The sequence below is a fragment of the Miscanthus floridulus genome, chromosome 18, assembly GCF_019320115.1.
Source record: "Miscanthus floridulus cultivar M001 chromosome 18, ASM1932011v1, whole genome shotgun sequence".
Lineage (NCBI taxonomy): Eukaryota > Viridiplantae > Streptophyta > Magnoliopsida > Poales > Poaceae > Miscanthus > Miscanthus floridulus.
In genome coordinates, this window is record NC_089597.1 from 128,767,006 (window position 1) to 128,839,094 (window position 72,089).

At 46.3% G+C, this 72,089-nt stretch overlaps 3 protein-coding genes, 1 long non-coding RNA gene and 1 pseudogene across 6 annotated transcripts; 4 read left to right on the forward strand and 1 right to left on the reverse strand.

Annotated features, from left to right (window-relative positions):
* The first annotated feature begins 14,201 nt into the window (after positions 1-14,201).
* On the forward strand, positions 14,202-16,409 carry LOC136524653 (uncharacterized; annotated as a pseudogene).
* A 1,617-nt stretch (positions 16,410-18,026) lies between these two features.
* Positions 18,027-19,613, reverse strand: LOC136519447 (uncharacterized). Of its 2 annotated transcripts, XM_066512850.1 has the most exons (3): positions 19,510-19,613; positions 19,344-19,404; positions 18,027-19,216 (listed from the first exon to the last, which is right to left on the reverse strand). In XM_066512850.1, exon 3 carries the CDS (start codon positions 19,016-19,018, stop codon positions 18,176-18,178), a length of 843 nt encoding a protein of 280 aa, XP_066368947.1. In that variant the 5' UTR covers positions 19,019-19,216; positions 19,344-19,404; positions 19,510-19,613; the 3' UTR covers positions 18,027-18,175. The 2 variants fall into 2 exon arrangements, with proteins under 2 accessions (XP_066368947.1, XP_066368948.1); XM_066512851.1 differs by lacking the exon at positions 19,344-19,404 and having other exon boundaries at positions 19,510-19,544.
* Positions 19,614-31,270: 11,657 nt separating this feature from the next.
* On the forward strand, positions 31,271-33,382 carry LOC136521668 (uncharacterized). Its single transcript, XR_010775605.1, has 3 exons — positions 31,271-31,846; positions 31,935-31,982; positions 33,070-33,382. It is a non-coding gene; the product is annotated as an uncharacterized lncRNA (long non-coding RNA).
* Positions 33,383-34,119: 737 nt separating this feature from the next.
* On the forward strand, positions 34,120-35,617 carry LOC136524654 (uncharacterized). The gene is made up of 3 exons (XM_066517936.1): positions 34,120-34,197; positions 34,323-34,428; positions 34,546-35,617. Exon 3 carries the CDS (start codon positions 34,583-34,585, stop codon positions 35,615-35,617), a length of 1,035 nt encoding a protein of 344 aa, XP_066374033.1. The 5' UTR covers positions 34,120-34,197; positions 34,323-34,428; positions 34,546-34,582.
* A 19,705-nt stretch (positions 35,618-55,322) lies between these two features.
* Positions 55,323-57,251, forward strand: LOC136521206 (uncharacterized). Of its 2 annotated transcripts, none has more exons than XM_066514914.1 (3): positions 55,323-55,453; positions 55,579-55,684; positions 55,802-57,251. In XM_066514914.1, the coding sequence occupies exon 3, from the start codon at positions 55,839-55,841 to the stop codon at positions 57,039-57,041; it is 1,203 nt and encodes a 400-aa protein (XP_066371011.1). In that variant the 5' UTR covers positions 55,323-55,453; positions 55,579-55,684; positions 55,802-55,838; the 3' UTR covers positions 57,042-57,251. The 2 variants fall into 2 exon arrangements, with proteins under 2 accessions (XP_066371011.1, XP_066371012.1); XM_066514915.1 differs by having other exon boundaries at positions 55,402-55,453; positions 55,601-55,684.
* Positions 57,252-72,089: the final 14,838 nt, after the last annotated feature.

Sequence of the window (72,089 nt, forward strand, 5' to 3'; positions counted from 1 at the left end):
GCGTCCGGTGGAGTACAATAAGCATCCTTGCCCGACCGAACGCGTCCGGTGATACCGGACCGGACGCTGCCAGCGTCCGATCGACTACTCTATCGAACACGGTGTTTTCTGATTCACACCGGACGTGTCCGGTCATCATACCGAACGCGTCCGATCACTCTGTAACTAGTGCGACTAACTCCTCTTCGACTCTATCTTCTTCACCCTTGCTCAAGTGTGTCAACCACCAAGTGTATCACCTTGTGTACATGTCTTAGCATATTTTCACAAATATTTTGAAGGGTGTTAGCACTCCACTAGATCCTAAATGCATATGCAATGAGTTAGAGCATCTAGTGGCACTTTGATAACCGCATTCCGATACGAGTTTCACCCCTCTTAATAGTACGGCTATCAAACCTAAATGTGATCACACTCTCTAAGTATCTTGATCACCAAAACAAAATATCTCCTATAGTTTATACCTTTGCCTTGAGCTTTTTGTATTTCTCTTTCTTCTTTCTAAGTCCAAGCACTTGATCATCATCATCATGCTATGATCTTCATTTACTTCATCACTTGGGGTGTGCTACCTATCTCATGATCACTTAATAAACTAGGTTAGCACTTAGGGTTTCATCAATTCACCAAAATCAAACTAGAGCTTTCAATCTCCCCCTTTTTGGTAATTGATGACAACCCTTTCACAAAGATATGAATTGAAATTCAATTGAATCCATGTTGCTTGCCCAAGCATATTTACCATTTGTAAAAAGATATGGACAAGTTTCATGAACCCTAAATGGTAGCAATTGCTCCCCCTACATATGTGCTAAGAGTTTGGATTGTAGCTTGCACATATGCTTAGACAGGAAATATAGGAGTCAATATCTACCAAATGATGCTAAGGTATAAAAGATGGACCTTTGAAGCGTGATACCAATCAGAGTGTACCAATATACCATCCTTAGCACCATGGTTAGCTAAATACCACTTGGAAACACTTGGAAATGAAAGTTATCTAGTGATTTCATTTTATCATTCAATCTTACAACTAGCATACATCACACAAGCATGGATGTTTAAATTTAATACTTGTGCCATGCAAGCAAACATATGAAATGCACATTCAAATGCACCATACAAGTTCATGAGCTTGCTCCCCCTACTTGTGTGCTCAAAATTTTAATTGATCCCTTTCCTTTTTCACTTTTCTCTCCCTATGTCATATATCAAGTATATCTTTATGCTTTTATGTTTCTCTCCCTTTATGATATTTCTCCCCTTTTTCACTATTTTTACTACTATCTTTGTTTCTCTCCCCCTTTATCATCAATGACCACAAAGGTTCTAATTATAGATAGTATTACTTGTAGGGTCGAGACTATCAATGTCAATCAATGGGGTGAGGATTATTTTCCTAAATTTGGTCTAGTCTAGATCATTTATCAAAGATATTTAACTCGGTTTGATCCAAAGACAAGCTTCTTCACACCTCCAAATAAGGGTTATCTTGTACCATGTTGAGTTAAATACTTAGAGCTTATTTTCTAGATTAAACACTAGGTTTACAAGCCCATAAACATGTCATATGCTACCACTAGATCAAGTCAAGCATAGAAGCAATAGTGATACCATATAGACATCAAAATCATTTGATTTTCATGAATGAGCCTAATAAAATAGAACCACTAGAAAGGTCCTAATTAAAATTGAAAATGTGACTAGATGCACTAATCATGTCCTTAGCAAAGATGTATGTCATGCCAATCAACTTTTACCTTAGATTGCTCGAAGGAGAGGCATGTCATATGAGTGGGGGGTGCATCAACACATATTTGAGAAATCCAATATGTTCAACTCATTCCTTAGCTTGCAAAACATTTTCTCATCCAATGGCTTGGTGAATATATTGGCAAGTTGATCTTCGGTGCCTACACTCTCAATGCAAATGTCCCCTTTTTATTGGTGATCTCTTATGAAATGGTGGCGGATATCAATGTGCTTTGTTCTTGCATGTTGAACCGGATTGTTGGTCAACTTGATTGCACTCTCATTGTCACATAGCAATGGAACTTTCTTGAACTTGATTCCAAAGTCACTCAAAGTGGCCTTCATCCAAAGTACTTATGCACAACAACTACCGGTGAATATGTATTCGGCTTCGGCGATTGATAATGCAATACTATTTTGCTTCTTTGATGACCATGAAATAAGTGATCTTCCTAACAATTGACATGTGCCCGAGGTGCTCTTCCTTTCAACCTTGCATCCCGCATAATCCGAGTCGGAGTAACCAACTAGCTCAAACTTTGCTCCTTTGGGATACCACAAACCAACATTTGGTGTATGCTTCAAGCATCTCAATATCCTCTTTGTAGCCTTCAAATGACTTTCTCTTAGTGAGGCTTGAAATCTTACACACATGCATACACTAAATATGACATCCGGCCTTGATGCGATCACATAGAGTAGGCTTCCAATCATAGACCGATACAATTTTTGATCCACCATATTTCCACTTACATCACTATCCAAGTTGCCATTGGTGTGCTAATGACTTTGCTATCACACATGCCAAATTTCTTGATCATGTCCTTGATGTACTTGCCTTGACTCACAAATGTACCATTCTTCAATTGATTGATTTGAAGACCAAGGAAGTAACTCAACTCTCCAATCATGGACATCTCAAACTCATTAGCCATCATCTTTCCAAATTCATCACAAAAGTCTTGATTGGTTGATCCAAATATGATATCATCAACATAGATTTATAATACAAATAGATCTTTTCCAATCTTCTTGATGAAAAGAGTGGTGTCAACCTTGCCCATGGTGAACCCTTTAGAGAGTAGGAAATCCCTCAATCTCTCATACCATGCTCTAAGTGCTTGCTTCAAGCCATACAATGCTTTCTTCAACTTATACACATGGTTGGGCTTCTTATCATCTTCAAAATCGGGAGGTTGCTCAACATATACTTCTTCATTGATGTAGCCATTGAGAAATGCACTCTTAACATCCATTTGATAGAGCTTGATATTGTGGGCACAAGCATAGGCTAACAAGATTCTTATTGCTTCCAATCTAGCAATCGGGGCATATGTTTCTCCAAAGTCAAGACCTTCAACTTGTGTATAGCCTTGTGCTACTAATCTTGCTTTGTTCCTTACTACTATCCCATCTTGATCTTGCTTGTTTCTAAAGACCCATTTGGTTCCAATCGCATTGTGTCCCTTTGGTCTTTCTACCAACTCCCATACTCGATTTCTTGTGAAGTTATTCAATTCTTTATGCATAGTATTCACCCAATCAATATCCTTCAATGCTTTATCTATCTTCTTTGGTTCAATGGATGACACAAATGAGAAGTGTTCACAAAATGATGCCAATCTTGATCTTGTTTGTACACCTCTAGAAATATCACCAATGATAGTATCCAATGGATGATCTCTTGCAACATTGGTTGGTTGGAGCATTGGGACTTGATTGCTTGCACTTGCTTGATCATTTGGTTGAGATGATGTACTAGCCACTTGATCTTGTTCATTGTCACAAAGCAAACACTCAAGTAATGCACTTACTTGCTTGCACTTGCTTGATCTTGTTCATTGCAAACACTCAAGCAATGCACTTAGATTCTCTCCCAATCTCACAAAGATGATGAATCAATGATGGAGATGAGTGGGAGGGCTTTGGCTAAGCTCACAAGGTTGCTATGTCAATGAAAATGGCCAAAGGTGTGAGCTATAGCCGGCCATGGGGCTTAAATAGAAGCCCCCACAAAATAGAGCCATTATACCCCTTCACTAGGCATAACACGGGCTGACCGGACATGTCCGGTAGCCCCCAGACTGCCACGTGTCCAGTTCAAACCAACATAGCCGTTGCTACTTAATCTACAGACGACCGGACGCTCACACCGGACGCACAAACACAAATGACCAAACGCTGAGCCGCAGCGTCCGGTGGAGTACAGTAAGCATCCTTGCCCGACCAGACATGTCCGGTGATACCAGACCGGACGCTGCCAGCGTCCAATCGACTGCTCTGCCGAACACGGCGTTTTCTGATTCACACCGAACGCGTCCGGTCACGGAGTTCATCGCCAAATACCGGACGTGTTCGGTCACCATACCGGACGCGTTTGGTCACTCTGTAACCAGTGCGACTAACTCCTCTTCGACTCTATCTTCTTCACCCTTGCTCAAATGTGCCAACCACCAAGTGTATCACCTTGTGCACATGTGTTAGCATATTTTCACCAACATTTTGAAGAGTGTTAGCACTCCACTAGATCCTAAATGCATATGTAATGAGTTAGAGCATCTAGTGGCACTTTGATAACCGCATTCTGATATGAGTTTCACCCCTCTTAATAGTATGGCTATTAAACCTAAATGTGATCACACTCTCTAAGTGTCTTGATCACCAAAATAAAATAGCTCCTATGGTTTATACCTTTGCCTTGAGCTTTTTGTATTTCTCTTTCTTCTTTCCAAGTTCAAGCACTTGATCATCATCATGGTATCATCATCATCATGCTATGATCTTCATTTGCTTCATCACTTGGGGTGTGCTACCTATCTCATGATCACTTGATAAACTAGGTTGGCACTTAGGGTTTCATCAATTCACCAAAACCAAACTAGAGGTTTCAACTAAGACATACCATGTTATATGTTCACTGTGTAGGTCTACTCATGTGGAGTCCAATAAAATCGGATTTTCTATTTTATGATTTTTCTGTGATTTACTATGATTTTTCAAAGATTCAGCAGAAATAAATAAAAAAGAAAAAGACAAAACAACCGTCAATGTAGCAAATCCACCGTCCAAAACCGCTTGGAGGGTTATTTGATCGGTTTGAAAAGTTCAGGGGCTAGAAAATCTGGTTTTATAGTTTGGGGGCAGAGTAGTCCACCGTTAATAGTTGGGGGGTTGTGTAGACTTTTTCCTTTTAGAGGTATGTTGAAAGTGTTTTATGTGGATGTTGCAAGAGTTTGTTCAAAATGTTTCATTATTTTTTAGACGTATGTTTTGCAAGCGTTTTTTATTCGGATGTTGCATATGTTTCACAAATGTTGCAAGAGTATGCTCCAATGGTTTCAGTTGTTTCAGTCTTATGTTACATTAAGTGTTTTCATGTTGTAAGTTGTAAGTGTTTTATATGGATGTTGCATATATTTCACACATGTTTCAAGTGTATGTTCCAAATGTTTCATCTGCTTTAGACATATGTTGCATTCTAGTGTTTCATGTTTCAAAGGTGTGTTCAGAGAGTCATGGAGGCACGACTCGGCCGCCAGGGGATCGGGCATGGCGAGCCAAGTGCCGGCGGTCCAAGCGTGTGGCGCGCGGCACGCCTGGGTCCTACGAACAGGGGCGTGCTCGTCCTCATCCTAGCTCTCGGGTCCTGCCCGCGCGGAGAGAGAGGAGCGGGGTCTTCGGGAAGGAGCCACGGGCAAGCGACAGGTGCAGGGTGCGTGTGCGGGGCGAGGCGGGCTACACTCGTGTCCGTCCGGACGTCCGAGCGCTAGCCTACATCAATTAATTGTACACTCTCTCTCTGTTATATAGCATAACACATTTCAAAATTGTTAGACAGTTTAAGAAAATACTCAAATGAAGTATGTATGCATGGTCTAAACCCAATTAAGTAGTTTTCCTTAAATTATGATTTCTTTTTTGACAAAATTTGCTAAATCTAAGTATGGGCATCACATAGAATGTATTATTGTTTAGTACAAGTTTTAGAAATCATAATGCATTGGGAGCATGTTTAATTTTGGTGCTTGATTGTGCCACTTTCTCTTGATCATTGGTCCATGTACATCACAGTCATTTCTCTTCTTCCTTAAAATGTTCTAAAAAACCCTTATAAGAGGAGAAAAAACTATACACATGGAACAAATCATGGAGAAAAATTGTACACATAAAACAGAACATGAAAACTGATGGAAGAACTTTTTTTCGAAAGTTCCACAGACCATTACTCATTAATACCAATGTCTTCGGCTGCAAGCCGAGAGATACACTCAGGGATTACATATAGAATTGTGGACTGGCTTGATCACTGCACATTGGTCCTAGCTCAGCCAAAGCATGCGCTACCTTATTACAGTTTCTAAGAGTAAACTTCACTTCAACAGCACTAAAGTTTAGGCCGAATCTCGCTGAACCCAAACTCAAGTACTCCCTCCGTCCACAAAAGAATACAATTATGGGATCCGTACCAGTAAAGTTTGCTCAAGTTTGACCAAGTTTCTAGTAAATATTATTAGCATTTATGTCTCCAAATAAATTTATTATAAAAATATATCCTATAACTAATATAATGATACTAATTTTATATCATCAATGTTAATATTCTTAATATAATTTTGGTCAAAGTACAAAATGATTGATTTCTCAAAAAATAAGAATTGCATCCTTTTATGGACGGAGGGAGTAATATACGAAGGGCCAAAAGAAAACATAATAATAAAACAGAAAAAACAAAACCACCAGTTGCTAACTGGGTTATAATCTACATGGGCCAAGGGGCCACTTCACAATGCATGCTGGCCGGAGAAAAAAAGTACACGCACAATGCCGAAGGTGGACGGGCCAAATTTTTTACTTTTAGCCTTTTTTTGAATTTCTTTTCACAAATATGCCCCTGAAGTAAATATTTCAAAATCTGGACTCTTAGTTCAGCGTCATCGTTGCTGGCGCCGAGCTTACATGGGCCGAGCTCTTAGGCTCGAAGCAGACGTGGTGGTGACATGGAAGCTCGGCGCCAGTTACCGTGGCGCCGAGCTCGGCGCCAGGGTGACTTACGCCGAGCTTGTCTTACGTATGGGCCCCAATCCTTTCTCTCTTCCTCTCTCTCTCTCTCTCTCTCTCTCTCTCTCTCTCTCTCTCTCTCGCACCTCCCTCGCCCGAGCAGCGCACCGCCGCCGCCACCCGCTCCCTCTCCCGCACCCGGCCGGACGCGCCCGCGTGCCCTCGCACTCGCCTGGGCCCACGCCTCGCCGCACCCCGCGCCTGCGCCCGGCCGCTCACGCCTCGCTGGTCCTCGCGCCCTCCCCGCGCCGCCACCGGGGCCGCGCAGCGCGCCGCGCGCCGCGCCCCCGCTAGACCGCCACGTCCCTTGGCCGCGCCGGTCCCTATGCCCGCGGCTCGCCCGACGTGCCGTCTGTGCCCGCGGACACCTTGGCCACGCCCCGCCACGCCGGTGCCGTGACCGTGACCGTGCCGCCCGCCACCGTCGGCCTCGAGCACGCCCGTCGAGCCGGCCTCGCCGCGCAGAGCGCCGGGCTTCCCGCGTCCGCCGCGCACCACCACCGTCCTCGGCCACGCCCCCGCTGGCCCCGGCACCTACAGTGCCCCACCGTGCCACCGCTGGCCTGGCTCGTCGGCCTGACCCACGCCCGGCGTCCGCTACGACTCTGTCGACATCCGCAACTCCGTCGTCGGACAGATAAAAATTGTGACTTTACAATGTGCGTACTTACTTAGCTTTGATTATAGTGTAGTAGTTTTGACATTTGTTATTTACTAGTTAATGTGATGACTCAGGTAGTTGATTTAGTTTGTGGTCTAGTGAGATAGATATGTAGATAGATAGAAACATAGATACATAGATATAGTTAGATAGCTACTTAGATAGGTAGTTATATATTTAGTTAACTAAATAGAATCTAGCTATTTAGTGAGTACACCATTTTTATGTATGTAGTTATTATCTTATCTACTTAGTTTGTAGTTAGAAAGTACTTGTTAGGTACTATCTATCGTCTAATTTGGACTAAATGATATGTGTTTCGTTATGTGTTTGAACTATATGGACAACCTAGTGACCATATATCATGGAGGGGCCATTGAATACGATCGCTATGGATATGTTGAGTTTATTGACATGCAAAGCGTGCCTGTGCTATTCAATGATAGGCCTTCATTTAGTGAGATACTTGCAAGGGCTCGGGAGGAGCTGCATTGCCTTGGAGATGATGGCATTGCAGTTGAGGGTGTACTACACCTAAGTTCTCCTCCCAACATCCTCAGGCGAATGATCCCAATTGGGTGTGCGGATCAGTGGAAGAACTATGTGAGATCGGCTATGAAGAGCCAGCTGTAATGTTTGGACGTGGTTGTGCGTCGGGTGTTAGTTGATCCCATCCCTCATGGGTTTTCAAGGTCAGCCTCCAAGTCAGCAGCCGACGTGGGTGTACTTTTGGGACCAGGTTAGGGTTCCGCATGCGAGGTTAGAGTGGGCGTACATTGAATTCACGAACGAGCTAGACACGCTCACGGCGTCTAGTGTAAGTAAATTTTATTTCCCATGCTAGATTGAAATGGTTAGTATACCATCTAACATCTTGTTTGGACATGTTGCAGGTGGAGTAGGAGCCGTATGATGGAGAGGGGGCACTTCATTTTCAGTTGAGCAACATTTGTGGGTTCAACGACGACTTCTATAGGATGAGGTGCCCTCTAATATGCTTCTATGCTATCGAGTTCCACCTGCCAGATAGAGTTGCATGCCAATTTAGAGTAAGACAGCTTTGGCCAATGACTCCATTCTCGACTGGCGTTGACTTACACAAGTAAGTGTTTTGCTATTTCAAATGTCTCATGATGGTCCGTTTCTATTAATATGGTGACATATACATGGATTCAAGTAACGATGACATACGTGCAGGTTGGATCGTCAGAAGAACAGAAAGATTTTTGACTGGGAGAAGCACCACTAGTTCTACATTGAGCAATGGGAGGAGATGCACGACAACGTGGACGACAACAATGAGCCGCACACGAACTATGAGTTCAGGCGGTACCAAGCTTGGTACCAATGTGCGACACATTGCTGGCTGAGGGTACAGTGGACACAAGATAACTACGTCGACATCGAGTCCTCCGACGATGAAGACACGGTGTACGACCAATCTACTCGTGTAGGAAGGCAGGTGGAGATAGGATCGATCTTGGATAGAGTAGTAAGTTAAGTGCCTTATTTTTTACGTTAAGTTGCATACCAATACATTAGGCGTTAGAGTTATCTATTTTAGTTAGTGCCACCTTCAAGCCGTATCATCCTTATAATACGTTAGATTCTTGTACAAAAGAAAACAAAACCTATTGCTATCTGTTTAGAAGTATTATTACTGAGAACTTTGTTGCAGGGCAATACACTCAAATGCTCCATTGAAGACATTGAACGCTTTTGGCCGAGAGTCAGGGACAACGACATGCGTAGCTTCCTAGATGTAAGATTCAAAATATTCTTTCAAACATATTATTAATACGTTAGATTCTTTTAGTTAACATAATTTTGTACAACAGAGGTTGTCACGTCAGCTACGCCGTGCGGTTGCTCGTTGTGGTTGTAGGACAGACACGGCGCAAGACATGTATGTTCCTTCCGCAGGCAGAGGAGGCTTAGGTTCCTCTAGCCAAGCAGCTATAGGGGATGAGGACGAGGATGAGGACGACGACGAGGACGACATGGACCAGAGGCACGAGGAGCTTGGCCCCTCTTAGCTCCATGACGCTCCCTCAACTCAGCCTACATAGCCTCCAGGCACTAGGCGACACCGTCCACCTGACCCTTACACTCCAGATACGAGCGCTCGCGGTCACCTGACAAGGGTTGTGGTAGATGTTAGTACTTACTATTATGGATTTTGTATTTACTTTCCTGTAATTATTTGGGACTGTATGGACATTATGGACTATTTGGACTGTGCAGGACATGTTATGTTGATTGTGATGTTCGTTGTGGTTGCATTGTGCTATTTGAATGATTAAATGTTTGGATTATATAATGATGTCTCTGTTTGTAACTGTGGATGCTCCTGAAACAAGAGAAACTATTGCGATTTTGTTTCGTGAATCATTAATCATACTACACTGCTAAAAAAGCACAAATGTAGTACACAGATTAAATGTAAATTCATTAGAACATGTATAGTCCAATCGTATTGTACAGACGCTTTGTAGATAAATCTAGGCTTTTCAAGTAACAGTGAATAAATCTAGGCTTTTCAGACAATAAAAATAGACTTTTCAGTTACAAGGACAGCAGCGATTTATCACTTCACTAACATAGTATTGGCATGCAAGGAAGCACAACTCCACTCCATCTCTACCATCCATCTTTTGAATGTTTGATCCAAGGGCTGAGGTGAAGAGGCACACAAATCGCTGACATGGCACATTGAGAGACCTCCATTCCTCCTCTCAACCTATAAATAACCCCTCACTCCCTCTTATTCACACACACAACAAGAAACAAGAGCACTCCTCAGTATTTTCTTTCATTGTAGTACCAATGTCTGGAGGGTTATCCAGAGGTAGAGGAAAGGGGAAGGGAACTACCATTGTGTGGGGGGGGTTCTCTTGGTCCTGATTTCTTTGAGGAAGCTCTTTATGAGAGGTTCCCAGTTGAGAGCAAAAGCGATTTCACCAAAGAGGCACCACTAAGAGGATACGATGAACGGAAAGAAGAGTGGCCAAAATGCATGCATGGTGAGGACTGCCTAGTGCAGATGTTTATCGAGGGAATAGATGGAGGTCGTCGTTTCTTCAAATGTCCACGAGCATGGGTAATTGCTATTACTATTTGTTTCTTCAATATGTTTCTCTTCTATATAACTTACATAACATACTTATTGTAGTCTTCCTTGGCCAAAGAAAACTATGGGTTCACTAGGTGAGTCGATCATCGACCTATTTATCCGCATGCAGAGTACATCTACTACTTGTAGGACCATATCTTCGATCTAGAAAGGGAAGTTAGCAGCAGTTACAAGGACAATGGACAGGACGACAAACAACAATGGTGTCGATTCACAAGAGGCACTCTGCAATGATCCATATTGCACCTGCCCTAATCACAAGAACAAGGGGCCTCCCCCGTCACCCCGCCACCACCACCAACAACAATGGGAGGCTACTATGGAGAAGGTGCAACACAATTTGCTATGTGGCCACACTACTAGAACAACTTTATCTTACTCACATAGTCACATGCCACATTTATGTGTTTGTTGTTTGGTTTAATTATCTAAGGCATGTTAGGTTTAGTCGAAGGAACTCTGTACCCTAGTTTGGTACATGTTGTCACATGCCATTTCATATGTTTTGTGTGTTGAATTATATAATGCCCTACTTCGTTAGGTTTTATTTGCAGCACGTGATCACATTTCAATACGTCCGTACTATTAAGCTGAATATTATGGCCACAAATAATGAAAACAACCACATAATAAAAAGTCCAATACTATGCCACATTAAACAACATAATAATACTAGAAGTACGTGCTGACACTAGACATAGGGGGTAAATGCACATTCAAATCCTCAGTCTGAAACATATTGAGTAAGCAACTCATCATCTGAGTATCAGTCCTCTACCACAACCCTGTTGCTGTGGTTAGGCTCACCTGCATTGCTCTAACCTGCCTGTCACCTATAGTAAGCAGCCTCCGCTTTATCTACGGCCTCAGTGGCCAAAGTGAAGAACACGTCATCATCCTCCTTCGCCTGCAAGCCCACCTCTGCTAGAGCGATGAGCTCGCTCAGTCTGCCAGTATTGTCCTCAGCCTCCTCTACCTGCAAGCCCGCCTCTGCTAGAGCGATGAGCTCACTCAGTCTGCTAGTGTCGTCCTCAGTCTTCTCCGCCTGTAAGCCCGCCTCTGCTAGAGCGATGAGCTCACTCAGTCTGCTAGTGTCGTCCTCATCCTCGTCTCCCTCATCAGACAACACAATCGATGATTGAACGGTGCGACCAGCTCGCGATATGTGCTCATCTAACTTTTTTTCCTCATACCTTACATGAGCCACCTCTGCGTCATGTTCCTCATTGCATCCAATCCCTACATGTATAAAATGCAATCAGTTAGCAACGTAATTATATTACATTTAAAATCAAGCAACGAAAAAAGGCTTTCAAGCAATCACTGGCACATAATGCAACAACATGCTCATTCAAGACCTGCATCTGTACTCTTGTCTCCTCCCTTGCCTCCTTCCTTGCCCTCTCCTCCTCTAACGTCATCCGTCTCTCCAATCCCCATTTGTCAAGAACAACATCGATCGGGTTACAAATACCGCGCTGTCAAGCAAACTCACACATCTTTTCTTTATAATGTTTAATGAATAGGTTGACATAGTCAGGTCCATATCCCCTCTTCTGTGCAATTACTTGCCTTCCCTTCAGTTTATCTAAGAACTTAGCTTGACTATCATAACATTCCCACCTGCATTTCCTAGTGCTCTGTTCAAATGAAAAATTATATCATATATGTCTTAGCAAAACAAACAAAATATGATTTCATGTTTACCACAAAATAACCAACCTCATCATAGTCAACCATATGGCCGCAATAATGGCCTATTCCAAGCTCCGAAGGGACTAGGCCATAGTTGGATTTAACACCACATTCGCACATGACCTGAGGTGCTTTGTAAATTACCATTTCTTTCTTCTTTTCCTTAACCTTTCGCGGTTCTTCCGGCCATTGGTTCTTAGGACCATACAACCACTCCTTGAAATGACACTTCGCTATTGAAAACACCTAAATAAGGTGACATTAGTACATGCACACATAGAGCTAAACATTTAAATAGGTACACTTTTTACTTACTTCGTGTTTGTTCGGACACACAAACTCCAAAGTATTCTTAGGATTTATCACAGCTCGATCTCCGCATTTGCACAGAGGAGGTTCCTCGAGTCATCTAACTACGGCTAGGTGCTTCTCCTTAGCCATCATTGGCGGGGGGTTAGGGGGTGGAACCCACCGCTTGAAGTGCTCACGTGGATGTCTCCTTCTAAACCCATCATCGAAAAGGAGGTACCTAGGGTCAAATTTGTCTACACTGTCGATCCACTAAAAGAAAAAGCACCTCTCATGGTCCTGCACAACGAGATTCCAACAAAATATTAGTAGCATACTTACACAAATAAAGAAAAAAAGATAGTGAAAACAATTTCTTACATTAAAATGACTGCATATGTCAAAGCAACGCGTCGCTGTGTCCGGATGTTTCGATTGAAACACGTGGGCCGGGAAACCACAGTTATAGTTAGGGACAGGGAGGTCAAGAGGGACGTGGACATCTTTGCTAGACGCGTCGGGGTATAATTCTCGAGGACGACCCCGTTTTCGCCAAAACTCCTCCCGATACATTTCTTGCATCTAACAAAATGGATGTAATTTAACAAACAAAAATCAAAACATCACAAATTAATGCCAATGAGAAGCATAACTACAATACAACCAATTTTGTTCTAAGAATCGAAAGCAATTAACATTAAACCATAAACCTAGGGTTTCCAATGTTATGCACAACAATAAACCCATAAAACATAACAACATGCGCTGCGGTTACCTAGGTTTAATACAAATATTAAAAATTGTATGAAACCCTAAGTAATGATGGTTCTTAGGTTCAAAAATCTGACTAATATATATCGAATCGATGCAAAAAAAACTAGGAGGGGAGCGAGGATACCTTGCTCTCGAAGATCTATGGATCAAATCAAAGATTTCAAGGTCCAATATGCTGATTCGTGAGGTAGGGCGAAATGGGGAGAGAAAAAACCCGAGAGGGAGGAGAAAGAAGAGGAAGAAGGCTCGGGCAGGAAGGTTGGGGCCGGGGTTAAAACACCAGCTCGGCGCTAGTCACCCTGGCGCTGAACTCGATGCCAAGATCTACGGCATTGAGCTCAGCGCCAGGGTAACTGACGCCTAGCTTCCTGCCATGTCACCGCCACGTATGCTTCGAGCCTAAGAGCTCGGCGCCAGTAACGATGGCGCCGAGCTAAGAGTCTAAATTTTGAAATCTTTCCTCCAGGGACATATTTGTGAAATTTTTTCAAAAAAGAGTAAAAAATAAAAAATTCGGATGGACGGGATTAAGAAGATTGGCGGCCTCCCCCACCGTCCGCCGCCGCCACCCTGCTCTGGCACAGGGGAGCGCTGCGATGCCCCTTTGGCCGGCCCTTTCCATTCCCCTCAGGTACATTGCTTGTAGGGTACATTTGCATACCACCATCCTGCTATTTGTAAAGGGTTTTGTGACGCATCTCGATCGGCTTTAATTTGAAGGCACCGCTGCAGGGATCGGAAGGACGAGTAAACGACTTGGTGTCGGGGATCGAATCTTGCGGGTTGAGTTCATCGGTAGGGGCAGATTGAACTTGGAGCTGGGACTGATCGTCGGCCATCATGGGCGTCTTGGGCCGGCGGTTCCTGAATCTGATCGTGGTCGGCCGCTCCCCCAGCGTCAAATCGCTGCGCCGCATCAACCTGGCGCAGCTGTTTTACCGTGACACACCACCACCACCAAAGACAATGGAGATGGAGACGCTTCGGTTTCCTCATCCAAGCTTCACCTTGCGTGCTCTAAACAACGAATGGAACCTGAACTGCTTCCCATTCGCGGACTCCAAGGTCATCTGCGGGGATGATCAGTCGGGGCTCGGCTTCATCTTCGACCTGGACACACGCAAGGTGGGAACCATGCCCCCGCTCCCCAAGCTGCCAATGGTGAAGCCCGTCTCCGTCTTCGCTCACAAGCCCCACGTCGACGACGACAGATTTTGCCATGACAACGGTAGCAGCCTCTTCCTCATGGAGAGGGTTCCAATGAAGTGAGGGAGACCAAGCAGTTCATGGGCTTCATCAACCCCCGTTTGCGTGCCCTTAAACCCGGCTTGATCCGCTTCTTTTTTTATCCGGAACCGTGTTTTTCTCTCATAAATTCCTCCAGATTCATCCAGATTCCTTCAGAATTCCTCCAAGCGAACGGGGCCATTGGCGACAAATGCTTCACCTGCCGCCTCCTTTCGCCGCCGCCGTTTGTACGAGAGACATGGAGCTGGTACAACAACACCCTCGAGATCACAGCCTATGGTGTCGTCGGTGGCGGATCACATGTTTGCATATCCGTTCATGGTGTTGGCACTTATTGCCTGGACACAGCTATAGTTGTCCAAACGGGCCAGCCCACTAGGCCGGCACAAGCACGGTGCGAAAAAGCAGGCCCTGGTCCGGTGTGGCACGGCAGGCCTCGTGCCCGTGCCTAGCCTGGCCTGACGTTGTGCCCGTGCCTGGACCGCCACACCGGCCCGAGCACGGCACGGAAATTGGGCCGGCACGACGCGGCCCGATAATTCCTAGCCATTGGATGATTCAGGAGATTTCGTAGCCATCGGATGAGAGTATATGATGACCAAAACCCTAACTCCCAATTCCCAAATCACTTCCCACAGCCTCCTCCCTATGGCCGTCATCTCTTGTCCTCCCCATGCTCGACTCCTCCTCCTGCCCCGACGGTCCCCATGGCGGCTCCTCCTCCTCCTCCTATAGTCCCCATGGCGGCTCCTCCTTCTCCTCCCGTACTCCCCATGGCGGCTCGACGGCGTGGCGACCTCGTCGCGGCGGCACGAACTCCCTTCTCCAGTACTCCCATGGCCGCTCGACCAAGGGCGCATCCGTGCGGGATCTGCAGCGGCGGCGCAGCAACGGCGAGCACAGGCGCGGGATCTGCAACGGCTGCACGGAGGAGGCGGCGTGCGTCCGCGCGGCGTGCTGCTGCTGCTCCACGGCGCGACAGCGGTGCTCCACGACGCGCGGCTGCTGTTCGACGACGCTGCGGCGGTGCTCGAGCTGGTACGGTGGGCTGCCGTGCCCATCGGCACGGCACGGCACGAATAAGAGGCCGTAGTGCCGTGCCTGGGCCAAGACGGCGGCACGACGGCACTATCAGGCACGGCATGGCTAAGCTGCCGTGCCGCATAGTGCCGTGCCTGGCCGTGGCTGTGCCAGTGCCGTGCTGTGCGGCCCGGTTGACCAGCAGACCACACGTGGAGCCAAGTTGGCTAGTGGACGCTGCCCTTCCAAGGCAAGGTCGAGTACGTGCCTGAGCTCAAGCTCTGGTTTGGCCTCTCCGCCGCCGGTGGCCAGCAGAACTTGGCTGCTGCTGACCTCTCTGACGTCATGGATTCCCAGCCATGTCAGCTAGTAGGCGGCCCTTGGAAGGAGCTTGATCATCTGCCAGATGAATGGAAGGAATGCAAGGATCCTCAGTTTGTCAGCCTGGGTTCTGGCAGGTTCTGCATTGCAAGGTTCTTCCAAGAAGCTGCAGGCTCTGCTGGTGATCAAGTGATCCATGAAAATGCTGCTGTCTTTACTGGTCTTGAGGTCAATAGCAGTGGCAAAGGTGGCACCGCAGGAAAAGTGGAACTGCAAATGACGCCTCACAGATCAAGACGTGTCAACAGCACTAGCATCGAGGCATTGTTCTATAAACAAATAATTTTGGTGCTTAATTTGCTATTCAGGCTCACTGTTTTATCCATTATCTATCTTCTGAGTTCTGATGAGGTAATTCGTTGTCATCATGGATTTCGTCATTCTCCTGAAGTGCAGTGATGCTACATATTACTCCATTAAACTATATATCTTAATTTGATTCCGCTACCATTTATAGTTACCTTTGTATATCAATAGTATCCTGTGACTATATATTCAGTGATCTACCCTCCATCATCCAAACAAATTAACTTTTAGGGTTATCACCGATCAAACTTCTCTAAGTTTGATCAACTTTTATAGTAATGAATATCAACATTTATGCACTCTGCCCCTCTTCTTCCTCCTCCTCGATCACACCTCTGCCCATCCTACCATGATCACAATTACATATGAGATCTCATCAGCACATATGTGAAGGGCGGGTGGGGACGACTTGTTCCGACCAGATCTAGCGGAGGGAGAATGTCGATCTCCTTCCATTTATGCTAGGGGTGACTCCATCAATGGTGGCAGTGCATATTCTTGTGGGCAAAAGAAAAGGAACGGGAAGAGAGAGAACGAGCAGAGATAGGCTTGCCTCATTTCAACCAGAGGCATATTGGTCACACTAGGTTACATCTTGATGAAAAGATGAAATAAAAATGGAAAAAATCATTATAGCAAGAAGGCCTCGTTTTATAATAACATTCTAGCAAATCGTGTTTGCGAGATGGAACTCGGGCGAAGCCCACCTTTAACGATAGCAAAACTCCAATTTATCGCGTGAGAAGATGAGTTGAACGACTCTCGCTACAGTCAATGATTGGTGTTTTGTCTGGTTGTGGGCTGGGGCTGCCTGGTTAGCCTAGGCTAGGATGGGTTGTGGCATGCTTGGAGTCTCAATAATTGGTTGTTGAATAAAATGATCAGAAAAGGCTAAATCATTTTTGTTTTGTTATCATATAATTTTTACCCTTCCAATATTCATTTTATGGATTAATTTTCATTTAGGACAGAAATCAGTAAATTTTTTAAAACAATCACGGTAATCAAAATTAGTCCATCTTTGGAATGCATATTTTTCCATGTTTCATGTGTTTTTCTATAATATTTATATAGATATTTTTATAAAATTCCAGCACACATCCCAGGAAACACCTTAATCTTTTCATTTATAGTCATGGTACAAGAAACACCTTAATCTTTTCATTTATAGTCATGGTACAAGCATAGGTATCCGTTGGTTACCCGCTTCGTCTCGTATAACCATTGGATCTAGTCATGCCTTAGGGAAGTACCATTATAAGAATACTACTTCCTCCGTTTCAAACTATTAGTCATTGTGACTTTCTAAATACATAACTTTTGCTATGCATCTAGATATGCATTACGTCTTAAAAGCTATGTATCGAGAAAAGCCACGACCGCTTATAATTTAATTAAAGTGAAGGGAGTATTATAAATGAGACCAGTAACCGATCATCGAATTATTGCAATCACATGAACTTCTCGATCCCAAATCACTGAAACAACACGGTAACCAGGCGCTATAACGGATCTAAATAAACGACAACTCAGAAAATCCATGTGCAAGTCTTGAAATTACAAACTACTACAAAAGGACGCTCAGTTTTCAGAAAGTTTTCTCACTTTTCAGTCCCAACAAAACGCCAAAATCATTCAGATACAACACATGCACGGTGATACAATTGTGGGTATGTATATACATAAGGGTTATTCAGAACAATTGCTCGATGTGACATGTGAGTTACGTCGACAGGCGACTTGTGATGACACTTGGATTTGTGAGGGATCATTTCGAGTTTCACTTCACCATTGTCGAGGACACGCTCGACCACTTCCACGCCGGTCAAGACGACAAAGTAGAAGGCACCGTTATCGCTCTACCGCCAGTCGATGAAGAACCTTGCGATGCAAAACCTGCCTGAGCCCAGGTTCACTAGTTGAACATCCTCTTGATCTATATCTAGTTCTTGTTCTGCCCATTGCTCCGGAGGCAGGAACTCCTCCCAACCGTGGCCAGCAGCTAGCTGTGGCGGGGAGTGGGCGTCCATGACGGAGAGGTCAGCAGCAGCCAAGTGCTGGGCATCGCCGGAGAGGCCGAACCAGAGCTTGAGCTCGGGCACGTACTCGACCTTGCCATGGAAGGGCAGGGTCCAGTCGCCGATCTTGCTCCAGGTGTACCTCGCCGTGTCCAGGGCGTAGGTGCCTCTGCCGTCGACGGATACGCAGACGTGAGAGCCACGACCGACGACGGCATAGGAACGAATCTCGGGGTATTCATTCTGATGGATGGGCTCAAGGACGAAGGGCGGCAGCCGGAGTCGTTTGCAGTGCGAGGTCGTCCTGCCATTGCCGTAGAACAAGACCTCGAAATCCATGCTTGGCTGCCCAACCTCAATCTTGTACCTTTTTACCTCTCGGAGTTCCCTCACCATGAGGTATAGGCTGCCGCCACCGCCGCCTTCGCGGTCGTCACCTTCGCCGTCGCCGCCGCTAGGGACGAAGAGCGAGAGGCAACGACGCAGTTTAGGCTTGTGGAACTTTGGCATGGCCGCCACGTCGCGCGTGTCGGCGTCGTAGAGGAAGTTGCGCCCGGCCTGATCCGTGGAGAGCACCTTCCGTTGTCCAAATGGGTAACAGGCTAAGTCGCACGGATCGCCTGCACCTCTCTGGCTGTGGGCTTTGATGTTCAAGATCGGGCCGGGAAGCCGGATCCTCTCCATCGTCGTTGTTGGCCGCCGGATTGGTGCTGCTGGTGGCGGCGGCAGCGTTGGATAAAAAGAGTTGCAGGCGCTTCAGATCGATGCGGCGCAGCGATCTGGTGGCAGCCTCTTGCTTTCCACGATCAGGTTCAGAAACCGCCGGGAGAGGCCCATGGTTGACCGGACGTCAACTCCAAGTTCGATCTGAGCTGATCTGATCTGTCAATGGGGGAGGAAAAAACCAAGGGGTGAAGAAAGAAATTACTAACAGAAGCTTTCAGATCGACAGAAGTAAATGCGCAGCCCGTCCTGTGCGAACGAGGAGCCGCTTGAGCATTCAGAGTACCAGAAATATTGTAACGAGGAGCCTACTTCAGCATTCGAAGGCAAGATGGCATCACTGAAGCCTAACGAAAATCACAGTGAAAACAGATGAAACGAAACTAAAGACGACGACTTTCGATCAAACAGGATGATCGAAGGTGCACCAGATGTACCAGCGGCGGGCGGACCTGAGTAGCGCGGTCGGGGAGGGGAAGGGCCGGCGTGGTGCTCCACTCCACCTGCGCCGGAGCAGAATGGCGGCGCACAGGGGAGGGGCGTAGCGAGGTTATTGGGACGGGTTCTTTTTTCTAGGATTTTTTTTATATATACTCCCTCGACCTTCACAAACACAATCATCCAATTCACTCTTCCATCTATGAAACCGGGTTCTAAGAAGTCAACTTTTTAAAATCGTTTGTTTTTACATTGTGGGTAATTTTCAATTTTTAATGGTGGTTTTTTTTGCTCATGTGACACCACATCAGCTGTCCTACATAGCACCATTAACCACGAGGGAAGGTAAATCAAACTAAAAATATTTTTCTTTAAATATAATTATCCAAAATATCATCAGTTGTTTTCTAAAAAAATCTATTCAATCATTTAAAAAAATCAAAACATTTGTAACGGAAAAATAATGTAACTAATAAAAATCCTAAATATGGTTTAATACATTTTATTTGAACTTGGAAACTATGAAAGTAGTTTTAGATTTTTTTTCTTCTAAAATCTGCTTAAAGTTGAAATTCTCTGAATCTTTATAAGCTCATTTTGGTGTTAACTCTCGTTATCTATTATAGTTAGTCGGTGTTGATCGTTAGGACTATATAGAAGCGTAGGTGGAGTGTGGTGAGGACCATAGATAGCAGCACACGGGACATACGTAGATTAAGTGTAATAGATAATTAGAACATCATGTCTCATGTCTATTATATTTAGTCTATGTTAAGGACAAATGACTTTTGTAAGAAAAATGGCATCTAGGGCCTATGTGATTTTAGTGGTTGATTGACAACATGATCAAATGAACTAATTTGGTTTGCTACTATACATGGTTTTAGTTCATTTGGATGTAAGGTTGGCTTAGGCAAAGATAATGCGGAGATCAAGTGTTCAACGCCTCAAGGAAGACCAAGCAGCACCATTGAATATCATAGAAGACATGCAAGGAGTCCAAGACATCAAAATGAAAGAATCAAAGCCAAATTGACTCTATTTGGTGCTACCTTGGCAGAGGCACTGGAGAATAGGATTGTGTATACCCTGACTGTTAGCTGTCCAACACTCACCGGAACTCTCAGGGTGCGGTGAGCAGTGTGGCCAGCACCACAAGTTAGGCTCCAGGCCAAGCAGTGGGCAGTGCTTTCTGCATATGGGTTCAACACTCACCGAAAAGCTCCAGTGGTACCAGGGACGAAAGACCAGAGAAAAGGTTGCATCCGAGAGACTCTGCAGTAGGTTCTAAAGGTCATCGGAAACCTTCGATGATGGCATTAGAGAAAATATCCTCCAATAGTCAGCAATGGCTAGTCCACGTGGCAGCAAGCACTAGGTGTTGATGCTCACTCTTTCCTAACTAATTTCCGATGCTCTCTGCCCGAGGGCAGCAAGCCACCAATGGCTATATTTGAAGGGAGAGGCTATTTATACCTTGTTGGTCGGGCGTTTGAGGCGTGTTGGAGCTAAGCAACATATATAGTGAGTATATACTCATCTCGAGTGCTCTAGCCACCAAAATTTTTAATGTTTTATTGGGTTATTAGCATAGTACTTTACGAAGTGCTTAGACTAGTTGTTAGATAATTAGGTATTTTCATGATCAATTTAATCCAGAAATAAAACATCAGCAGGTTCGTAACGACATATATGTGTATGTGTATATCATTAACAAACGCTACAGCATGCAAGTATGACATATCGATTGATACAGTAAGTACGCAAAGTACGGCAATCAGAGAGTTAAGAGTGTACCCAGCGGAGGGTCCCATGCCGAGGGCAGCGGAGGCTCCATTCGCACCAGACATAGTGCGTTGCTCGAAGTCGTGGACCACAGTCAATGCAGAAAGGTGTTCGCAGTGCAGTCCCATGAACGGTCACCAGGAAGAAGACGTTTGCGATGTGGATGAGCAATCGCGGAATCGCTCCCCAAAAACCTAATCGCCGCACACCCCGTGCAAGGTTCGCAGGCGGACGAGGGTTCCGAAGGCACCTGCTCTCCCGTTGCTCCGTGCGCGTGGAGGTACGGGACGGGGACAACCAAAGGGCGGCTGAGATGTGGTCTCTCGGAAGCGAAGGGAAGATTGTACTGACAGAGGACTTCTACTTTTATGCCTGCGGCGGAGAGAGAGAAAGCCAGCCGAGGAACTTAGGAGACGGATACACGAAGAGATGGTAACTGGCGCAATCAACTCGCCTCCACCATAAAAGAGATAAACTCCCATAATTATGTGGATTAAGTGGCAAAACCTGGCCACGCCTGCCCGTCCGCTCGCTCACCGCCTGCCTGCCTGCCTGCCACGCCCTCAGCCCCGGCCCGGCCCGGCCGGCGGCGGCGGTGCGCGCGCGTGGCATTCCTGTGTCCTTTTCTCAGCTTATCAATTAAGATGGATAATTTCCAACCAAATAAGTTGAGTCAACGTTCAGTCAAAACCCCGTACGGTATTAAACCATACAACGCTTAATGTTACGGACCATAGAGTTTTATTTGATTTATTAAATATTATATGGGCCAAGCCCATAATATATCCAACAATCCCCACCAAACTCTAGGGTTTGTAACAAAGTAGTCTCAGAACCACATTTCTTTTATATATTAGTGTTTCGATGAAGACTGTTAAGTTGAACATCCATCTAGAGCAATAGTGTGAGGTGAATGTTTTGTGTGAGGTGAATGACACTAAAGTCCTTAGCTAATACTAGGCTGTAAAAGGCATCCCTCTATTTAAAGCATATAAGTCATACTCCAGTGCCTTTCATGATTATTTAGAGATCACCTAAATCACATAGACTGTGACCAGCAGTCTGACTCATATAGGTATGTTTCTCAAAAGATGTTTTGTAGGATAACATCTTTGCTTTAGCAAGCCATTTGGAACACATTAAGGTAAAAACCAACTTGCCTTACAGAAAGGAAAGATATGCATCAGAAATAAGTCTTACTAAGGATCTTTCCTCATAATTTATTATTAGCTTGTTTCACCATCCTACTTTACGGGATCTCCGATCACATAGAACAGGTTATCACTATAGTAAATTTCATGTGGGTCTCAAACCCATCTCTCTCGATGCACTTTCTATCATATTACGTGACAGATCCTTAGTGAATTGATATGCCAGATTGTTAGACGTGTGAACATAGTCCAACGCTATTACTCTAGAGTTTCTCAATTTTCTGACAGATTTTAGTCGTCTCTTAACATGCCTTGTGGACTTCATGTTATCCTTAGAATTGTTAACCTTCGTAATCATAGCTAGTTATCGCAGTTCATAGAAATAGCCGGTATGGGTTTTTCAACAACCGGTAAATCCATAAGGAGATCACGAAGCCACTCGGCCTCAGAGCCAGCGGTGTCTAATGTTGTGAGTTCTCCTTCCATTGTAGACTTCGTTAAGATAGTCTGCTTGCAAGACTTTTAGGAAACAGCACCACCTCCAAACAAAAATACATATCCACTTGTGGCATAAATCTCATCAGCATCAGAGATCCAGTTGGCATCACAATAGCCTTCCAGCACCTTCGGGTGTCCAATATAACGAATATCATAGCTCATAGTGCCTATTAGATAGCGCATCACTCTCTCAAGAGCACGCCAGTGATCATCTCCCGGGTTTAATACAAACTGGCTCAGCTTGCACACAGCAAATGAGATGTCAGGCCTTGTTGCACTAGCAAGATACATGAGCGAACCAATGATCTGGGAATATCTCAATTGATCCCTTGCTATTCTCTGATTTTTCCTCAATAGCACACTAGGGTCATAAGGTGTAGGAGCAGGTTCACAGTCACTAAACCCAAAGCGACTCAGCATCTTTTCCACATAGTGGGATTGTAACAGAGTTACCCCACCATCACCTTCTCTCAAAAGCTTGATATTAAGAATAACATCAGCCTCTCCTAAATCTTTCATTTCAAAATTATTAGATAAAAATTCCTTCACCTCCTCAATCACTTTGAGGCTGGATCCAAAGATTAGTATGTCATCAACATATAAGCACAAAATAACTCCTTTCACCCCCACCATATCGATAGTACACACATTTGTCAGCTTTATTCACAACAAAGCCAACAAATATTAGAGTTATGTCGAACTTCTCATGCCACTGCTTAGGAGCTTCTTTTAGGCCATATAATGACTTTAATAATTTACACACCTTGCCTTCTTGACCATTTGCTACAAACCCATCTGGCTAATCTATATAGATCTCCTCCTCTAACTCTCCGTTTAGGAAAGTTGTCTTAACGTCCATTTGATGAACGATAAGACCATAAGAGGCTGCCAGGGAAAGTAAAACTTAAATTGTAGTCAATCGGGCAACCGGTGAATAAGTATCAAAGAAATCATCACCTTCCTTTTGAGTATAACCCTTGGCCACAAGTCTTACCTTGTACCTCTCGATAGTACTATCAGGCCTAAGCTTTTTCTTGAACACCCATTTGCACCCATAAGGACGATCAACTATTTTCCAAGTTCCATTAAACATAATAGAATCCATCTCACTTCATACTGCTTCCTTTCATAAGTTAGCATCAGGAAAGGAATATGCCTCTTCAATGGTCGTTGGTGTGTCATCCACAAGGTACACAATATAGTCATCACCAAAAGACTTTGTAGTCCTTTGTCTCTTACTTTTTCTAGTGCTATAGTATCATCATCCTCAGGATTTTGCATATAGGATTCCTCAATTTGTTCTATCGGAGTAAAATTTTCATGCTCGCAGAGAATTATAAATTCATGACCAGTCATGCTAGGTGCATTTTTCATAGAAAATTCATTCTCAAAAATTGTAGCGTCTCTAGATTCCATGATTGTATCAACAACCATCTCAGGAACACTAGAATTTATAATTAAAAATCTATAACCCACGTTGTGAATAGCATAACCAAGAAAAACACAATCAACAGTCTTTGCTCCAAGCTTTCGCTTTTTGTTTATTGTCACATTCACCTTTGCCAAACAACCCCAAGTTCGTAGGTAAGAGAGATTTAATCTCTTCTTCTCCTATTCCTCGAATGGTATAATTTCTTTGTTCTTTGTGGGCACCCTATTCAGGACATGACACGCTGTCAATATAGCCTCACCCCTCCATTCCTTAGATAATCCCGTAGTCTCTAACATAGCATTAACCAAATCAGTTAGAGTGTGGTTCTTTCTCTCTACAATCCCGTTGGACTGTGGTGAGTATGGTAGTGTCCTCTCATGAATAATTCCATGCACCACGCAAAACTTAGAAAATTCATTTGATAAATATTCTCCCCCGCGATCGGACCGCAAATGTTTGATTTTCTTCTTAAGTTGATTTTCTACCTCAGCTTTATAGACTTTAAAATAATGCAACGCTTCATCTTTAGTTTTCAATAAATACACGTAGCAAAATCTAGTACAATCATCTATAAATGTCATGAAGTATCGTTTAATGCCTTTAGTCAATTCACCATTTATTTCGCATAAATCAGAATGAATGAGTTCTAATGGTGCCAAGTTCCTCGCCTCAGCAGCCTTGTGAGGCTTGCACGGTTGCTTCGATTGCACACACACACACCTGGCACTTAGAATCTTTGACTAAGTTAAATTTTGAGATTAAATTTAGATTTGTAAGCCGCGTGAGACAACCAAAATTAATGTGACAAAGTCATGAATGCCATATATTCGACTCATTCAAAACATTAACATTGTTCACTACTTTATTATACACATTATCAAGCAAAGATAAGCGAAACAAGCCTCCGCAATCATAACATTTTCCAACAAATATTCTATGTGTCGACACAACACACTTATTGGACTCAAGCATAATTTTAAAGCCATCGCGACACATTTGAGAACCGCTAACAAGATTCTTCTCGATAGAGGGGACATGCTGCACGTTCTTTAATAGCACCGTCTTTCCCAAAGTAAACTTTAGGACGACCATACCAACACCAAGAACATGCGCATGTAAACCGTTTCCCATCAGCAAGGCTCCAGTCCCGCCGGCCTGATAGGAAGTAAACAAAGAAACATCAACACACACATGAATATTAGCACCGCTATCCATCCACCACTCAAGTGAAAAGATAAATTGAAAGAACAAAAGGTAAAGAATTACCATACCCAGATGTTCCTCCTCCAGTATCGCTAATCACCACGTTTGCTGATTTCTTTTCTTGCTTATATTTACGGTCTGGACACACACTTGCCCAATGCTGATCACTCCTGCAAACAAAGCAACCTCCACCTTTCTTGTTGTTTTTCTTCTTAAACTCAGCAGTTTGCTTAGGCTTTGTATTGTTGTTCTCTTGCATGTTCTTCTTCTTTTTATTACGGGATGCAAATGAGTTTTTCTTCTGCACCATATTGGCAGCGGAAGACTCAACTCCTTTTCCACGGTTGTTTTTTGCTCTCGTCCTCTCCTCAATATCAAGAGATCCAATAAGCTCAGCCACGCTAAACTCTTGTCTCTTGTGTTTTAGAGAAGTAGCAAAATCCCTTCAAAAAGGTGGCAACTTAGCGATTATACCACCGACCACAAACTTATCGGGCAACAAACATGGAAAATGTTCTAGTTCCTTTGCTTGCGCCTGTATCTCATGAGCCTGTTCCACTACAGAATAGTTTTCAACCATTTTATAGTAATACAACTGCTCCATAAAGTACAGCTCACTACCAGCATCAGAAACTCCAAACTTTGCGTTAAGAGCATCCCATAATTCTTTACCTGATGTGCAAGATATGTAGTTTTTCTCATACTTACTATGAAGTGCAATAATCACGGCCCCTCGAAACAGGTTATCGACAGCCAAGAACTTTTGCTCCTCCTCAGGAGTAAATTGTTCAGGCTTTCCCTATGCGGCGTGATAGCAGTTCATAGCAGTCAACCACAACACCATCTTGACACGCCATATCATAAAATTCTTGCCATCAAAGATATTCAGCTTCAAAGCAGCAGTAAAACCACTGACAGAAAATTGCCTAATATTAGGTTTTTTTATTTTAGATAATTAGGCATTTTCATGATCAATTTAATCTAGAAATAAAATATCAGCAGGTTCATGACGACATATATATGTATGTGTATATCACTAATAAACACTACAGCATGCAAGTATGACATACCGATTGATACAGTAAGTACGCAAAGTACAGTGATCAGAGAGTTAAGAGTGTACCTAGCGGAGGGTCCCATGCCGAGGGCAGCGGAGGGTCCATTCGCACCAGACATAGTGCGTTGCTCAAAGTCGTGGACCATAGTCGATGCAGGAAGGTGTTCGTAGTGCAGTCCCATGAACGGTCACCCGGAAGAAGACGTCTGCGACGTGGACAAGCAGTCACAGAATCGCTTCCCAAAAACCTAATCGCCGCACACCCCGTGCAAGGTTCGCAGGCGGACGAGGGTTCCGGAGGCACCTGCTCTCCCGTTGCTCGTGCACGCAAAGGTACGGGACGGGGAAAACCAAAGGGCGACTGAGATGTGGTCTCTCAGAAGCGAAGGGAAGATTGGACTGACGGAGGACTTCTACTTTTATGCCTGCGGCGGGGAGGGAGAAAGCCAGCCGAGGAACTCAGGAGATGGAGACATGAAGAGACAGTAACTAGCGCAATCAGCTCACCTCCACCATAAAAGAGAGAAAGCCCCGTAATTATGTGGCAAAACCTGGCCACGCCCGTCTGCTCGCCGCCTACCTACCTGCCACGCCCACACCCACGGCCTGGCTCGGTCGGCAGCAGCGGCGGCACATGCGCGCGCGTGTGGCACTCCTGTGTCCTTTTCTCAGCTTCTCAATTAAGATGGATAATTTCCAATCAAATAAGCTGAGTCAACGTTCAGTCAAAATCCTGTACGGTATTAAACCATACAACGCTTAATGTTACGGACCATAGAGTTTTGTTTGATTTATTAAATATTATATGGGCCAAGCCCATAATATATCCAACACTAGTTAGACTATTAACTTTGCTCTAGGCTTAGGTTTAGTGTTTAGTAAGGATTACACACCGTTTACCAAACGATTCTTGTACCACTATCATTGTACACTAGGGACTTTGAAATCTTGCGAGATCACACAAAATATGTTTCTATGTTTGCGGTGTGACCGTCTAGGTTGCACTTCCTGTAGCTTCGCCACTTATCGCTTTGGTTTGGTAGTAGTACTAAACAAATAATCGAGCCCATTTACAAATCTTGCTCAAAAGACAGCCCATTTTAAGTGCCTCCTTTTACAAGCGAAGAGAATAGCGGCCCCATGTCTAGCCTCGGGACGCGTTCGGACATAGCTCCTAGCCGTCTGATACGAGGTCCGATACAAGCGACTCGCCCCATCTTCCCATGGCGCACAGCTCGCCCTGCCTTCCAGCGATGTACGTCTGTCGGTCCTAGCACGCCCCGTCCGCAGGTCCCCAGCGCACCCGTCCTCAGCCCCCCGGCGCGCCGCACGCCCCATTCGTCGGCCCTCAGCTCGCCCCGTCCGCAGGCCCCCGGCTCGTTGCGCCTCATCCCTCGACGCCCGGACCATGCCCCCATCACTCACCATGCCCCCGTGACTCTCTGAACATACCTCTGAAACATAAAACACTTGCAGCATGAAACACTTGAATGCAGCATGTAACACTTGAATGCAACATATGTCCAAAATAAATGAAACATTTAGAACATACACTTGTAACATATGTGTAAAACATATGCAACATCCAGATAAAACACTTGCAACATAAGTCTAAAACAGATGAAACATTTTTATATACGTATTGGAACATATGCAACATCTAGATCTGTATTTGCAACATCTTGATAAACAATTGATACATTCATATGAAACAGTTGAAACACTTAGAACATACACTTGCAACATGCGGTTGCAACGCAGTGCCACCTTGCCGCTTGGGTGGGTGGATACTCATCGTTGCGGAGCTCGATACCGGCGCGTGGAGCTTGCGGCGGCGTGGAGGTCGGCGGCGGGCGTGGAGCTCACTAGTGCGGCAGTGGCGTGAGCAACTCGCTGGCAGGGTAGGATCACACGAAGCTCCTCTCCTCGCCTGCTTGCTGCAACATCCGTCATGGAGCTCACCGGCTCGGTGGCGCATGCGTGGAGCTCGACGGCGTGCCGGTGGCTGGTAGCGTGCGCAAAGCTCGCCGACACGGCCGTCGCAAGCTCTATCCCGTAGTTCCGCATTAAAGTCATCTACGACAGGTTCGGAACGAATGGATAAGAACGAAGGCCACAACGATCGAGTAGGCCGGCGACGGTGAAGTGGCTGGCGCTGTCGCGTTGGACGCCTAGACGGCCGTTGGGCGCTCGTAGGGCGGGCCGGCGGGGTGGGGGCGACGCCACGGCGGCTCCGCGGCTAGCTCCTCGGCCGCGTGTGCGGCGCGCCTGACTCGCGAGCGTCAGGAGGGAAGGGAGCGGAGTCGCGGAGACGGCTTCGCTCGGCCGCTCGCGGTCTTGACCGAGAGAAAGAGGAGCAATGGGCCAAATTTTCATGGGCTTCGCGAAGTACTAAAAAAATTTTGGACCAAATTCTAGGGTAGTCCTGGGCCTACCTAGACTACCCATTGGGCCCGCCACCTGTTCCCATGCCTCAAGCTCCGTTCGACCCCCATGATTTTTTAATTTTAACACTTTTTATAAACTATTTTTAAATATAACACTGTTTAATTTTTTTCCAAATCTAACACTTTTGACCACGCCTATTTCCCTGGCGCGGTGAAACGCCTGTGCCGCGCCACCAGAGAATTGACGTGGCGACGACCGCGCGCTGACCGGTGATGTGGCAGGGTCTGCCGCGCCACCGACGACCAGGTAAATACGGCGCCATCCACTCGTCCCGCATCCCCGCGTCAGTGCCGGACCTCCTCCTGGTCGCGGGGGAGGAGGAGGAGCAGCAGGAGGACGAAGGCAAGGACGACGCGGAGGAGCGCCCCGCCGTGTTCGTCCTGTCCGTGCGCGTGCGTGGCGCGGCCACCGCCGTCTCGGTCGCGTGTGTGAGGGCGAACGCCAGGGCGGGGCCACATTACAAGTGCGTGCTCTGGGCGAAGGCGCCCGCGCCGCGGGGCGTGGCGGGCCACGCGGGTCCTCGCCTATGCATGGAGACGGACGTGCCGAGCTGCGCGGCGCCCGACCAGGCCATGACGGAGGACGCCATGTGGCTGGGCGTGTCGCCGGTGATGATGCTCGGAACGTCCAGGGAGATCCACCTCGGCGTTCTCATTGAGAAGCTCTGATCGCCTCGGGGCTGCGCTGCTTGCCCATCTCCACTGTCGCCGACGGGATCCGTTCATCCATCCCTAGTTCAATCGTACGCTAGATTGTGGGTTTGTAAGCAAACGTATGCGGATCGATCTCGCTACTGAACTTGGTTCGGCTATGGAGTAGTAGCTCCAAACAAAGTCATGAATTCTTTACCCCAGGTTTTAACCTGTCAGTATATTTCCCATCAGAATTGGGTACAACTGTTTTCTCCTAAAATCTTTTGGTATGATTCAGTTAGGCCTTTTTTTGTTATTGTTGAATGTACGGTGGAGTAGGTGCAAAAATGGGAGATTTTATGTAGAACAAACACTGTCAAAAATTTGCACAAGGTCTCCTTGGAGAAGCACAGTAATTGTTTGATGTTCGGGAATCATGAACAAATTGACTAATCTGGAAGATTAAGTTGATTTCGTAGTTCCAACGTCGGTTTTAGTAGCCCACTACTCTAGTACCAAGGTCATCTAGTGCCAAAATTTCAATATTTAGACATTGTATCGATTAATTGACACCAAGATGCATTCTAGTTTTTCTCGAGCTCTACAATCTTTAAACAACTTATAATTTGGAACGAAAGGTACCTCACAGAACTTGAATTTAAAACTCAACTTATATATCACGGAAGCTGAAATCAAAACTCAACTTATATCCAAAGAAACGAAAAATCTTAATAAGGAGAATGGCCCAGTTAAAATAGTTAGGTAAAATAAATCGAACCATACATTAGTTTGTAGGTTTATTTCAATATAGACCAAACTTAGAATGACTAGTTTTAACTTTTTTAATTATAAATTATAAAAAAAACAACAGAAATAGAAAGAAATCGTCAATGGGTTTGATGTTCTTTCAACTGCAGAGCCGAACAAGGTCTGTCCAAATCTGTCAGCTCCCACTCCCAGCGGGTGCCAGCGCAGCAGCAGCGTCACCAAGCAGAGGGAGGAACAGGAGTACAGGACACAAGAATGGATGCATCAGGCCTTCTCCTTTCCGCGTGCTGTTCCCCGAGACGAGTTTCTTCCGCGAAAGATTTCGTCAGAGATTTCAAAATTGAATTGAAGGGTCGGCCATTTGAATTTTGAAGCCTACCCAAGGGGCAAGGGCCCATCCGGGCCTCCTCCGTGCTGCCATGCATGCATCCTTGGACACGCCAGACAAAAGTGTGGCGTCGTGGGTGAACGTGGTGAACCGGTGACCACACGTACTGCACCGTCAGGGTCAGGCAGAGGCAGGCCGTCGCCCGTCTCTGGTTATCGGTGCCTGAACCCAGCAGGGCCAGGGCCACAGTAATTGGGTCGTCATAGGTCGTTCGGGCGTGGGGTGGCGTAGCAGATCCTGCCATGTCACCGGTTAACGTCTCGATCGTCGTCACGTCATCTCTCTCGCCGCATCATTATACCGTCGCGTCATAAAAATAAGCGAGGCTAAAAATGTTAGTTTTAAAAAAAATTAAACAGTGTTAGATTTAAAATTAGTTTTAAAAAGTGTTAAAAATATATAAAAAAATTCACCCCCGCTCTCTCCAATCCCTCGATCCGGTGCACTTGGCAGCCGGCGCGACGCCGTCGCGGAGAGCTCCTTGAGTTGATCCGGCGCACCTGGCCGCCGGCGCGACGCCGCCACGGAGAGCGCCTCGAGCCGTTCCGGCGCACCTGGCCGCCGGCGCGACGGCCTCGACACCCCCGCTCCCGGTCTCCCCCAGCGGGCATCCTCCGGCTTCGGCGCGATCCCCTCGATCCGGCGCACCTGGCCGCCGGCGCGACGCTGCCGCGGAGAGCGCCTCGACACCCCCGCTCCGGGCTCCCCCGGCGGGCATCCTCCGGCTCCGGGCGTCAGGACCGTGCCGGCGGGCGTGCAAGCTGTGCGCCTGTACAGGGCCTTCAGTTCCAAGCTGTGCCAACGCTCGCAGAATCCATCTGGTACGTCGATCTATCTCCCCGGCTCTCTCATCCTGGCTTCTCGGTCTCTCCATCTTGCAGAATCCATGTACATCAATTTGCCTCCACAGCAATCCCGTCCCGGCTTCCCCGTCTCTCTGAACAAGCAAACCGGATAGTGGAGGCCAACTGCCAGGAGTAGGTTGCAAGGTGCCTATTTCCTGATTCCTGATTCCTAATTATCTTGTATTTATCAGTGCAAATATTTCGTTCTAATTACTAATTGCTATCAGTGCAGATATCGAGAGCGGATCAGACAGAGGATGATGGGTAGGAAGTAAGAGAGGTTAGCATCCCACATCCAGAAGCTATTTTCATGATGTGTTTAGGTTTCTAAACTTCAGCATGTTTCAAATTTGAATGATCTGTGGTATACCATAAGTATAGCCTTGCTTTTCTTGAAAGGAGGTTTTTTTTTTCAAATTAAAATGAGCTGTGATATTCTAGAAGATAAAGCTTTTCCATTTGGTGGTGGTATTTTAATTTATAGTGCTTGGAGCTTTACAATTTGTTACATGTAGCTAGGTTCTTAGATACCTGCAGGCTGTCAACCACATACCCTGTAATGCTCCTTCTGGTGTATACCAATACCATGAGAATCTTTTCGATCTCTTTAGTCAGTTAGTGGCATTAAGAATAAAAAAGGGCTTAGAAGGTGATTGCCATCTATCCAGATTGCAATAGTATAAGTTTTGAAAAAAGAGGAAGGCTGTATGCATTACCATTCTGAAACTAAATTTACTTTAGCTATTAAATAATGGAGAAAACAATTGTTGCTTAACCATGTCTCCTGCATGTTGTTCTTGACCTCAGTTTTTTTTATATATATTTTTTAAAATGGGCAGCTTCACATATTGTTGATGAGTGTCTCAGACAATGTCATAAAAAGCCAAACCTACAATATCAGAACCCACGATACTTTATATGTCAATGAATTGGTGATGTTCCTCATATGTGCATTCTGCCTAGATTTGCAACTGCTGAGCACAGGAATGGCACAGGCATGTCTCTTTGGCGACTTTGTGCAGTTCGTCACGAGGCGTTGGCAAGTGTGTAGGGACGCATTGGATGAGCTTGTGCATCGCATGGTGTAGGATATTTATGTGTTGAGATTTTAGTATCGTTGGTTCAAGTTAAAAGGTTACTGAATGAATTGGAAAATATAAATTACAGTGGTGGTAGCTGCAAATCCTAAATGGTCACTCCATGGAGTGGGAAATAGGTTTTTCCCTAATAGAGTACTCGAATTTTGGCATGCTAGGAGCAAACCACAGATTTGACAGTTTTTTCGTAATCATTTTCTTTTATGGAAGTTTTCTTAACCAGAATATGCTTACAATGTATGTTTGTCTTCTCAATTGCACTACATGCAGGATGTACGATGATCATCATGGTGACATACATCTGAAGGAATCTAGCTTTCTGGTGGACAGTGTGGTTTATGGAGGCTCCTTTGTACTGAGACCAGAATGGACATAAGAGATCCTTTTGGTTTGTATTATATCATTGTCCAACATAGTAGTAGTAATGGTAATGAGTAATTTTGTTAGCTTGTAAAACTTGGCGTGCATGTTATTGTACCTTTTTGCTATGTATTCGAACTGATAATTGTTCAGATTGTATCATGGTCTCTTACAAGAACTTTTGGTAAAAATGGGCATGACAACCAGTTTGTCTTTGTAATAACAGGATAGTAGTGTTTTGCTTTACTATCAGCACTCACCTCAACTTTGTCGGGCAATGAATAATTGCTCACTGAGGTATACTTGCCTGAACTGACTATACATGCCCTAGCAGAACAGAATTTGTTCCCTAATGAGATTAGGATAGAAGCTCTAGAGACCCTTGGTTGTCGTGAAAATCTTAGCCACAAAGAACATTTTACAGAATAAGAAAATGCACATGTTTAAGTTGTAATTTTTCCATGAACAATTGAGTTGAACTTTCAGATATCACCCTTGCATAAATGACCATTATCCTGTAGCAACGCATGAGCATAGATTACCATGTTGATTTCCATCAAATAGTAGTACAGAAATAGCTAGAGAATCTGATTATGTTAATGTTGTTTAGTCCGAAAATTTTCTTTAACAAGTTTCTACAACAGACGTCTAATTACACGCAAAAACAAGAACTCAACGTCTTGATTTTGGCTTAACAACAATATTCGTCCAAAACCAAATAATATCTCGTGAAAAATATATTTCGCTCCTGTTGCGACGCATGGGCACTTAACTACTAGTAGTTTCATAAAAAGATGGGAAAAAAATCACACAACTCCACCCGGAAGATCGACGAGCTTTGGGCTGGACATTGAGTCGTTCACGCTGGCGCGCTTTGATGCTACTAAGGTGTGGCTTCGGCCCATTCGGAGAGGCCCACGGCCCACTTTGAAGCCGAGCATGAGGTTCCTCTACTTTAAACCCCTCTGCGCCGCCATTCTGGTCCGGCACAGGTGGAGCAGCACATCGGCACTTCCCCTCCCGGACCGGGCTACTCAGGTTCGCCGCTTGTACATCTGCTGCACCTTCATCCTGTTTGCTCGAAAGCCGTCGCCTTTGGTTTCGTTTAATCTGTTTTCTCCGTGATTTTTGTTACACATTAGTAATGCCCTATTGCTTTGAAGGCTGAAGCAGGCTCCTGGTTAGGTCGGTCGCACAGGAGGGGCTGCGCAATCCATCCATTTGGGATTTGGGAGTCGGATCTCTTTGCTGCGTCCTGTCCTGCTGGAGGTACTCTTTCTTCATTCCTCATATCTTCTAGATCTAGCGTAGGCGTAGCTAATGCTTCTGTCGATCTGAATGCTTCTGTTACTAAGTTTTTTTTTTCCTTCCCGCCCCCTGTGACAGGGTCAGATCGAACTTGGAGTTGGACGTCCGATCAACCATGGGCCTCTCACGGCGGTTTCTGAACCTGATCGTGAAAAGCCACAAGGCTGCCGCCAGATCGCTGCGCCGCATCGATCTGAAGAGCCAGCGACTCTTTTATACAACGCCGCCGCCACCACCACCAGCACCAATCCGGCGGCCAACAACGACGATGGATAGCATCCTGCTTCCCGACCCGATCTTGAAGTTCGGAGCCCACAGCTTGAGAGGTGCAGGCGAACCGTGCGACTTAGCCTGTTACCCATTTGGACAACGGAAGGTGCTATCCACGGACCAGGCCGGGCGCAACTTGCTCTACGACGCCAGCTCGCGGGACGTGGCTGTCATGCCCGAGTTCCGCAAGCCTAAGTTGCGTGGTTGCCTCTCGCTCTTCGTCCCTAGCGGCGACGGCGAAGACGACCACGTAGAGGAGGAAGGTGAAGATGACCACGAAGAGGAAGGTGAAGTTGATGCCAAAGACGAACGCGAAGGAGGCGGTGCTGGAAGCCTATACCTCATGGTGAGGCATCTCCGAGAGGTAGAAAGCTTTAATATTGCAGCTGGGCAGCCAAGCATGGATTTCGAGGTCTTGTTCTACGGCAATGGCAAGACGACCTCGCACTGCAAACTCCTTCCGCTGCCGCCCTTCGTCCTTGAGCCCATCCATCCGAATGAGCACCCCGAGATTCGTTCCTACGCCGTCGTCGGTGGTAGCTCTCAGATCTGCGTATCCGTTGACGGCAGAGGCACCTACACCCTGGACACGGCAAGCCACACATGGGACAAGGTCGGCGACTGGACCCTGCCCTTCCATGGCAAGGTCGAGTATGTGCCCGAGCTCAAGCTGTGGTTCGGCCTCTCCGGCGATGCCCAGCACTTGGCTGCTGCTGACCTCTCCACCATGGACGCCCACTCCCCGCCACAGCTAGCTGCTGGCCACGGTTGGGAGGAGTTCCAGCCTCCGGAGGAATGGGCAGAACAAGAACTGGAAATAGATCGAGAGGGTGTTCAACTGGTGAACCTGGGCTCAGGCAGGTTTTGCATGTTAGATTGATCTCTTGACCAGTAGGCCCAACGGCCTATTGGGCCTTGGTCTTGCGCCCTGATCGGGGGCGCCCAACCCTACATGGTTGGTGGGCCCCCGTCGCACTGCGCTATATAGAGGGGTGGGGGCCGGCGGCTCAAAGCACGAGGTTCGCCGTGAGCCGCAAACCCCACCGACAAACCCTAACCGATCTCGAGAGGGCGCGCAGCCAGCGACGGGAAGCCGCCACCGTCATCATCGTCTCCACTGCGTCGCCTCTCTTCACCGACCGTCGCTGCCCGTGCGCAGCCTACATCGACGAACCTGATGGAAGCTACTGGATCCTCCACCCCTGCGGTCTCAGGTTCGGTACCCTTCCCTTTCTCTCACTGTCTCTCTGTAGACCGTTCTACATGTCCTAGGATCTACTGTTTTACATGTTGTACCAAATAGAACAGTCAAAGTCTAGATCGATGATCCTACGGTCATAACATTGGTACCGGAGCCACGGTTTAGGTATAGATATGGCTAGGGTTTTGATCTAGAACGGATAAATCGGTTTGAAAAGCAAAAGATGAAGAGATCCAGTGCGGATCTAGAACGTAGAAGGGGCTTCGGCCGACAGTGGGTTCGGATGAACCCTAACCCTAACTGGGTTAAAGGAAAATTGAGGGCTCGTTTTCATGAAAAAATCGAACCCTAAAAGCCGAAATCGTTTCGGGAAAAGCAAAACAGAGGCCATCCCAAACCCCAACCCTAACCCTAATCGTCAAATCGGGTCAAAACCGAACAAATCAAAAGAATCAAAAGAAAGGGGAGAAAGGTAAGAGGGTGGCCTACCTCGCCGTTGCGCGGCACTACAGTCACGCCGGCGCGCGGGGAAGAAAAGGGCCGGCCGGGGGTGATCTACTCGCCGGAACGGCCACTAGGGCGCCGCGGCCAGGCCGCTCGACGGCGGCGCGCTCACCCGCTGGGGAGCGCGCACGCCGGCGAGGGGGCCGGAGACGGCGCCGGGGCTTGCTGATCTCTCTCGCCGTCGGAGCTCCTCGCTCGGTGTCTGCTGCGGCGGGACTGAGTGGAGAGGAGAGAGCAGTGAGGGGCGGAGAGAGAGAGAGCGAAGCCGAATGGCGCTAGGGTTCACGGGCGCCGCGGCGGTCGCCGTTTTTGATCCTCCGATGCGCGCGCACAGCCGTCGGATGGAGAGGAACGGCTGAGATGGAGTGGGCCAAGTCGCAGCCCAGGCGGGCGCGCGGACGCGCGGGACATTGCCGGCCCAGGCCCAGGTTGCGGCCTGGGTGTGGCCTGTGCGCGCGAAAAGAAGATGGGCCGCGGCTGGCTGGGCCGATTTCGCTGGCGCGCGCGCGCGCGCATGGGCAGGCCGTGGGCCGCGCGTGTGCTGGCTGGGCCGAAATGGTAAAATGAATAGAAAAGTCACAGTTTTTGTTTTTCTTATTTTCCAGAAGACAGTTTGATCAATTTGAATTGATTTTTTATGATAATTTCTGTACAAAATTTATCCAACGATATTTTTTGTTCAGTAAATGGTAAATTTGCTTCTGGAAAATAGGAAGAGATTATTAAATGTTAAAGTTTCCGCTGCGTATTTAAAGATGTAATTTTCATTATTAAATTCGAACCAACGGGAGAATTTAATTTTGAAAATGGATATGTTTTAAATTGATTATAATGTTGTTGTTATTCTGACCAACGTTGATTAATGACAATATTATAATGTTTTTTGTTATACATTAATTCTATTTCTGCCCAACGGTGATGTAGAATTAGTGTAGAAAATAATTGTATGTTTTAATTTTGACCAACGTTAAACTAAGGCATGCAATTATTGTTGTGATTTCTGTTCTCACCCTATTTGAATTATGTTTTCAGGAGGATACAACTTGATGAGTTGTATCAAAGAAATCCCCACTCTAAAAGGTGATAACTATATTGAGTGGAAGAAAAAGATAGACCTGGCCTTTATCCTCGCTGAGGTGGACTGGGTTGTCACCACACCGTGCCCTAAAGAACCTGTGGCACCGGTGAGGGAGACAGATGAGACTGATGCTGCATGGCAGAACAGAGAGCGGGATTTTGCTCCCGTAAAGATGTCCTATGACCTTGAGCATAGGAAATGGGTCACTGCCAACAAGAAGTGTCTGGCAGTGATAAAGAACACAATTGAGCCTGCTATTGTGGGCTCAATTCCAGACTGTGACACGGTCACAGAGTACCTAGACAGAATAAAGAGTCAGTTCACTGGCTCTTCAAAGACATATGCAACCCAGCTGATCAAGCAGCTGGTCACAGAAAGGTACTCTGGTGGCGGCAGTGGCATTAGAGAGCACATACTGAGAATGAGCAATCTGGCATCTAAGCTCAAACCAATGGATTTGGCACTCAAGGATGAGTTTCTTATTCATTTGATTTTTGCTTCTTTGCCCAAAGAATTTGACACATTTGTTGTTAACTACAACATACAGCCTGAAAAATGGGATTTGGAAAAACTCATTGCCATGTGTGTGCAGGAGGAGGAAAGAATAAAAGTTTCACAAGGTGGTTCTGTCAACTACCTAAAAGATAAGAAAAAGAACTATAATAACAGTTCTTCCTCCAAATCATCTGGAAAAGGTCCCATGCAACAGTCTCAGAACCAGCAATTCCCAGTGGCTAAAGACCAGTGTCTCCACTGCAAGAAGACAGGACATTATAAAAAGAATTGTCCTGATTTCTTAAAGATGATTATGAAGAATAAAGGTGAGAACATTATTACGTTCGTAAATGAATCCTTGTATGTAAAGTTTTCAAAATCTACTTGGTGGATTGATTCAGGTGCAACTATTCATGTTGCTAATTCATTACAGGGATTCCGTTCGATGAGAACTTTGCAAAGAAGCGAAAGTTTCATTAAAGTCGCAAATGGAGAACAAGCAGATGTTGAGGCCGTTGGTGATCTTCCGTTAGAGCTTGCTGATGGCTTCATAATTATTCTTAGAGATGTTCTTTATGTACCTTCTTTGCAAAGAAATTTGATTAGTGTATCAAAGTTGGACCATGATGGTTATGATTGCCATTTTGGAAATGGCAAATGTCAGATATTGTTTAATAATAAATGTATTGGTCTTGCCTTCCGACAAGACGAGCTTTATTTGTTATCACTTCGTGAAAATGTTAATTCCGTATGTGATGTGAATGAAAATGTATCCTCATCGAACAATGGAAACAGAAAACGAAAGAGAGCTCAAGATGCGTTGTCGAAATTATGGCACTGTCGTTTAGGCCATATTTCGAGGGGGAGAATAGAAAGACTAGTTAAGAATGATATTCTTCCTCCATTAAAGCTCTCAGAGTTAGAACAATGTAGAGATTGCATAAAAGGAAAGTATGTAAAGAAAATTAAGAAAGATGCCAAACGAAGCACAGGAATTCTACAGATTATTCACACAGACATATGTGGTCCTTTTCCTGTGAAAAGTGTGGATGGTTATGATTCATTCATAACATTCACAGACGATTACTCTCGGTTTGGCTACATTTATCCAATTAAAGAAAGAACAGAAGCGTTGGATAAATTTAAAATATTTAAAGCAGAAGTTGAAAATCAGCATGATTTAAAGATTAAGATAGTCAGGTCTGACCGTGGAGGAGAGTACTACGGTCGGCATACCCCATATGGACAAGTTCCTGGACCTTTTGCAAGGTTCTTACAGGAGAATGGTATAGTCGCCCAGTATTCAACACCGGGCGAACCTCAGCAGAATGGAGTAGCTGAAAGGCGTAACCGTACCCTGATGGATATGGTGCGTAGTATGATAAGTTACTCCACTTTACCCACGAGTCTGTGGATGGAGGCGTTAAAAACCGCCATTCATATTCTCAATAGAGTACCAAGTAAGTCGGTGCCCAAAACACCGTATGAGTTGTGGACAGGAAGAGTACCCTCGCTTAACCACTTGCGTGTGTGGGGGAGCCCTGCTGAGGCTAAAGTTTTTAACCCAAACATTGGAAAGCATGGTAGCTCGAGAAATTGACCTTGAAGAGAAGCGGGTGTTTGCACCCACTCCGATCATTCATGAGCCATTTTTCTCACTACCTGCTGTTGCTGCACCAACAGGACAAGACACTGTGGTGCCAGCACCTGTTGTTATCCCGCCTGTGGCAACAATGAATGATGATGAGGAACCTGTGGCTCAGGATCCTATAGAACCTATTGCCACACATGAGGGGGAGCAACAACAGCCTCAAACAGAAAATGTGCCAATTGACGAGGCCCCTAGAAGGTCTCAAAGAGTTAGAAAATCAGCTATTCCTGCTGATTATGAAGTGTACAACACTGAAGAATTTCAAATGGAGGATGATCCCACCTCATTTGAAGAAGCCATGAAAAGTGACCATTCATCAAAGTGGCTTGAGGCCATGGAAGATGAGATGAGATCAATGAATGCAAATAAAGTTTGGGATTTGGAGATAATTCCTAAAGGAGCCAAAACAGTAGGCTGTAAATGGGTCTACAAAACAAAACTTGACTCTCAAGGGAATATAGAGAGATATAAAGCCCGACTTGTGGCAAAAGGCTTTACACAAAGAGAAGGGATTGATTACAATGAGACCTTTTCTCCAGTCTCATGTAAGGATTCCTTCAGAATCATAATGGCATTAGCGGCACATTACGATTTGGAATTACACCAGATGGATGTAAAGACGGCATTTCTCAATGGAGACTTAGAGGAAAATGTTTACATGGCACAACCGAAAGGTTTTGTCATAGAAGGAAAAGAACATTTGGGATGCCGCCTAAAGAAATCTATTTATAGATTAAAACAAGCTTCAAGACAGTGGTACTTGAAGTTTGATCAGACAATAAAGAATTTTGGGTTTAAAGATAATGTTGAGGACAATTGTGTCTACGCAAAGTTTAAGAATGGGAAGTTTATCTTCCTTGTTCTGTATGTGGATGATATCTTACTTGCTAGTAGTGATGTCAGTCTACTACTGGAAACAAAGAAGTTTTTGTCCTCAAAATTTGATATGAAAGATCTTGGTGAAGCTTCGTTCATTCTAGGGATCGAGATTCACCGAGATAGAAGTAAAGGGGTATTAGGACTGTCACAAAAGGCATACATAGAAAAAGTCTTAAAGAAATTCAGTATGCACAAATGTAATCCCTCACCTGCTCCTATAGTCAAGGGCGACAGATATGGGGATTTTCAATGCCCCAGGAACCAATATGAGATCGATCAAATGAAAGTGGTTCCATATGCTTCAGCTGTCGGAAGCTTGCAATATGCTCAAGTGTGTACGCGCCCTGACTTGGCATTTGTTACCGGGTTACTTGGCAGATTCCAGAGCAATCCTGGAATAGAACATTGGAAATTGGTAAAGAAAGTCTTGCGTTATTTGCAAGGAACGAAAGGCCTCATGATGACGTATAGAAGATCTGATTCACTCCATATAGTGGGATATTCAGATTCTGATTATGCGGGAGATAATAGAAAATCCACGTCTGGATATGTGTTTACTCTCGCAGGGGGAGCTATTTCATGGAAAAGCTCAAAGCAAACCGTCACTACATCGTCCACAATGTATGCCGAGTTTGTAGCATGTTATGAGGCAACGGGGCAGGTGAACTGGCTAAAGAAGTTCATACCCAGTTTAAAGGTGGTTGACGACATCAATAGACCACTGAAATTATACTGCGATAATAATCCAGCAGTACAGTATGCTCACAACAATAGGTCAAGTGGTGCTGCCAAACACATTGACATAAAGTATTATGTTGTGAAGGATAAAGTCCGGGATCAAATGATAAGTCTTGAGCATATAAGTACCGAAAAGATGCTCGCGGATCCGCTTACAAAAGGCTTACCACCCAACGTGTTCAGAGAACATGTAGCCGGCATGGGTTTAAGGGAAAGCCTATAATTCCTGGACTATAAAGGGCCCAAAAGTTAAAGTAACTATTTCAGATCAGAGACGTGCATTGTAGCTGTCAAATCTATCGGCGATTGACCGAGACGATGAAACATGCTCTATGCATCATCTGTGAAGAAATGAGTAAGGTTTAAAGGATTGAAGTTTAAAGTTTAAAGATAAAAGTAATAGTGAGATCAAGGGGGAGAATGTTAGATTGATCTCTTGACCAGTAGGCCCAACGGCCTATTGGGCCTTGGTCTTGCGCCCTGATCGGGGGCGCCCAACCCTACATGGTTGGTGGGCCCCCGTCGCACTGCGCTATATAGAGGGGTGGGGGCCGGCGGCTCAAAGCACGAGGTTCGCCGTGAGCCGCAAACCCCACCGACAAACCCTAACCGATCTCGAGAGGGCGCGCAACCAGCGACGGGAAGCCGCCACCGTCATCATCGTCTCCACTGCGTCGCCTCTCTTCACCGACCGTCGCTGCCCGTGCGCAGCCTACATCGACGAACCTGATGGAAGCTACTGGATCCTCCACCCCTGCGGTCTCAGGTTCGGTACCCTTCCCTTTCTCTCACTGTCTCTCTGTAGACCGTTCTACATGTCCTAGGATCTACTGTTTTACATGTTGTACCAAATAGAACAGTCAAAGTCTAGATCGATGATCCTACGGTCATAACATTGCATCGCAAGGTTCTTCAGCAACTGGGTCAGCGATGACAGTGTCCTCTACTTTGTGGTCTTGACCGGTGTGGAGGTGGTCTCGCGTGTCCTCGACAATGGTGAAGTGAAACTTGAAATGATCCCACACAAATCCATGTGTCATCACAATGTCGACGGAACTAACATCGAGCAATTGTTCTGAATAACCCAACTTTATCACCGAGGATCCTGTACTAGTTTGTAATTTCAAAACTGCACATCAGGTCTATGCGTTGTCATTTCTTAGTAACCGTGTACCTCATATTGTCTACTGCAACGCAATGGTACCTAAATTGAGGCAGTCTGTTTGCTTGCCATGTTAGATTATTATATTCTCCCTTCAGTTTTCAAAAGAAAGACTTGTGGACGGGATTCCACATATTTTCTGCGAGAATCTCTGTCCGATTGGTTTATGTCCCTATATTACTGAAGCGCGCAGTGCCTTACCCTTATGCTCCATGACGCCGACGACGAGCAATGAGCTGGCAAGGCGAGGAGGCAAGCCAGGACCTGAACACGATGCAACAGATTAAATGGATGCTGGTAATTACCCATCGGTTTCGCACTCCATCAGTGAGGCGATGTAGTGGGATTGACATTAATCCATGAGAGTTGGGTTGGATTGAAGTAGAACTTAATTAAATTCTATCTCAATCCACACTTACATGTAGATTAAGGTGAATTCGACAACATCCAAACAAGACATGAGATGGACAGACAACTTCTACACTAGATTATTAAACATCTGCAAATTATTCTTGTATGTGATCATGATGAAGCATATAAATATGATTGCTGTAATACTACTGTGTTGATTTTTTATATAGCAGATCTTAACATGATTACAATATTTTTTACAACTATTTAGGCCAGGGTCTGAATTGCCATCAGGTAGCATACTCACATTCAATCTAGCATCATGTTCAAATTATAGCATCAGGGCAACACGGCAGCGACATATACATATATACACTTTTATTAAACCATATTGCCACTAAGGCCCCGTTCGCGTGCTCTTAAACCTGGCTTGATCCGTTTCTTTTTTTCATCCGGAACAGTGTTTTTCTCTCATAAATTCCTTCAGCATTCTTCCAAACCATCCAAATTCCTCCAGAATTCCTCCAATCGAACATGCCCTAAATAGAACGTCGTCCTGCTTGCCTTCAGCAGGCGAATCAATCTTAACTGAAGCCGTGATTGCCTTGAGTAGGAGAATCTTCGAGTGCTTGCTTGGCGGTCCGGCAGCGCCCTCGAACACGGGAAAATATAGGGGGTCCGTGCAAACTCAATCCTACGTGCAATGCAACCATGTAAACTTGCGTTGCGTACCATCAGATCTAAAATGTGCGGTCTAGAAAGTCCCTTCGTACATTTGCGTTTGCCTCCCCGCACCGGCTCTGTACCTTTTGTTATTACGCCCCTGCACCAGGTAGCTCCATTAGAAATCGATCTCCAAAGTTCACCGCCTCGAGCTCCTCCGCCGACGATTAGAAATCAATCTCCAGATTCCAGTGACTGCGACCTCCTCCGCCAGCGATTCAAACCTCCACCGTCCGCCGAGGCCACTGGCGGGCCCCTGGTTGCGGCCGCGCGGCTCGCGGTTCCCCTCGCCAGCACACCCATGGAAGCCTCGCTCGGCCCCGGCGAAGCACCCCTGCCTGCGTAGTGCGTACTCGGCGTCCGCGGTTCGCTCTCTCCGGGACGATGAGGGGCAGCCCCATGAAGGGAGAGTTGACGGGTCCAACTCCACGGCAACTTAAGTTGAGGCAGATGGAGGCTACTGCAGTGCTGCTTAAGTGAATGAATATGGTTGGACTGGAAGTGCTGAGATGAAACAAAGCTGAACATAGCGAAGCAACAGGTGGAAAATGTTGTTTCGGAGCCGTGGAATTTCAAGGTGCATGTGGGTGATCTTAGGAAGGAAAAATGCAAGAGTAGGAGGCAATTTGTGGTTGGTTCAACAGTTTTAGTTGCATTGCTTGTTGGTGTAGTGTTAGGTGTGTCAAGGAGAGAAAGTTTATCAGTAATTAAGGGCGAAACATGTTAGTGTTGCCAGACAGTCCCGAATGTGTGGCTTTGAGAGCCGATATGAAAGGAGATCGACTAAATAGTCAATTTCCAGCATATTCATAAGAATAAATCGGTTAAAGCTTATGGGGTTGTGTAAGAAGAATCGGTTATCATTCGAGATAAATGTCATAATTTGAACAAATGTTAGTCACTGGCGATAAGATGTCAACAATGATTGGTTTATGCTAAGCCAATGACTGCAAGTAACCGAACTCCTTTTATATGAAGAAACAGTTCAACATTATTTAACCATTTAATAAAGATAAATCTAATGAACATGTTAGATCTTATCTATCGCTATGACCAGTGGGGCATGAGGCAGAATCATGGAGGCCGTAGAAACAACAATAGACTAAACGACCCTAACTCATTACTAATATCAGTGGGACATGAGGCAGAATCATGCAGGCCGTAATACAATAATAAGATCATGGGGGTAACACATCTTTCAACCTATCTTTACTTTAACGGTCTCGTGATGCGAACCGTTCATGAAATCACTTGATATCGGCTAAAACAGCCGATTCAGGCATAGCGCACAATTAAAGTAATGCCTTGTCAGGAATAAATCTACCAAATAACGATCCACACTCTACGGTGCTAACAGTGGGGTGTGAGGCAGAATCACACAGGCCGTGATAACGGGCCATTGAACGGTTTTCGCTAGCCAATAGATCTACTCAAGACGCAACATGCTTTAACCGCACGCTATGCACGATCAAGATTGACATAAAACAGCCGATAAAACGTAACTCATCGTTTAAGGTGTAGATTAGATCAATTTTAGATTAACAAACGATAGGCTAAACAAAATATAAGGCCTGTCTAAGTCAATTCCAATCGGGCAGAGTAATATTGTTGTAATTAGATAAACAATGAAAGCAATAAGCAATATCGGTAACTTAATGAATCTACCAAAGACTGTCATTCTAAGGTAGAGCCGATAACTTGACCTTGATCTAGTTCATGCAGTGGGGGTCGACCGGATCGATGCAGCCATACTTAAACTAGACAAGAATCGATAACTAACTTATACCAGAGTCGCAGTGGAGGTTGACTGGATCGATGCAGCCGTACGAACAGAGGTATAAGCCATGACGGTACTTACAGGCAAGCAGTGGAGATCGACCAGATCGATGCAGCCGTACTTGCTGAAGAACTCACCGAGATCTACTCTACTCCTACTCCTAAGGGGTGGCCAGAGCCGAAAAATTAAATGACTTGTATATTGGATTGATTGTTGTTTTACAATAGCCGGGGTTTGGTATTTATACCCGGGACCTATGCATGACTCCTATCTGAGTACGAGTTATCACAATCTTTGGCCCTACGAGAAAATATTCCTAATTTAAGATAACTTGGACTCTAATCTTTTTCTTTTTGTAGAGTCCAACATGCTTTGTCCTGACGCCGACCGTAGCCTTTGTTGTCATCTGCTAGCGCCTCCTGAAGAAAGCCGATTCTAGTGCTGCATTCGAATCAGCTGGTTCCGATCTGCACGAAATTGATTCCTCGATGTCATGGTCTTAGGAGCTTTCGAGTCCCTGTGCCTCTTTTTCTAAATTTTGGTGTAAACACATGCCCCCCAATTTTGGGATAAAAGTAATTTTATTCTAAAATTATCACGTTTGTACCCCCAATAGGTCCGCAGTCACGGGTAGAGAATCTTGATCTAGGGTCTAGTGTTTGTCACCTCCTATGTCAGCTCATGAGCCTATGCTTCAAAACCTTTCACGGGAGCATCGTTACTTCACGGGCACTTGGATTCATCTTTCCAGGCTGGCTATAAACGTCTATCCGACCCTGGCGAGAGCAACTCAACAATTCAGCCATGTTTCTCTTCTATCTGCCTCCTCGAGTGCTTCCGAATCCGCTGGACCCTCCATGGTTTATCCTTTTGCTATGAAGATCTTGAGCGGCTAGAAGAATTCTTGTGCACAGGGTGATTGTGTCGCTCATTTTAGCACCTCGTTGAGCAAGAAGACCAGCTATTGCGGTTAGAAGAATTCTTATGATATCACCTGAGTCTTTTCTCCATGCTCGTAAAGCTGTTCTAGTGTTCACAAGGGCTTAAAATATGTGGACATCTTCCCCTTGTTTATTCCTCCAAACGCCCACTGGGAACGCCACAGACTTTTTTCCCATAGTTCCTCAATTTACTGAGAAACCGGCTGGGCATCTGTTAGGTGGGTGGCTTTTCCCCTTCTCTGGCACAATTTACTCAACGGGCCGATGTTGATCCAGTTCACGATGACTTTAGGCCTCGTGGGGACCCAGACTCCCTTCAATCCAGAGAAGCCTTGATGGGTTGATCTCTGGTCAATGTAAACTCTTCATATCCGTCCTATGATATTTTGTAATTTGGGGAAGCAATAATTTCAAATATGTTATCTCTTCGTTATCCGTCCCCTGAATTTTTGGAGTGTCGATCCGCTTTCGTTTCTGATTCCAATTTCATACCCCCCGCAAAATCTATCTTCTCGCCTTCTCGGGCTATATATACGGGCCATGGCTGTGGATCGAACAATAACCCGCTTCATCTCAAACCTTCTACATCCTTAGTATAGTTCCTGCTTTTTTGTAGGTTTGAGATCATGGAGAACAACAAGAGGTCTGCTGAGGAGGCCCTCAATAGATCTGCATCATCGCGCCAACGCCTTCATCACCAAAAGGGTGCAACTTGGGTTGCTCCCATTGTTCCGGAGCGGAGGGCTGACTCTGTTTAGCCTTTGGGGTTACCTTCAGCATCAATTTGCCGCCAGCTCTTCTATTATCCGAGGAGGCAGATCAGCAATGACGATCTGCTGGCCTCCATCGATCGGACTGACTAGAATCTGGCCAACTGCCTCTGTCTTGCAGAATCGGCTTTGGCCACGATTCAAGGCCGGTCATCCCTTGGGGCTAGCCCAGTGGGGGAAAGGTTGGCAAGAAGCCAGAATCATGGGTGAGACATCTACCATAATTTTCTGTCTTCTTCTTAATTTCGCCTTCAAGATTTCTGATCACTCTTTACTTAAATCTTTTAGATCTAACTGCTCAGTTGGAAAGCCTTTGATCAGCTGTGGATCACGCGGCATGATTTGTCAATGATAGGGGCGCCGTTCCGATGGTTCGGTTGTATGACATCCCGAACCGTGTCAGGGAGGTCGCTCTTCATGGCGTTTGTCATGGTGCTGCCATGGCATTGGCCGTTGCACAAGCCCGTTCTGGCCACAATCTTCGCCTTCTTCCCCACAGTTTTCCAACACGGCGCACCCTAGGGAGCATGAGTGTTTGGTTGAGGATTTTTCCAGTGCCGCCAACTCTGTAGCTTTCAACACCCTGGCCGATGATATAGTAAGCAAAGTGTTTTCTGGCCCATAGCTTGTAATAGGTGACATTTGGCCAACAACTTCTTCGTCTTGAGTGATTTTCCTTTGTTTCATACTTCATATACATCACCTCATCCGTGTTTGCTTGGCTTCTATAGGTGATACACATCGTACCGGCTTTTACCCCTTCAGGTTTATTTTTGCACTAGAGGCGATACCTTTATGATATCGGCTATTAGAGCTGACGACCGAACAAATCAGTTATTAAGTATTAATCCAAACGCTGGGGTAATATTTCTTTAGATATTTCCCATTGATTGCTCGGTCAAATTCTTCCTCTCCTCTTAGTGTTTCCAAAATATAAGCATTACCAGGTGCACAACGTTTGATCCGATAAGGTCCTTCCCAGTTGGGTGACCATTTGCCGAATTGACTGTCCTTTGATCCGATTGGCAATTTTACTTTCCAGACCAAGTCTCCCTTAGAGAATTGCTTAACCTTGACCTTTTTATTGTAATATTTTGCAATCTTCAGTTCATTGGCTTCGATATTTTCGAGAGCACGCAGCCGAAGGCAACTCAAGTCCTCCAAGTTGTCTATCATAAGATTCTTGTAGACTTCGGCTGATAAATCATTCTGTAACATAACACGCCTTGACCCAGTCTGAACTTCCTAAGGAAGCACTGCATTATGGCCATACACAAGTTTGTAAGGCGACGTTTTAATTGATCCATGACAGGCCATCCTATATGCCCATAGTGCCTCATTAAGCGTTGAATGCCACTTCCTTGGCTGTTCCTCAATCTTTTTCTTGATTAGCTTAATCATAATCTAATTGGACGCTTCTGCCTAGCCATTAGCCTGAGCGTAGTAAGGAGAGAAATTCAGTAGCTTGATTCCCATACTGGCAGCAAAATCTTTGAACTTTTCTGATGTGAATATTGTCCCTTGATCGGTAGTTATAGTTTGAGGAATCCCAAAATGATACACAATGTGTTCCCTGACAAAATCAATCATGTTCTTCGAGGTTACTGTTTTCAAAGGAATTGCCTCAACCCATTTAGTGAAGTAATCTGTTGCTACCAATATGAATTTATGTCCTTTGCTTGAAGGCGGAAAAATCTGGCCAATTAAATCAATTCCCCAACCTCGAAACGGCCATGGCTTGATTATTGGATTCATGACCAACGCAGGCGATCTTTGGACATTACCAAAACGTTGACAGTCCTGGCATCCCTTGTAATATTCAAAATAATCTTCCAACATCGTTGGCCAGAAATATCTAGTTCTACGAATAATCTATTTCATCTTATAAGCCGATTGATGAGCTCCACATATCCCTTCATGCACCTCACCCATCAACACCTTAGCTTCTTCTTGGTTTAAGCACTTGAGCAACACCCCATCAACTGTTTTATAATACAATTGATTATCTAACAAAATATACTTAGCTGATTTATACCTTACTTTCTAGTAACTTTCTGAGACAGATCTCTAAGGTAATCGGCTATTTTGAATCTTCAATCATCACTCGAGGTTTCACTATTCAAGACTTCTTGAAACACTCGATATCCTGATGCACTTTGAGCTAGACGATTAGCCTCTTGGTTTTGTGCTCTCAGAATGTGTTTGAGAGATATATGAAGAAACTCCTTGAGCAACTTTTGGCACTCATCATAGTATCCTTTCAAAGTTTCCTCTTTGCACTCATATAGGCCGATCAACTGATTAATAATTAACTGTGAATCTGTAAATATTTTAATTGCTTCGGCCTTTACTTCGTGAAGAAGTTGAAGCCCCTTAAGAATAGCTTAATACCCCGCTTGATTGTTAGTGATCATTGGTCCAGTGGGAAGAACAAACTCAAAACTTGCCCCCCGAGACGAAATAATAATAATACCAATGCCACCACCTTGTTTGTATGATGATCCATCAAAGAATAACGTCTATGGCATCGGCTCTACATAACCAATGCTTGGCTTATGATGCTGGGTGACAAAATCGGCCATTACTTGTCCTTTGATGGCTTTAGCCGATTCGTATTTCAAGTCAAATTCTGATAATGCAAGAATCCACTTTCCCACTCTTCCATTTAGTATTGACATTGATAACATGTGCTTAATCACATCAGCCTTAGAAACAACCGTACACTCGGCCGATAATAAATAGTGTCGCAGCTTAGTGCAAGAGAAATATAAGCACAAGCATAACTTTTCTGTGAGAGAATATCTTGTCTCTAGATCCAGTAGTCTTCTACTCAGATAGAAAACAACTCTTTCTTCCCCTTTAAATTCTTGCATCAAGACCGATCCAATTGTCTTGTCATCAGCCGATATATACAACTTAAAAGGCTTACCTTGCTGAGGAGGGACCAGCATAGGTGGACACTTCATGTATTCTTTTATCTCTTCAAACGCCTTTTGTTGTATGTCACCTCACTTGAATTTTTGATTATTTTTCAATTTCAACAAGGGAGAAAACGGCAGGATCCTTCCCAACAAATTTGAAATGAACCTTCTGATGAAATTGATCTTACCAAGCAGAGATTGCAACTCTGTTTTAGTAGTCGGGGGAACTGCCTCATCAATTGCTTTTACGCTTTTCTGACCAACTTCGATTCCTCTCTCGTGGACCATGAATCCCAAGAATTGTCTAGCTGATACTCCAAAAGCACACTTATTACGATTCATCTTTAGACCATGTTTTCTTGTGCATTCCAGAGTCTCTCGCAAATCAGCTAGGTGTTCTTTGTACCCTTTGGATTTTATCATCACATCATCGATGTAGATTTCAACAATCCTGCCGATCAACTTATGGAAAATGTAATTCATCGCCCTCTGATAAGTTGCACCGGCATTCTTCAGACCAAAAGTCATCACAACCCACTCAAACAGACCGATTGCGCCGGGGCATCTGAAAGCGGTCTTTGTTATGTCTTCCTCAGCCATGAAAATTTGGTTGTATCCTGCATTACCGTCCATGAAGCTAATAACCTTGTGCCCAGCTGCTGCATCTACTAATATATCAGCTATCAGCATCGGGTAACCATCCATGGGTGTGGCTTTGTTCAGATCCCTGAAATCGATGCAAACTCTTAATTTTCCATTCTTCTTATACACAGGGACAACATTCGATATCCACTCTGCATATCGGCATGGTCGGATAAATTTTGCCTCCAGTAACCTTTCAGTCTCTTTTTTATGTCATCAAGCACGTTCGGGTTGAATCTCCTTGGAGCTTGTTTGAACGACCGATATCTAGGTTTGATTGGTAGCCATTGTTCAACAATTGACCGGTCTAAACCAGGCATCTCATAGTATTCCCAAGCAAAGCAGTCTTTAAATTCCTTTAATAAATCAATTAATTCTCTCTTATACTCTGGATCCAGCCTAGCACTTACATACGTCGGCCTAGGTCTATCTCTAGAACCAATGTCTACTTCTTCTAATTCATCGGCCGATGTGAAGCCATGTCCTAGTTTGTCATCTGTACCATCTATTGGACTATCTATTAATGCAATTTTTAGAAGCCGACTGCTTGGATCGGCTGTTGGCTTTCACCATTGACTCTGATGAAGCCTCCTTCCCATAATTTGTCGGAAAGGCATTCGAATTCTCCTCATACTCCGATTCATCTGAATAAACTTCTTAATTTTTCGGAGCTCTGAATTCTGATGGCAATAGAAAAGCTATTTGGATATTAGTCGAAGGTTGCTTTCTATCGGCTGTTTGCTTAGTACGCCACACTTGAGGTTTACCGAATGCCTGGGCTTGTTCCAACTCTTTATTCCTCAAGCGTTGCACCCTTCTCTTCTGGCTTCTTGTCAAACCTCCTGGACATCATTGACCTTCTTGCCAAACATATTTTCTCTCGTTGCTTTTTCCTTCGTAACTCTTTTTCCTAGCCGATCATGAATACTTTTATTTTTAAGCGTCGATCCATGTTATTATGATGACACGCATCTTGAGCATGGATAGACCGGTGATTGATTTGAGATTGCCTAAATTCCCAATATTGATTGCTGCATTCTGGACAGTCATGCCTGGTAGGCAACTTCAAACCTTTATTCTAGCAATGTATGAAGAAAGGACAATTCCAATGTGATTTGGCTTGTTTCCTATCGTACCTCTCTTCTTCCAGTTGATGCTGGTATGCTTGATCTTCTAACCAACGTTGATAATCCTTCTCCTTCTGCCGCTGTCACTTATTCAATAGGATCTGAGATGTAACTCGTGGCTTTGTCGTCCCATCTTTTGACATCTCCCCCTATTCGTATCGGCTCTTTTGCTTAGCGTGACGTCTCCTAATCTCTCTGTACTCGTCAGCCGATATTTGCATCTTGGGATCGACTGTTTCAGCTTCTCTTGATTTGGTCGATGTTAGGACCTTAGCCTTTCCTTTGATCAGTCTAGCATCAACCATGTGTTGATCTCCTAAAAAAGGATTATCATCAACTTTTATTTTCCGAGGCGTATCAAATTTGAGCCTCCCTTGCTGAATAGCCCTCTGTATATGCTGCCGGAAGATTCTGCATTCATTAGTGGAATGAGAAGTAGCATTATGGAACTTGCAGAATTTCTTATTCTTCAACTGATCAGGGGGCAACATAACATGATCATCAGGTAACTTGATCTGCCCCTTCTCAAGTAAGAAATCAAAGAGCTTGTCTGATTTGGTGACATTGAAGTCATAGCTCTCTTCGACTCCTCTTCCCCAAGGATTTGGCATCATTACTGTTTTCTTGTCCTAATTCTATTTAGCCATAGCAACATCTTCTTCTTCATCTTCATAGCCGTCATCGACTGAGTATGGATTATAGGCTTCAGTCACTGTGGTACTCTTCTGGAATCGGGTATCTCTGCGCATACTCTGGAATTGGTTATTGAGCGTAGCCACTCGTTGAGCCAATTGACCCAAGTTATCAAATTCTTGTCCCAGCAGCTTTTCTTTCCATATTGGCAGCATCCCTTGAACGGCTAAAGCAGCTAGTTGATCATCAACCAAGTTTAATAAAAAGCACAAGTTCCTAGTTTCTCAGAACCTCTGTAGAAACTCAGTACCCGATTCATTAGTCTTCTGCCTTATAGTTGTCAAATCGGTTATCTTCTTTTCTCCAGTCTCAGTATAAAAATATATATGAAACTTCTTTTCTAGGTCAGTCCAATTGGCAATGGAATTGACTGGTAGCGATGAAAACCAAGTGAAGGCTAGCCTTGATAGTGACAAGGAGAAGAAACGAACTCGATAGGCTTCCTCAACTGATGCCTCGCCTAATTGTGTAAGATACCGACTGACATGTTCTATCGTGCTCGTACTGTCTTGCCAGTGAACTTAGCAAATTCTGGAAGCCTGTAATTTGCAGGAAGAGCGACCAAATCATACCATTCTGGATATGGGCGTTTGTACGAAAAGGTCAACCCTTTTGGCTTCAGACCGAACTGATTCTTCATCATCTCGATCACCTTCAGCAGCAACTCATCAGCTTGTGGATTTGGATTTCTCTACACCTGCTGACCCATCTGTGGATTGAAATCCCGTATGCCTTGATACCCTGGATTTGGAATCATGTGAAGAGTGTTATAATCTGTGCCATAATGATACCCTTGTGGAATCTTCATATGCTAGGTCCTTTGCTGGCTTGCTGCTTGAAGTCTCTGATTATAGACATGAGGATCTATATCTCTACGGATCCTTTGAATTAATGGTACTTTTTTTTGAGCCGACGACGGTATGTGGCCTGATGTGCTAAAATTGATCACCTGGTTCTGACTTTGCCCCGCCGGCTGTTGCACATGCTGTATTGATGATCCAGGATTATACTGCGTCTGATTCATAGTAGTACCTTGAGCTTGTTCAAATGAACCTTGGACTGCTTGGACATCACCACTACCAGCTGTTGCTGCTTCTTGGTGGCTGGTACCGACTTGATTAGTCCCTTGGGTCGATGGATCTGGAATGTAGTAATAAACTGGCCCAACTTGATCAACTGAAAACCCGTGAATCGCTTCTTTCATGGTGTTGTGGAACGTGTATAAGAAAGCTTCATTATGGCTTGATATGGCATCACGAACAGATTTGTCTACAACTTCCTTAAAGAAACGTCTGTCTTCAGCTTCAGTTGTATCTGTCTGCCCGTGCAATAGAACTCTTGGTAGTGGAAAATTCTGAACAACTATGTTGTCATATGTTTTGGTGTAGGATAACAAACATTTGCTCTGAAATTCTTCTGTAGCTTTGTCGATGACATCTTTATCTCCATCAGGTAGATCTTCATAAAGTATCATAAGGATGTCGTTGTTGTTATGAACCGCCATCAGACGATTGTGGGTTCGTGTCCCACTAGGCGTGCCAGAAACGTGTGTCGATATAGAATTTTTGTCCCGTGCCGAGGACACACGCAGCAAGCCGGAAGGGTCTGCTCGATGGAGCTATAGATCCGCCTAGCTTCAGCGCAGGGATGGTCGATCATGCACGCTCCTCCCAAGACGTGTCAGTCAATTTGACCCTACAATTGACAAGGAGAGAAAGTTTATCAGTAATTAAGGGCGGAACATGCCGGTGTTGCCAGACAGTCCCGAATGTGTGGCTCTGAGAGCCGATATGAAAGGAGATCGACTAAATAGTCGATTCCAACATATTCATAAGAATAAATCGGTTAAAGCTTATGGGGTTGTGTAAGAAGAATCGGTTATCATTCGAGATAAATGTCATAATTTGAACAAATGTTAGTCACTGGCGATAAGATATCAACAATGATTGGTTTATGCTAAGCCAATAACTGCAAGTAACAGAACTCCTTTTATATGAAGAAACAATTCAACATAATTTAACCATTTAATAAAGATAAATCTAATGAACATGTTAGATCTCATCTATCGCTATGACCAGTGGGGCATGAGACAGAATCATGCAGGCCGTAGAAACAACAATAGACTAAACGACCCTAACTCATTACTAATATCAGTGGGGCATGAGGCAGAATCATGCAGGACATAATACAATAATAAGATCATGAGGCTAATACATCTTTCAACCTATCTTTACTTCAACGGTCTCGTGATGCGAACCGTTCGTGAAAGCACTCGATATCGGCTAAAACAGCCGATTCAGACATAGCGCACAATAAAAGTCATACCTTGTCAGGAATAAATCTACCAAATAACGATCCCCACTCCACGATGCTAATAGTGGGGTGTGAGGCAGAATCACACAGGCCGTAAAATGCACATGTTTAAGTTGTAATTTTTCCATGAACAATTGAGTTGAACTTTCAGATATCACCCTTGCATAAATGACCATTATCCTGTAGCAACGCATGAGCATAGATTACCATGTTGATTTCCATCAAATAGTAGTACATAAATAGCTAGAGAATCTGATTATGTTAATGCTGTTTAGTCCGAAAATTTTCTTTAACAAGTTTCTACAACAGACGTCTAATTACACGCAAAAACAAGAACTCAATGTCTTGATTTTGGCTTAACAACAATATTCGTCCAAAACCAAATAATATCTCGTGAAAAATATATTTCGCTCCCGTTGCAACTCACGGGCACTCAACTAGTAGTTTCATAAAAAGATGGGAAAAAAATCACACAACTCCACCTGGAAGATCGACGAGCTTTGGGCTGGACATTGAGTCGTTCACGCTGGCGCGCTTTGATGCTACTAAGGTGTGGCTTCGGCCCATTCGGAGAGGCCCACGGCCCACTTTGAAGCCGAGCATGAGGTCCCTCTACATTAAACCCTAGATGTCTAGTTCCCAATATCCTTACTACACCCACACCCCTCCCCTCCCCTCTGCGCCGCCATTCTGGTCCGGCACAGGTGGAGCAGCACATCGGCACTTCCCCTCCCGGACCGGGCTACTCAGGTTCTACGCTTGTACATCTGCTGCACCTTCATCCTGTTTGATCGAAAGCCGTCGCCTTTGGTTTCGTTTAATCTGTTTTCTCCGTGATTTTTGTTACGCATTAGTAATGCCCTATTGCTTTGAAGGCTGAAGCAGGCTCCTGGTTAGGTCGGTCGCACAGGAGGGGCTGCGCAATCCATCCATTTGGGATTTGGGAGTCGGATCTCTTTGCTGCGTCCTGTCCTGCTGGAGGTACTCTTTCTTCATTCCTCATATCTTCTAGATCTAGCGTAGGCGTAGCTAATGCTTCTGTCGATCTGAATGCTTCTGTTACTAAGTTTTTTTTCCCCTTCCCGCCCCCTGTGACAGGGTCAGATCGAACTTGGAGTTGGACGTCCGATCAACCATGGGCCTCTCGCGGCGGTTTCTGAACCTGATCGTGGAAAGCAACAAGGCTGCCACCAGATCGCTGCGCCGCATCGATCTGAAGAGCCAGCAACTCTTTTATACAACGCCGCCGCCACCACCACCAGCACCAATCCGGCGGCCAACAACGACGATGGATAGCATCCTGCTTCCCGACCCGATCTTGAAGTTCGGAGCCCACAGCTTGAGAGGTGCAGGCGAACCGTGCGACTTAGCCTGTTACCCATTTGGACAACGGAAGGTGCTATCCACGGACCAGGCCGGGCGCAACTTGCTCTACGACGCCAGCTCGCGGGACGTGGCTGTCATGCCCGAGTTCCGCAAGCCTAAGTTGCGTGGTTGCCTCTCGCTCTTCGTCCCTAGCGGCGACGGCGAAGACGACCACGTAGAGGAGGAAGGTGAAGATGACCACGAAGAGGAAGGTGAAGTTGATGCCAAAGACGAACGCGAAGGAGGCGGTGCTGGAAGCCTATACCTCATGGTGAGGCATCTCCGAGAGGTAGAAAGCTTTAATATTGCAGCTGGGCAGCCAAGCATGGATTTCGAGGTCTTGTTCTACGGCAATGGCAAGACGACCTCGCACTGCAAACTCCTTCCGCTGCCGCCCTTCGTCCTTGAGCCCATCCATCCGAATGAGCACCCTGAGATTCGTTCCTACGCCGTCGTCGGTGGTAGCTCTCAGATCTGCGTATCCGTTGACGGCAGAGGCACCTACACCCTGGACACGGCAAGCCACACATGGGACAAGGTCGGCGACTGGACCCTGCCCTTCCATGGCAAGGTCGAGTATGTGCCCGAGCTCAAGCTGTGGTTCGGCCTCTCCGGCGATGCCCAGCACTTGGCTGCTGCTGACCTCTCCACCATGGACGCCCACTCCCCGCCACAGCTAGCTGCTGGCCACGGTTGGGAGGAGTTCCAGCCTCCGGAGGAATGGGCAGAACAAGAACTGGAAATAGATCGAGAGGGTGTTCAACTGGTGAACCTGGGCTCAGGCAGGTTTTGCATCGCAAGGTTCTTCCGCAACTGGTTTAGCGATGACAGTGTCCTCTACTTTGTGGTCTTGACCGGTGTGGAGGTGGTCTCGCGTGTCCTCGACAATGGTGAAGTGAAACTTGAAATGATCCCACACAAATCCATGTGTCATCACAATGTCGACGGAACTAACATCGAGCAATTGTTCTGAATAACCCAACTTTATCACCATGTGCCGTCTGAATGATTTTGTTGGGATTGAAAAGTGAGGCAACTGAGGATCCTGTACTAGTTTTTAATTTCAAAACTGCACATCAGGTCTATGCGTTGTCATTTCTTAGTAACCGTGTACCTCATATTGTCTACTGCAATGCAATGGTACCTAAATTGAGGCAGTCTGTTTGCTTGCCATGTTAGATTATTATATTCTCCCTTCAGTTTTCAAAAGAAAGACTTGTGGACGGGATTCCACATATTAAGGTGTATATTTTCTGCGAGAATCTCTGTCCGATTGGTTTATGTCCCTACAGTGCCTTACCCTTATGCTCCATGACGCCGATGACGAGCAATGAGCTGGCAAGGCGAGGAGGCCAGCCAGGACCTGAACACGATGCAACAGATTAAATGGATGCTGGTAATTACCCATCGGTTCCTCACTCCATCAGTGAGGCGATGTAGTGGGATTGACATTAATCCATGTGTGTTGGGGTAGATTGAAGTGAAACTTAATTAAATTCCATCTCAATCCACACTTACATGTAGATTAAGGTGAATGCGACAACATCCAAACAAGACATGAGATGGACAGACAACTTCTACACTAGATTATTAAACATCTGCAAATTATTCTTGTATGTGATCATGATGAAGCATATAAATATGATTGCTGTAATACTACTGTGTTGATTTTTTTATATAGCAGATCTTAACATGATTACAATATTTTTTACAACTATTTAGGCCAGGGTGTGAATTGCCATCAGGTAGCATACTCACATTCAATCTAGCATCATGTTCAAATTATAGCATCAGGGCAACACGGCAGCGACATATACATATATACACTTTTATTAGACCATATTGCCACTAAATAGAACGTCGTCCTGCTTGCCTTCAGCACGCGAATCAATCTTAACTGAAGGCGTGATTGCCTTGAGTAGGAGAATCTTCGAGTCCTTGCTTGGCGGTCCGGCAGCGCCCTCGAACACGGGAAAATATAACTCAATCCTACGTGCAACCATGTATACTTGCGTTGTGTACAATCAGATCTAAAATGTGCGGTCTAGAAAGTCCCTTCGTACATTTGCGTTTGCCTCCCCGCACCGGCTCTGTACCTTTTGTTATTACGCCCCTGCACCAGGTAGCTCCATTAGAAATCGATCTCCAAAGTTCACCGCCTTGAGCCGACGATTAGGACCTCTTTGGCAGGGCTCCGGTGGCTCGGCCTCGGCATTTTTTAACCGCAAACCGAACCGCACCGAACCGAACCGAAGTGTCGGTTATTTCGGTTTTTGGTTTGCGGTTCGGTTTCTACTTTTGCACTGTTCGGTGTTCGGCTTCAGTTTTATACTCAAACCGAACCGATTAACCGACAAAATCGATGCACACACACGCTCCGTCGCTCCCCTGCCTCCCCAGACGGCCAGACCCTAGCCCACCATTGTAACAACCCAAAAATCCATACACCAAAAATACCAACTACAAAATTTTTCTCAAAACTCCCATGTGATGATGAGTGTCATGCATTAGGTCTAACCCCAACCCAAGTTAACACATAAGCATGGCATGTCTTTTGTTGATTATGATTACTTAATTTCTAACAAATAAAGTGATGCATACATTGTTAACCCAAAATGTGATTTGGATTTCCATTTGTTTTATGTTATGCTTGTCAACTCTTTTAAAAGAAACACACCATAAAGTAATTACTATTCAAAAACAAAGGATAATTGTGTAAAAAGAGAAAACTAATCCTATTTTTATATATATCAAACTACACCTATGATTGATATACAAACTAGCTAAATAAATTCCTAATATATAAAAATATATAAAAGAATGTGGTGGGCCTCATATCTAAACTCCAATGAATATGGTGCACCAATTTGGAATCCAAATTTAAAAACCAAATTTGAATTCAAATCAAGGAAGTAGAAAAAGAAAACAGAAAAGAAAAGAAAAGAGGAGAAGGCCTCGCAGCCCAGGCCTGCTCGGCTTCTCGGCCCGCCAGCAAGCAGCACAGCAAGCAGCCCCGCCAGCGCGCAGCAGGCCGGCCCAACTCGCGCGCAGCAACCCAGCACGCCCGCGCGCCCTCCTCTCGCCTGCTGCCGCTGCCACGTGGGCCCCGCATGACAACCCTCCTTTTCATCTTCTCCACGCCACGCTCAACCGCCGCGCGACCAAGAGCCGACAGCGGTGGCAGGGGCGGGCCAGGGGGTCACGCCCGGGGCATGACCCTGCCCCCCCTTACGCCGCGCTCATGCAACCCCGCGCCACCGTCTGATGCGGTGCACACGCCTCCACCGCACGATGCCAGCCGCCATGGGAAGCATGGTGCTCGGCTATAAAGCCACGCCCGGTGCCTCAGCCTCTCCCTCAGCCACAGCCACCGCTTGGTGGCCCAGCAGCCGCACCGCACCGAGAGCAGAGGGCCAAGAAGGAGATCGTGAGAGGAGGATCGGAGCCCCCGCGTGCTGCCGAAATTGCCAGAGCCAAGGGCGACGCCGTCATTGTCAACACGGTCGCGGGTCGGCACTGCACGGCTTCCGGAGCTACATGGCCGCAACTCATCACTGCACCACCATCCCCTCTTCCACAACACCCACGGTGAGCCCCCTTCCGGTCTCTCTCTGCCCACCGCTGAACCTCACCATGTCGGCCATGGCGCTCCACACCTGGAGCACGTAGGCTAGGGCCGTCTCCGGCCGTAGGGAACACACGCACCCATGCACACGTCCGTGACCACGCCGTGACCACCCCGCTGGAGCCCCATGGTTCACCCGCGTGCCTCGCCGTCGTCACTATGTCGTCGTGGCCGTCTGGATGTCCCTACCGGCCACCTGGGAACCCGAAGCCTCGCCTTGAGCCCTGGACGCCTTCGCCGTGCACCCACGGAACCGCAGAAGCCCTCATCTGCCCAGCTTAGCCACTGGAGAGCCTGCGTGCGCGACCTCACCACCGGCGAGCACTGCCGAGCCGCCAGCCGCCGTGGCCAACGCCCTAGAAGGTCCCGGCCACCACTTAGACCCCAGAATCTTGATCGCCGTGGCCTGGGGAAGCTTTTCCCCTCCCCAATTGGACGCCAGCACCGCCACGGAGGCTCACAACGAGCTCACCGCTGGCAGGAGCACCGCCACGGGAGAAATAGGGGAACACCCCCCCTCGCCGGCCACCCGCGCGTGCACCCGGTGCACAAGGACCGCGCCTGAGAGAAGGAGGGTGGACTCGGTCCACCGTAGTCCTGTCTGCGGTCCATGGACCAGCGCCTCTTGGTCCACCGTGGACCGCAAGCCATAGACCATAGCCCAGTGGTGGCCCACGACTACGACGTGGCAGCGCCACAGCTTGCCACGTGTCCGGCCCAGCCTGGCCCAGCCCGGCCCAACCCGAGCCAACCAGAGCCCGTTTGAGACCCGGCCCATGTTGACCGTTGACCGTTGACCTAGCCCCACATGTCAGTGACACGGACACTCTGGACCCACACGTCAGATGCTGACGTCATGCTGACGTCACACGGGACCCACATGTCAGAAGCCAACACAGCCAGGGTGACGTCATGCTGACGTCACGATGACATCAGCTGCTGACGTCAGCAGCCAGGCCCCACATGTCAGTGGCTTTGACCATTGACTCACCGTTGACTGACGTTGACTTTGATCGGACCCACCTGTCAGAACTGATGACGTTGCTGACGTCATGCTGACGTCATGCCGACGTCAGCTGGACCCCACCTGTCAGTACCGGGACCAGAACTGGGACGATGATGTCATGCTGACGTCAGCATGCCACGTGGACCAGTCACTGCGTGACACGTGTCAGCCCAGAATTAATTCAGCCTTTTCCATTTTTAGAAATGAATTAAACTTCGGAAATTCATAACTAATTCATACGACCTCAGAAAAATACGAAACCAGGACCAAAATTCATCAAAAATCGAGCTCTACGCAATGAACCCATGTTTGAGTGCATTTGGCTCTTTTGAATTTTCATTGCTTCTTTGTGCTATTCTATAGACGTCGCTAACGCGACTATAATGCAATCATTTGCAGACTTGGAGGAGATCCAGACAGACGAGGATCATGAGTACCGTGAGGAGTACGGAGACGACTACACTGAAGGTGCCACATCCCACCCAATCTCGTAGCACCTATTACGCATGGCTAATATAGAATTGCTATTGCTCTACTTTATTGTTGTATTCACACTATGATAGGACCTGCATAGTAGTATGCTTACTTGATGGCCTTTACCTTGACGCAACCTTACCCCTGCTCACCCCACGGTTAGGCTAGTCACACGCTCGCTACTATATTTCGTTGCTTATTACTTCTACTACGCTTGCACTACATTGATGCGTGGTGGAAATCTGGTGTTATCTGGACTATGGGGAGAGTGCTGCGTGTGTGACTTAGGTGCGTGGAGGGTGAGGGTAGTGTCGACCAAGTTAGAGTATACGACGAGCCTGGGGCAAGTCTTGCCATGGAGTGCTACCTGGGCACCCCTGGAAATAGATACCTATGGTGGGTAATTGGTATATGAGGTGGTCCTGGGTGTGAACCTATGATGGGAGGAGCCCGGGATGGAGGTGCTGTGGTGGCACGGTAAATGGAAACCCTGATGGAGACATTCTGGCTTGGTCATCCCGAAGGACTTACTAGTACTCAAATTCACCGGGAAGTCTTATGTACCACTCGCCCTATATGGTGCGGGACGGCTAGACTACTTGGTAGGATATTGCCACTATTGCTAGGTTGATAGCGGACAGTGTAAGGAGGTACGGGGCGCAGAGGATTTCCCCCACACCCTTCCGAGACTTCATAGAGACCTTGTGGACCCGGCTCATGACTCACAGTTTTAGCCACCCCAGACTAGACTTGGGGTGTACCAGGGCTGAATGGTAGAGTGGCATTATCCTAGGCTAGCAAGCGGCCGGTATCAGCCCAGTTGACGATGGTCAGCGAGGAAGACAGATCTTGTGGTTATGTAAAACTCTGCAGAGTGTATGGTTGATCGATCGATACATGTGCCGACTTATCGGCTATGGACCTTTCCTGGGTTTCGCTTAAACTAGATAGAGAGATGAGTCCTTCTCTTCTTCCCCCGTGAGAGAGTGTCGGACGTAGCCAGGGGCTACGGGCCTTGAGACAGTGCCGAGAGGGAGTTGGCCTGTCGACTGAGCGATGGTATGGTTATGGTATGGTGATGGTGTGGTGATGGTGGTATATCGATCCCAGGATCGAAACCTAGCTCTGGGAAGGGAATGGGGTGGAATGTGTATGGGAATGGAGTTAAAACTTGACCAACTATTATTATATACTTGATATGCTACTGCTTAGGAAACCCCAGCCTTATAGGTTCCTTTGATTATATCCCACTTGCATCCAATTTCCACAAAGCAATGCTCATAGGGTTGGGAGTGGCCAGTACAAATCGTACTGATAAATTTTGACACACATGTTCTGCTGAGGAATATAGCTCCGAGGAGTTTGACGGTTGAGGGGTTCGTGCCTACGCTCGAGTTTGGCGATCTTATCTTCAAGCTGTTTCTGAATAAATGCTACTTTTGACTCCGCCAATGCGGCAATGTAATAATTTATGTAATTCCGCACTATTTGTACTCTGATATTATCGTTGTATGGATGTGATATTCGACTGGAATTTGGGTAATATGATCTACAACGGTCTTATTACACTTTGACGCTGTGGATTTCCCTTCGTGGAAATCAGGGTCGTTTCAGTTGGTATCAGAGCCATACTTGACCATAGGACGAAACCCTTAGAAATGGACGATAGAATAGGACGTGAACATCCCTTCTTTCGGTTATATACCGACCCTGCATTTACTTTTATGTAAGGCTTATCTATTATTGACCTGCTAACACCTATTCCTTAAAACATGCAGATGGCAACGAACGTCGACTGGCCACCTCTAGGACCGCTACCTCTGGACCACGCCAAGCTTACCTTCGACCTACGTGAGCTCGGGGGTTTTGCACTGACCCTCTACTGAGTTCTCATCACGTTAGGAGTCCCCGACGAGCTTGTCAAGGTCACCTGCACTGGGAAGCCAGCTCAGGAAGGAGGAATCGAAGGACCGATTGTCACCTCAGTCGAGTTCCCAGCTAGCACTACCTTGCCTTCTGTCCCAGCTTTCACCGAATTGACTATAGAGGACACAGTTGAGGAGGGACTGCGAGCTATCTCACACAAGGCACTTCATAGAGTGATGAGGGACCACTACGAGCACCTGAAGACGACAGAGTTCCGTCTACTTCCCCAGGCCCTCAACCTCAGCCTTACCCCTAGTGAGCAGAGTTTCGCAGCTGACAGAGTTATCTTTGCAGAGGAGGACAGATGCCTTCGTGTCTTAGCTATCCACCTACTGGAGCATGACAGGTACGTGACCAAGCTAGAGTAGAGGAGACGTCAGGACCAGGCCCTTCAGTGGGAGCACCAGGAGCGAGACTCACAGGGAGCACAGGAGCGGGCTAGTCTACTGGAGACAGTTGCCAAGCTACAGGACGAGCTCAACCGTCGTGAAGAAGCCCATAGAGCCGAGGTCGCTGACTTACAGGACAAAGCAGCCGACCTAGGCAACAGGAACTGCTACCTCGACAGCAAGGTATTGGAGTTGCAGAGAGAGTTGGATGACAAGAAGGCTGAGTTCAACCGCAGAGGAGATAGAGAGAGATCCAAGGGGATTGATATGCTGAAAATCCAATCCCGGAACAAGACCATGACTCAAGAGCTAGAGGAGTTCAGGAAGAAGGCCGTTCACAACCAGGGTCACCTGATCGAGGCACTCAGGCAGACCGAGTACCTACAGGACAAGTGTGAGAGGACATGGCAGGCTTGGCAGAAGTCTGACAGGAAGCGCCTCAGGGAGATGAAGGGTATGTGGGATCAGCTACCCAAGGAGATTCGCAGCAAGACGAAGCCTAGGATAGAGGAGTTTGAGTTAGCCCCGACTCGCCTCAACCTAGACGCCTGTCCTACCCTACCTGGAGCCAAGCCTACTGAGGAGCTCGCCGAGGCCCTGAAGTACGTGTCCTGACTTCACAAGTCTGACGAGGAGATCAAGATCGAGAACAGTCGTATCCTAGCTGCGGTGTACGAGTTAGAGTAGGATGACCCTGCATGGTCATGAGTCATGTCAGTAGCTTCCGTAAGTTGTACCCCATGTTGTACCCCTTATGAGATGTATTATGAGACATTATGCGTAGTACAATTCTCGCACGTCTTCAAGTGTAGCTACTGGAGATGATGCTATGTAATAAAACCCATGTAATGAATGTTTTGGATCTTATTGCATCTTATGAATCTTATTGCTTCTTTGTAATGAGTGTTGGATAGTATAAATGTTTTTCTTTAAATCGTCAAAATCATGTAATCATATTGAATTATAAGCACTTATGGCACAAGCACTAAAATCTCTATGATCCGTGTTGTAGATGCTGAACCGCCGATCTAATCGCCTAATGAACCGTGGACGTGCGCCCACCCCCGAACCAGCCGAACCAAATGGGGGGCGTGGTGGCAACAATCGTGGTCGTGGCCGTGGACATGGAGGGATACCCTTCCACCTGGAGAATACCCCGCCGCCTGAGGAGAACATTCCACCACCACCACCACCGAACCTGGCAGAAGTGATGGCACAACAGACCCAGCTTCTTGCAGCTCTTGTTGAAGGAGTCGCCAGGGAGGTCAACAGAATGACTTCTAAAGGAAGCTGGAAGGATTCCTAAAGCTAAGGCCACCAACCTATGATGGCACCGACCCTGACCCGCTTGTAGCCGATGACTGGCTCAAGGAGATGGAGAAGAAGCTTGACCTCACTACCTTCACCGACGATGAGTGTGTTGGAGCAGCCGCACACCAACTCACAGGTGCAGCACGCACCTGGTGGGACAGTTTCAGTGATTCCCATGAGGACCCTGCCAACATCTCATGGGATGAGTTCGCCGAAGCATTCACTGAGTATCACATTCCCAAGGGTGTCATGGAGGCCAAAGCTGAGGAGTTCCGCAACATCAAGATGGGAAAGGATAGGGTGACTGAGTACACTACTCGTTTCACCAATCTTCTTCACTATGCACCTCCCTATGTTGTGAACTCTGAGAAGGAGAAGCTGTACTATTACCGCAAGGGACTTAACCCGCACATCAAGCTGAAGTTTGGCGGTATTGAGAGTAACACGTTGCGTGCTCTGGTGGATCGCTGCATCCAGATTGAGAAGGACCGTGCTGAAGCCGGAGAAGAGTACAGGGAGAGGAAGCGTAAGCCTAAGGAGTCTCTCCGTGGTCGTGATCGCAAGAGGTTCCATAGAGATGCACCATCCAGGGAATGCTCTCGCCACAACAGGGATGACAACCCAGGATCGAGTAGGGGTAGTGGAGGCTACACCGCCAAATACTCCCGCCCTGCTCAGGATCGTTACACCCGGGACCGTTATGCTTAGGACCGCAACACTCAGAATCGTTTCAACCGTCCCTGCTCAGTGAATGAACGCCCAGCACAGAACCGCTCCGCACCAAGCACTGGAAACTGGAAGGCACCCGCGCCAACCCCTACAGGCGGTACGCCTTTCACCTGCTTTGCTTGTGGCCAACCAGGTCACAAAGCCACTGAATGCCCTCAGAACTCAGCTGCTCAGAAGTCTCAGTTCAAGGGATCTGCTACTCGTGGACGTCTCAACCATCTGGACGCCGAGGAAGCACAAGCTGCCTCTGACGTTGTGTACGGTATGTTTTTAGTTAATGGCAATACTGCATCAGTTCTATTTGACTCTGGAGCAACTTGTTCATACATATCATCCAAGTTTGCACGAAAACATGACCTGTCTGTAACCCCATGTGAAAAGCCTATCATCACCAGTTCACCTTTAGGAGACTTAAAATGCACCCATATCTATAAGGGAGTGAGTCTTACCATTGAGGGTCTTATCTTTAAAGTCGACCTAACCCTATTACCTTCCACAAACCTAGATGTCATCTTAGGTATGGATTGGTTAACCATTCACCGAGGTATCATATCATGTTCACCTAGATACATCCAAGTGACCCACCCATCTGGCCAAGTCATTAGATGTGAACCCCAGTCCGGAAAGTCCACTTCTATCCTATGTGCTCTTAAAGCAAGTTCAGAATCACAAAAAGAGGAGAAGACAGTTCAAGATGTGCCTGTGGTCAGAGACTACCCCAATGTATTCCCTGAAGAATTACCGGGTATGCCACCAGACCGTGATGTAGAGTTCATCATTGATCTTTTGCCGGGAACAGGACCTATTGCCAAGAGACCCTATCGCATGTCAGTTGATGAACTGGCCGAGCTCAAGAAACAACTTGATGAGCTCATCTTGAAGGGATATATCAGACCCAGTGCTTCACCCTAGGGATCCCCTGTTCTGTTTGTTAAGAAGAAGGATGGCTCAATGAGAATGTGCATTGATTACCGGAACTTGAACGCAGTCACCATCAAGAACAAGTACCCCCTGCCAAGGATCGATGATCTGCTTGATCAACTCAGAGGTGCCAAGTATTTCTCCAAGATTGATCTCAGATCCAGCTATCATCAGATGAAGATTCGAGAGAGTGACATCCCGAAAATAGCCTTCGTGACTAGGTATGGACAGTTCGAGTTCACCGTGGTATCCTTTGGACTCACGAATGCTCCCGCCTACTTCATGAACATGATGAATAAGGTTTTCATGAATGAACTGGATAAGTTCGTGGTAGTGTTCATTGATGACATCCTTGTCTATTCACACACCACTGAAGAACACGAACATCATCTGAGAACGGTGCTTGAGAAACTAGCCCAACATCAGCTATACGCAAAGTTCAGCAAATGCGAATTTTGGCTACTGGAAGTTGCCTTCCTAGGTCATGTACTATCAGCTGAAGGTGTCGCAGTTGATCCAGCCAAGATTGAAGCCGTGAAAGAGTGGGATCAACCCCGTAATGTGACAGAAATCAGAAGTTTCTTGGGATTGGCCGGATATTATCGCCGATTCATTGAGAACTTCTCCAAGATAGCCCGTCCAATGACCAACCTTCTGAAGAAGACTAAGGAGTTTGAATGGACGCCTAAGTGTGAACAAAGCTTTCAGGGATTGAAACAGAAGCTTACCACAACTCCTGTGATAGCATTGCCTGATATCAGCAAAGATTTCGTAGTCTATTGTGATGCATCCTATTAAGGACTTGGTTGTGTACTGATGCAAGATGGGAGAGTGATAGCATATGCGTCTCAACAGTTGAAAGAACACGAGAACCGTTATCCTACCCATGATCTTGAGTTAGCAGCAGTTGTGCATGCCTTGAAGATCTGGAGACACTGCTTGATAGGCAACAAGTGTGACATCTACACCGATCACAAGAGCTTGAAGTACTTTTTCACTCAAGAAGATTTGAATATGAGGCAACGCCGATGGCTAGAGTTGATCAAGGACTATGACCTGGAAATTCACTATCACCCGGGAAAAGCTAATGTAGTCGTAGATGCTCTCAGTCGCAAGAGTTACTGTCACACCTTAATCACTGAATCTGTACCATCTGAGCTCAAGGTAGAGATTGATGATTTCCAACTAGAGATACTACCGCATGGCTTGTTGAATGAGCTCCGCATACAATATGATCTCACAGATCGCATCCGTCAAGCTCAGAAAAATTGCGAAGAGATCGAATATCTCCATGGTCTGATGAAACTAGGCTACAAGACCAACCACCAAGAAGATGAACAAGGAACCATCTGGTTCAAGAACAGAATCTGTGTTCCATCTGACCCAGTACTACGAGAGGAAATTCTGTCAGAAGCTCATGATTCCAAGTACTGTATTCACCCTGGAGGTTCAAAAATGTATCAATACTTGAAGAAACACTTTTGGTGGAAAGGCATGAAGATAGACATTGCAGGACATGTGGCACGTTGTGACACCTGCAATAGAGTCAAGGCTGAACATCAAAGGCCTGCAGGTTTGCTAAAGCCTCTTGACGTTCCCGTGTGGAAGTGGGAGAGCATATCCATGGATTTCATAGTTGGATTGCCCCGTTCGCAGAAAGGCAATGATTCCATCTGGGTGATTGTTGATCGCTTGACCAAGATTGCTCACTTTGTACCAGTTAAGACAAAGACCAATGCCAAAAAATTAGCAGATCTATATGTTGGGCATATTCTCAGACTGCATGGAGCTCCCTCTAGTATTGTATCTGACCGTGATCCACAGTTTGTGTCCCGATTCTGGGAAGCTCTGCACAAGTCCATTGGAACCAAACTTGATTTCAGTACAGCTTACCACCCACAGACAGATGGACAGATAGAACGAGTAAATTAGATCTTGGAAGACATGCTTCGCGCTAGTGTACTGAATTATGGCACTGATTGGGAGAAATGCCTACCCTATGCAGAGTTCTCTTACAACAACATGTACCAAGCCAGTATCAAGATGTCGCCATTTGAAGCTCTGTATGGCAGACCTTGTAAGACACCTTTGATGTGGTCCCAACCGGGAGAAAGATCATTCTTTGACTCCGCCAAGATTCAAGATGCCGAAGAGGGAGTTGCTCAAGTGAAGGAGAACTTGAGAATTGCTCAAAGTCGATACAAGAGCTATGCTGACAAAAGGAGAAAGAACTTGAGTTCAATGTGGGAGACTTCGTCTATCTCAAGGTATCCCCGCTACGTGGAACTGTCAGATTCCATGTGAAAGGAAAGCTTGCCCCTAGATTTGTTGGCCCATACAAGATTTGCAAGAGGATTGGAAAGCTCGCCTACAAACTTGAGCTACCCGAGGAATTGATGGGTGTACACCCCGTATTCCATGTTTCACAGCTACGCAAGTGCTTGAGAGTGCCCGATGAAGTGGTTCCAACTGATACACTTGACATTCAAGAGACACTTGAGTATAAAGAACATCCTATCAGAATTCTGGGCAGAGATACCAAAGAGACCCGAAGTAAGACTATTCCTATGTGCAAGATCCAATGGAGCAATCACACAGAGAAAGAGGCAACATGGGAGAAAGAGTCTAACCTTCGGCTACGATATCCTTACCTCTTTGAAGAGTACGTTATGCTTTAATCTCGGGGACGAGATTCTGTTAAGGGGGTAGGACTGTAACAACCCAAAAATCCATACACCAAAAATACCAACTACAAAATTTTTCTCAAAACTCCCATGTGATGATGAGTGTCATGCATTAGGTGTAACCCCAACCCAAGTTAACACATAAGCATGGCATGTCTTTTGTTGATTATGATTACTTAATTTCTAACAAATAAAGTGATGCATACATTGTTAACCCAAAATGTGATTTGGATTTCCATTTGTTTTATGTTATGCTTGACAACTCTTTTAAAAGAAACACACCATAAAGTAATTACTATTAAAAAACAAAGGATAATTGTGTAAAAAGAGAAAACTAATCCTATTTTTATATATATCAAACTACACCTATGATTGATATACAAACTAGCTAAATAAATTCCTAATATATAAAAATATATAAAAGAATGTGGTGGGCCTCATATCTAAACTCCAATGAATATGGTGCACCAATTTGGAATCCAAATTTAAAAACCAAATTTGAATTCAAATCAAGGAAGTAGAAAAAGAAAACAGAAAAGAAAAGAAAAGAGGAGAAGGCCTCACAGCCCAGGCCTGCTCGGCTTCTCGGCCCGCCAGCAAGCAGCCCTGCCAGCGCGCAGCAGGCCGGCCCAACTCGCGCGCAGCAGCCCAGCATGCCCGCGCGCCCTCCGCTCGCCTGCTGCCGCTGCCACGCGGGCCCCGCATGACAGCCCTCCTGTTCATCTTCTCCACGCCATGCTCAACTGCCGCGCGACCAAGAGCCAACAGCGGTGGCAGGGGTGGGCCAGGGGGTCACGCTCGGGGCATGACCCTGCCCCCCCTTGCACCGCGCTCATGCAACCCTGCGCCACCGTCTGATGTGGTGCACACGCCTCCACCGCACGATGCCAGCCGCCATGGGAAGCATGGTGCTCGGCTATAAAGCCACGCCCGGCGCCTTAGCCTCTCCCTCAGCCACAACCGCCGCTTGGTGGCCCAGCAGCCGCACCGCACCGAGAGCAGAGGGCCGAGAAGGAGATCGTGAGAGGAGGATCGGAGCCCCCGTGTGCTGCCGAAATCACCGGAGCCGAGGGCGACGCCGTCGTTGTCAACACGGTCGCGGGTCGGCACTGCACGGCTTCTGGAGCTACACGGCCGCAACTCGTCACTGCACCGCCATCCCCTCTTCCACAACACCTAGGGTGAGCCCCCTTCCGGTCTCTCTCTGCCCGCCGCCGAACCTCACCTTGTCGGCCATGGTGCTCCACACCTGGAGCGCGTAGGCTAGGGCCGTCTCCGGCCGCGGGGAACACACGCACCAATGCACACGTCCATGACCACGCCGTGACCACCCCGCTGGAGCCCCGTGGTTCACCCGCGCGCCTCGCCGTCGTCACTATGTTGCCGTGGCCGCCTGGACGTCCCTACTGGCCACCTGGGAACCCGAAGCCTCGCCTTGAGCCCTGGACGCCTTCGCCGTGCACCCACGGAACCGCAGATTCCCTCATCTGCCCAGCTTAGCCACTAGAGAGCCTGTGTGCGCGACCTCGCCACCGGCGAGCACTACCAAGCCGTCAGCCGCCGTGGCCAACGCCTTGGAAGGCCCCGGCCACCACTTAGACCCTAGAATCATGATCGCCATGGCCTGGGGAAGCTTTTCCCCTCCCCAATTGGACACCAGCACCGCCACGGAGGCTCACAGCGAGCTCGCCGCTGGCAGGAGCACCGCCGTGGGAGAAACAGGGGAACACCCCCCCTCGCCGGCCACCCGCGCGTGCACCTGGTGCACAAGGACCGCGCCTGAGAGAAGGAGGGTGGACTCGGTCCACCGTAGTCCTGTCTACGGTCCATGGACCAGCGCCTCTTGGTCCATCATGGACCGCAAGCCGTAGACCACAGCCCAGTGGTGGCCCACGACTACGACGTGGCAGCGCCACAGCTTGCCACGTGTCCGGCCCAGACCGGCCCAACCCGAGCCCACCAAAGCCCGTTTGAGACCCAGCCCATGTTGACCATTGACCGGTCACTGCGTGACATGTGTCAGCCTAGAATTAATTCAGCCTTTTCCATTTTCAGAAATGAATTAAACTTCGAAAATTCATAACTAATTCATACGACCTCAGAAAAATACGAAACTAGGACCAAAATTCATCAAAAATTGAGCTCTACGCAATGAACCCATGTTTGAGTGCATTTAGCTCTTTTGAATTTTCATTGCTTCTTTGTGCTACTCTATAGACGTCGCTAACGCGACTATAATGCAATCGTTTACAGACTTGGAGGAGATCCAGACAGACGAGGATCGTGAGTACCGTGAGGAGTACGGAGACGACTACACTGAAGGTGCCACATCCCACCCAATCTCGTAGCACCTATTACGCATGGCTAATATAGAACTGATATTGCTCTACTTTATTATTGTATTCACACTATGATAGGACCTGCATAGTAGTATGCTTACTTGATGGCCTTTACCTTGATGCAACCTTACCCCTGCTCACCCCGCGGTTAGGCTAGTCACACGCTCGCTACTATATTTCGTTGCTTATTACTTCTACTACGCTTGCACTACATTGATGCGTGGTGGAAATCTGGTGTTATCTGGACTATGGGGAGAGTGCTGCGTGTGTGACTTGGGTGCGTGGAGGGTGAGGGTAGTGTCGACCAAGTTAGAGTATACGACGAGCCTAGGGCAAGTCTTGCCATGGAGTGCTACCTGGGCACCCCTAGAAATGGATACCTGTGGTGGGTAATTGGTATATGAGGTGGTCCTGGGTGTGAACCTGTGATGGGAGGAGCCCGGGATGGAGGTGCTGTGGTGGCACGGTAAATGGAAACCCTGATGGAGACATTCTGGCTTGGTCATCTCTAAGGACTTACTAGTACTCAGATTCATAGGGAAGCCTTACGTACCACTTACCCTATATGGTGCGGGATGGCCAGACTACTTGGTAGGATATTGCCACTACTGCTAGGT

Coding starts and splice junctions, on each gene's coding strand:
- LOC136519447 (XM_066512850.1), bottom strand. CDS start 19,018: ATGGAGAGGATCCGGCTTCCCGGCCCGATCTTGAACATCAAAGCCCAC.
- LOC136524654 (XM_066517936.1), top strand. CDS start 34,583: ATGGGCCTCTCACGGCGGTTTCTGAACCTGATCGTGAAAAGCCACAAG.
- LOC136521206 (XM_066514914.1), top strand. CDS start 55,839: ATGGGCCTCTCGCGGCGGTTTCTGAACCTGATCGTGGAAAGCAACAAG.